This window comes from Mesoplodon densirostris, chromosome 11, assembly GCF_025265405.1.
Source record: "Mesoplodon densirostris isolate mMesDen1 chromosome 11, mMesDen1 primary haplotype, whole genome shotgun sequence".
NCBI classification, from domain to species: domain Eukaryota; kingdom Metazoa; phylum Chordata; class Mammalia; order Artiodactyla; family Ziphiidae; genus Mesoplodon; species Mesoplodon densirostris.
In genome coordinates this window covers 47,582,397-47,652,106 of record NC_082671.1, presented here as the reverse complement: position 1 = coordinate 47,652,106, position 69,710 = coordinate 47,582,397, and the positions used below count along the sequence as shown (strand labels likewise).

Genomic DNA, 69,710 nt, shown 5'->3' with positions numbered 1-69,710 from the left:
GATAGATCAGGTGAGTCCAAACCCACTCAGGCAGCATTGCTTGGAGGTGGTTTGGGTCCAGAGGGGCCATTTTGACCATGCTCCCTGCAGAACAGAGGACTGGAGCACGTGGTCCCTTAGAACCTTCTGGATTCCACCCTAGCGGTTTCTGTTCCAGAGCCTTCATTTCTCACCTGCAAAATTACAACTCTCAGTGGCCACAGTGACGGCCCCTTGTGGATAAGGGGGTCCCTCCCTTTAGCCGCTTTCTCCCACTTGGCTGAAAGGATGGCAGAAGCCGGGATAACCTCGCTGCTACGGACTTGCTCTGGACACCGTCCCTGGGCTCTTTAAGAAGAAACAGGTCCTGTGAGTCTCACTTCCTTCCAAGACCACCAGCCAGGGCAGGGGCTCATCCTGTTTGTCAGCCCCAGAATTGTCATCCTTAGAAGAACATTCAGAGACTGCTCTGCACAGAGACGGGGGTGGGAAGGTGGCTTTTTTTTGTCCAAGGACACTGTGATTTCTGGCTCCTGGGGGCTCTGAAATGGTCGTTCCTTCTAACAGCCCTGCATCCCTGTGTGTCCTGGGGCCATTTATTAGGATAATGATGGATAGTCTTTAATGTTCATTGAGCACAGACCTGGGGCTGTGGTCTGTGCTGAGGGAGGATAGCCAGGCCCCTGAGGGGTCAGGAACTTCAGGAAGAAGAGCTGAGGAACTTCTTGTGAGGGTGACAGCCCCTCCAGGGAGCCTCCCAGAACCGAATGCTGTCCCTGTGCCACGGTTCCCTGAATCCTCTCTCAGATGCCCCACGTTCTGTCCTGGGTCTGCCCTTGTCTTCACAGCCAGGTCCACTGCAGGTCTTTGCCCAGCACCAAGCTGACTGGTTTCTATCTCCACATCCCACACCTGTCCTTCCAAGTAGGGCAGAGACTTTGGGTAGGCAAGGAGCAGGAGGCCTCACTAGCTGGCCCCAAATAGTCTTCAGATCATAGTCACCCATGGTGAAGCCGCTGGCATCTAACAATCTGGGCAATGGAATCCAAACTGGAGGACCTGGTCTAAGTGTCAGCTTGGACACTTCCTAGCTGTGTGGCTTTGGGGAAGCTCTTAACCTCTCTGAGCTTCTGATTCCTTGGCCGTAATGTGGGATTCATTCTTATCTTCTGGGGTTGTTGGGGGGATTAAGTGGATAATATACAAGAATGTGCTTTGGGGACCAAAAGAGTCTGTATAAAGGAAAGGGACTCTTGCTTCCTATCAGAAACTCCCCTGCTACCCCCTGCATCCCCTCACCCAGCAGAGAGTGGGGCTGCTCCTTGCCCCGTCCACAAGCTTCACCTTCTCTGCACATTTATGATTTCATTCTCCTTTCAAGGTTGCTTTTAATGTTTTCTTTAACCTGATTTCACTAGTGTACAAATTTGGGGTGGAGTCTGGGGTGGAGAGAGGAGGCTATACTGGGGAGCACGGGGGATGGTTTCCCAGCCCCCATCCCTCAAGTGGGGCCCTGCAGGCCTGGATCCAGGGATGGATACTTGAGCCTCGGACAGTGAGCTCACTGACTGATGATGGTGTAGACCTGGATGGTGTGGTGTGGCCAAGAGGAATTCGGACCCTTTGAAAGTGAGGAGGGTGGAGCCTGAGCATGGGAGGTGCAGGAGGGACGGGCCCTCCGCTCTGCCAGCCTGGAGAGCCCATAAAACCTCATCCACTTCTCAACTCCCGTGAGCCCCTGCTCTCCTTCAGCTGATTGAAGAGGATGGAAAACCCATTTCTGCCTCTTGGTAGCAGGAGGGAGCGGAGGCTTAGCCCCAGAGGGAGGCTCTTGTGTCAGCTGTTCCCTCAGGCCCCCAACACACACACACACACACACACACACACACACACACACACACCCTGTAAGCCTCCACCTCAAATTGGACCTAGGCACTGAGGATGGGAAAGGGGAGCCAGGGGACTCAGGAGACCTGGAGATACCCCACAGCCTTCAGAAATAAAAGACCCATCCAGGACCAGCAGGGCTATTCAGAACCAGGGTACGAGCCCCTGGGTGGGTGTGATGGGAGTGAGGGCAGGCCCCACCCAGCACAGGGATGTGCTCGTGGCCGTTGGTTGCTTTGCATCACTGCAGGTGGCAGCAGAGCCCAGGGCCAGTGGGGAATGCTCAGGAAGACTGTCCACATGGTGCTTCGGATTGAAAGGGCTGGGCTGGAGGGGGAGGCTGAGTCTTTATGGGGCTGTCCCCAGGTCATCCTGGGCAAGTGAGAAACTCACAGATCAGGCCAATCTGGCACAACGCCCTGGGGGGTTTGTGTAGACCTATGGGACCTGGGTCTTTGCCATCTGGTTCTACCCAAGGGAGGCACAGAGAACCCATAGGACCATGCCCATCTCTACCCATCACCCAAGCACACTGCTTAGTGAGACCAGATCCTTGTCTGGGTGCTGGGGTGGGAGCTGGATCTCTCTTTATTGGCCTTCTCCTCATTTACTGCCCACATGTGCCCTGTGGGTTCTCCGCACCCCTCTCCCTATCCCCAAGCCTTCTCCCTGGTCACACGTTTGCCTGGAATGTCCCAGAACAGCCGGCCACCTCTTCCAGGAAGCCTTTTTGGACTAGTCAGAGGAAGGCTGTGATTTCTCCTCCTCTGGCTCAGTAGGCAGCTCACTAAATGCCCTTTCCAGGGCTGCCCAGTTAACTCCAACTAGCCTCCTCCACACCCTCTTGTCCTGGGTGCTGGCATTCATCATGCTCTTTGGTCTTGTCCCATTGTGCTCCTCCCCACCTTTTGAAAGCCACACCCAGTGTCAGAACGTCCACTCGAAAACCCATGACCCTCCCATAATTTAAAATGCTCCTGAGAGGTCACTTTTTCCAGGAAGTCTTCAAGCGCTAATTGGCTGAGAGAGGTTTCCTACTCCACCCTGGGATCCCTGGAAGCTTCCATGACTCCCTTTGAATCTGCTCCATTCCTGGAGTCCATCTCCTGGGGTTCCCCAGAGGCCTCACCGCTCATACTCACACCCACTGCTGATGCTCCACCCTCCTCCCGTATGTTACCTAAGCTGGGATGCTTGCTGGGGGAACACGTGCTCTTCCACCCACCAGGCGCTCACTACCTGCCTTCCCTTCTGCTCTCTCTACTGTGCTTAAAATCCCCCTGCTCCTAGGAGGGCTTCCTGGATTTGTCCAAAGATAGGAGAGTGCTGATACCTTCTCGTCTTGCCCTGCGTGTCCTTAGAGCTGCCTGTTGACCCTTGCAGTTTTGAGTATTTATCTGCCTGGGCCCTCAGGCAGTGTCTTGCTATCCTTCCCGGCTGACTAGTTCTCTGGGATTGACCCTGAGAGCTCCCATGGGCCTGTACTGATCAGGGCCTTGGTAGCTGCCCACACAGTTCATTCAAGTTGGGCATCTCCCCTCATCTCTGCTGGTCTTTTCCACAATTTTATTATGCATCCAGATCTACGCCACCTCCTGGTGCTGGGACACAGTTCTTGAAGGGTTTTTTAGCCCCGTGACACTTCCTCTGGCTTTTGCAAGACTTGGGTGTGACTCAGAGACCCTATCTGAGAGGAGTGAGGTCAGAGCAACAGAGAGGTGTTGGATGAACACTGGACCCTCCCAAGAACATCTGGGGCTGGGCCCCTCATCCAGCTGGCAAAGCTGCTCCCTGGGCCACCCCATCTTTCCTCTCATGGGCTTCCCTGCCAGGAACTCTAGACTCTCCTCCCGAACCCTGTCTACATGTCTTCCTGCAGGCAGCTTTCTCTCATGGCTTTGCTCTTTCCTGTGGCTATTCTGGGCCAGAGCAGATGCTCAGTAAATACAGAGCCTCAAATTTCAAAATTGGACCATATTAATGGTTTTGAAATTTTCTTCCTCTCCCCTTCCTTCCCCCTCCCTCATCTTCTTCTCTTCCTTCACCTCCTTCTCTTCTTCTTTAGCAGTAGAACCATTTCCCTAAATCTTAGGAGGAAAACAGCTATATAAACCTGCCTGTCTGTCTGTCTATCTATCTATCTATCTATACAAACAGATAAGATGCACATGCTGGTCTCTGCTTGCCCTGCCCTCACCCCCACTCCAGTGATCCCCTTAAGACACTGAGCTGTGTCACTCCTCTGCTCAAATGCCCTGATAATTCTCCATTTCACTCAAAGTAAAAGAAGAAAGAAAAAAAAAAAGTTCTAATGATGCACCGCCTGTCCCTCTTGTTACAGTTCTCACCTCATCCCCTTGCTCTCGTCACCCACACCAGCCTCCCTCTGCTTCTCAGACGCACCCGGCCCACTCCTGACTCAGGGCCTTTGCACTGACTGGCCCTTCTGCCCTGAATGCTGTTCCCTCCACCACATGGCTTGCTCCGTTGCCACCCGTGGCTCTTTGCCCCAACGTCACCTCTCAAACAGGCTTCCCTGGCATTTCCTTTAAAAATGGCAACCTGCCTTCTCCCCCGCCCCAGAGCGTTCTCCATCCAGCTTATCCTGCTCTGATCTATTTCTTTGTTCCATAGCAGTTAACACCTTCTAGCACACCCTATAATTGGCCTGTTTATTCTATTTCTTGATGATTATCAGTCTTTCCTCTCACCCCAAAATAAACTCCATGGAAGCAGGATTTTTGTCCATCTTGTTCATTGATGGTTCCCAAGCACTTGGAACAGTGTTGGGGATAGAGTAAGTGCCCAGTAAATACTTGCTGACTGAATGACTGTGTAAATGAATGGATGTCTTGGATACATTAAATATTTTATATGTGGCATTAAATGCCACTGATGGGAAACTCTGGCCCTTGAGCCCTGAGGAGCACACTTAGTTTGAGAACCATGGGGCTCAGAGCCCTCCATGGCTCTTTCCTGATTCAAGCCTGTGGTTTTCTGAGCATCTGTGGGAACACAGGCTGACAGAGGCACAGGATGGTTAAAACAGCGCTGTGCTGGGCTGGTGAGTGAGGGGGTGGATTTCTTAAAGTTGCTATTCAGTGTTGCAATGTTTGTATCCTAAACATAGTTTTGGAGAAAACAATTTGTTTTTAAAAGACTCCCCTCTCATAGCACAGGGAATTGTACTCAATATTTTGTAATAAACTATAAGGGAAAATAATCTGAAAAGGAATATTTTTATATATATATTTGTATATGTATATAGAAATGAGTCTCTGTGCTGTACACCTGAAACTAACACGATATTGTAAATCAACTATACGTCAATTAAAAAAAAACTTAGGGAAATTGATTTAAAAAGACAAAAGGAAAAAAAACAAAACAAAAACTCCCCTCTCCCTCCACAAAATCCTGTTGCGGGAGTGCTTTGAAAATGCCCTAGTGCGGGGTCTCCAGGGAAGTTGGTGGCCAGCAGAGGGCAGCAAAGCCCCACAGGCAGCCGCGCAGAGGTTCAGTCCTGGTTGCCGGAGCGGGAAAGGCTAGGGAGCCGCCTGCCTGCGGATCAGAGCTGGGGCTTCGGTGCAGACGCTGGAAACAGTCCGCTGACACTTCAGTATCCACCCGTGTTTGGTCCTGGAGTGGCTGAGCTGCTGAACACAGCTCTTCTCCATTAGTAGTAAAACAAGAGCCGCCACCACCATCACCATCAAAACAGTAGCAATCATTTATTGTGCATCACTGTGTGCCAGGCTATGTGCTAATAATCTTTGAAATAGGAACTATTTTCCATTTTACAGATGAGGCAAGAGGCTTAGTGAGATTGTGACAGACAGAACAGCATGGTGGTGATGAGTGTGAGTTCTGGAGTCAGAATGCCTCTGCTTTGACCCCTGGCCTTGATTTTGTCATCTGCCAAAAGGGAAATTATTAAAGTGCCTACTGCCTAAAATTGTTGAAAAAGTCAAGTTAAAACACAAAACACACTTGAAACTCTGCTCAGTTCAATCTATAAGTATTATTCTTGCCTATTATTACTTTTGGTCACACAACTATTTTAAGTAGAGAGCCTGGGATTTGAACCGGGGTCTGTGAGTCCACAGGTTTGAACCTTATGTCATCTTTGGGAGAGAATCAATGTCTTAGCAATATTGAGTCTTCCAATTCATGAACATAGTATATATCTCCATTTATTTAAGTCTTCTTTGATTTCTTTCATTATTGTTTTGTAGTTTTTAGCATACAAATCCTTTTTAAAGGCTGATACTTAGGTATTTCACTTTTGGGGTGCTATTATAAATGTTAAAAATACTTTAAAATGTTTTAATTTCCAACTTTTCTTTGCTTTTATAGAAATGCAATTAGTTTTTGTATATTGAACTCACATCCCATAATCTTACTAAACTCGCTTATTAGTTCTAGTAGGTTTTAGAAAAAAGATTCCTTGGGGTATTCTAAATCGAAAATTATGTCTTCTGAAAATAGAAAGAGTTATATTTCTTCCTTTCCAAACCATATGACTTTTATTTCTTCTTCTTGCCTTAGTTCACTGGCTAGGCCAGCTTGTGTAGTACTGACTAAGGGTGGTGTGAACAGATACCATTATCTTTTCCCAGTCATATGGCAGAAATCATTCAGACTTTCCCCATTAAGTATGTTGTTAGCTGTAGGATGTTACTTTGTTATTTATTTATTTATTTATTTATTTATTTATTAGGTGCCATTTAGGTCAAGGAAGTTCTCATCTATTCCTAGTTTGCTGAGAGTTTTTATCATGACTGGAGGTTGAATTTTGTCAAATGCTTTAGTGTATCTATTAAGATAATCATATGATTTTTCCTTTTCAGTCCGTTGACGTCATGAATTACATTAATAGGTTTTTGAAAGTTGAACCAGCCTTGCATTCTTAGGATAAACTCATTGTCATGATGTGTTCTCTTTTATTTGTTGCTGTATTCAGTTTACTAATATTTTGTTGTAGATTTTTATATTTAGGTTCATGACAGATATTGATTTGTAGTTTTTCTTTTCTTATTATTTCTTTGCTTGGTTTTGGTATCAGGGTAATGCTGGACTCATAAAAGGAGTTGGGAAGTTTTCCCTCCTCTTATGTTTTCTGGAAGAATCTGGGTTGAATTTTTCCTTAAATATTTGGTAGAATGCACCAGGGAAGGTATTTGGGCCCAAAGTTTTCTTTGTTGGAAGATTTTAAACTACATGTTCAATTCTTTTAGTAGAAATACAGCTATTCAGGTAGGACTGGCTACACAGTTTGTGGGGCTTAATGTAAAATAAAAATGCAGAGCCCCTTGTTAAAAATTATTAAGGATTTCAAGATGATGACAAGAGTTATTAAACCATGTGTGGGGACTTTCTATGGTGTGGGGTCCTCTGTGGTTGCACAAGACACACGTTAAGAGTTCTGGTCACAGTTCCGACGTGTTTCTGTGCGTGCGTGTGTGTGCATGGGGTTTCTTGTACCAATAAGCAGCTGGTGTCCCACAGTTCAACTCAGTTCTGACACTATCTACCTGGAGATAGCATCAGATTCCACAGGTCAAGGTAGCATCAGATTCCACAGGTCAAGGGTTCAGTCTTACAAGACTGCCCACCCCCAACCCTGATTTAGATGCCAGTTGCAAACCCAAGCTGTCACCTGGACTTTTGACCAACCGGCTATAGACTGAAAGTTTCAAAGACTTCTCCTTGGCTTTGATTAATTTGCTAGAGTGGCTCACAGAACTCAGAGAAACATTTTACTTACTAGATTACCAGTTTATTATAAAATGATATAACTCAGGAACAGCCAGGTGGAAGAGATGTATAGGGCAAGGTATGGGGGAAGGGTGCAGAGTGTCCACATTCTCTCCACGTGCGCCATTCCTCCCACATCTCCACATGTTCACCAACGCAGAAACTCTGAATCCCCCAATCCTTATGGGTTTTTTGTGGAGGCTTCATTACATAGTCAGGATTGATTGATTGATTCAACCTCCAACCCTGCTTCCCTCCCTGGAGGTTGGGGAGGGTGGACTGAAAGTTCCAACCCGCTAAACACATGGTTGGGTCTCTTGGCCCCTGCAATGATCCCAGAGGAACTGAGGGCAGGGTGGGACCTGGGGAACAAGTGAAACATTTTGCCCTGGTAGGGAGGAGGCTGGAGAGCAATGAGTGGAGAGAAGTGGGCTGCTTGGCATTTGTTTTCAGAGCTTTTGCTATATGTCTCATCTCCCTTGCTGAGCTGTGAGCCCCTCCAGGGAGGGGCCTGAGCGCTCTTTCCTCAGTACCTCCTCTGTCCCAGGACACCAGCCTCTGCCCTTGGCAAGTCCCCAGGGGGGTGGGCTAGTGGAGTCTAGGAGGCAAGCTCCCCCATCCCCAGTGTGATTGGGAAGGAAAGGCCAGAGTCCTAGTGATGCCAGCTTAGCAAGTTTATTGAAATCCCAGCAACACAAAGAGCAATACAGACAGGCACCCACCCCAGCCCAGGCCTCCCTGGAGCGTGCAGACATAAACCCCCCTGCAGTGAACAGAGCTGGGCCTCCCTCACACCACCAGCAAGGACGTGGAGAGTTGCAGGGTCCGCCTCTCTACCAGCATCCACTCACCTCGTGGACTCGCATGCCAGGGTTACACCAACACCCCAGTAAGAGAAGCAGCTAGGACCTGTGCCACTCGGAGAAGAACCATCTCTGGGGACTCAGGGATCCCTTGGCCCTCCAAAAATGGTGGATCCTTCTGGGTCAGGAAGAGAAGGAAAAACCTTCTCCTGCCAGGGAAAGGAAGGGGAGGGAAGCAGAGGACGGTGGCTGAGGACACTTGCTGTGTGGACAGCCAGCTCTCCATTCTCTAAGTTAATCCAAAGCTAGGACGGCGATGGTGCCCGGACACACCATCGCTTTGAATTGGCCAGTTTCTCACCAACATGCTGATTTTTGTAATTGTATTGAATCTGCATTTCTTGAGGTCTTTGGGCTGGGTGGTGAGGAGTGACCCAAAGGGAGGAAATTGGGAGTCAGGGAGAGGCCAGTCCGCTGGGGCTGTGGATGGAGCGTCTAGGTGGTGAAAAAAATCTCCCCAGAGGACACAGGCCAGGCAGAGCAGCCCTTGGCTTCTTGGAAGGAGGTGTACCTAGAGCGCCCTCGGCCTAGAGTCCGGGCACGTTGGGGACAGAAGCAGAAGGCGTGGAGATGGTTCTTCCTGGTCGGTGGCTGGCCGGCGCTCGGCTCTCAGTACTTGGTCCATCGAGAGGTGGTGGTGGACACGAAGCGGATGCTGGAACCGCGGCTGCTGAAGCCGCCCTCAGTGGGCAGGGGACGCTGGGGGCGCAGGTCTCTCCCACCACACTGAGCCCCCCCCCAACCAAGCCCGCGCTCAGCTGGTCCCCGCCGTCCACGACCTGAGCCCCGCCCACGCTAGAGCCGCAGAAGCCGCTGGACCGGGTGCTGCTGCGGCCCAAGATGGTGACCCCGCCGCGGGAGAGGCTGCAGGTGGTGACCAGAGGCTCGGGCCCGCACACCAGGCCGCCCTGGGAACTGCTTACCGCTGTGGGAGGATGAAACCCTCAGTGAGGCTGCCTCGTCCTCCACCTCCTACTGGGGGTGGGGGGAGGGAAGGGCGGTGGCATCAGGGGAAGTGGCCTGGGTCCAAATAGTTCCTACTGTCTACATAGTCAGTACCCACTTTTCCCTTCTCTTGTCTGGGTGTCTCAAAGGCTGTGACTCCACTGAAGTCCAACATTCGGACTAAAATGGAAGAATTCAGCCAGTTCCCCAAGTGTTGGCATATAGCCATAAGTCCACCATCATTTATATACGGCCAAAGTCAGGTTGGGTTGAGTGAGGTGGGTAGTGATCTGGATTACCCAGCAGCTGCATCAGTAGCTTCCATGAAGCCACAGAGCTTCTCTCTTCCAATGATATCATGCTCCTTGGCAGTCCCCACATTGCCCATCAGAAAGGTAGTCCTGGGCTCCCCTGGTAGCACAGTGGTTGAGAGTCCGCCTGCCGATGCAGGGGACACGGGTTCGTGCCCCGGTCCGGGAAGATCCCACATGCCGCAGAGTGGCTGGGCCCGTGAGCCATGGCCGCTGAGCCCGCGCTTCCGGAGCCTGTGCTCTGCAACGGGAGAGGCCACAACAGGGAGAGGCCTGCGTAGCGCAAAAAAAAAAAATAAAAATAAAGGTAGTCCTTCGTTCCTCCTGACCCACTGATGGCTCTGCTCTCTAGCCCTCTGGTCTTCACTGGGCACACCTCCATGACCCAGCACCCTAATCTGATTAAACCTTGCTTAGACCAGCCCCCAGGGTGGACGGCCTCCCTATCTTCCTTCTCCTCTCACCAGAATCCTTCTTGCCGTCTGTGACCCACCCGGTTTAGCATACACAGCTGTGTATATTTGCGCTTTTGGATCAGAGATCTGGGTTTGAATTCTGGCCGTGCCACTGACTACATTTGTGATTTCTGGCAAGTCCTGTATTTTCTCTGATCGAGTAAAAGGGGGATGCCCATGCCTATTCCTCCCCCCGGGGTTTTGAGGATTAGGTTGACGGTGGATAGGACCCATCTCAAGAAGATTATAATTCTGGAGAGGAGGGGCTGGGTCTCACCTTCTTTGTGTCCCTACCCTGCAGAGCCCAGCACAGGCCCTGAGCGCTTTGTTTGGCGGCTGTAGCCGCAGCAGCAGCAAGGGGACTTACGTTTAGCCTTGCCATCCCCTGCCATCAGGAGGAGAGGGAACTCCCTGGCACAGGCCTTTCCATTCCTCCTCTGGTCTTTGCCCTTGAAGGACAAGACCACCCAAAGCAAAAAGACTGACTCTCTTCTGGAACCCTCTCCCACCTACCAGGCCCTGCAGTTGCTTAGCTCCGGGGAGGAAGGCTCTGGGGATGTCTCAGACCTCAGCTAAAGGGATGCTCTCAGTTTAGGGGCCAGATGGTCCCTGCTCCCCTGGCTGTCATGGCCAGTCTGGCCATGGGCTCCTGACCCCAATGTGGGCTTGAGTTTAAAGGAAATTTGAAGGGCCCCAGGAGAGAAATGTGTGAAGAGGAAAAGCCTGAAGATTCTTACATATGTCTACTGGTCCAACACCTTCACAGATCCTGGAGAGAGAAAGAAACAAGTTCACAAGGTGTCATTCCCTGAAAACCTAGGTGCTATCAGAGGGCTCAGTGGACCAGTGGTTCTTGCCCTTGGCTGCACAAACATCAGGGAGCTTTGAAAAATGACACGTTCCTAATCCCTTTCCCAAAACTATTGAATCAAAATATTTGAGGGAATGTCTTCTTCTTTTCTTTCTTTCTTATTTTAAAACAAGCTAACCAATCAAGCAGAACTCCCTATGATTCTGGTGTAGCCCGTCTACAGGCTTGCACTGAGAGGCACAGGTCTAGAGCCATCTTCTAAACCCCTGCCAAGGGCAACCCACCTAAGGTTTGCAGAAAAAATAGTTACCTCTAGAGAGTGCCCATTTCAGCAATTCTTCACATAGTTCCCTCCCCCACTTAGTCTTTCTAGAAGCTGGAAGACTGACCCCACTCCCACCTGCTGCACTGAGAGCACTTACCGGTTCTCCTCGCCCTCCAGCAGGCGCTTATAGGTGGTGATCTCCATGTGCAGGGCCAGCTTGACATTCCTCAGCTCCTGGTAGTCCTTCAGCTGCCGTGCCATGTCCTGCTTGGCCTGCTGCAGGGTGGCCGCCAGCTCCGCCAGCTTGCACTTGGCGTTGCTGAGGGCGGCCTCGCCCCGCTGCTCTGCCTCGGCCACCGCGGCCACCAGCTTGCAGCGCTGGGGGGAGGGCAGTTTACAGGTGGGCTTTGGCAGGGACTAGGGGATCTTCAGGTCAGGCTAGAAACTCTGCCCCCTGTGAGTGGGCACATAGCCTGGTGCTAAGCCAGGGATGGAGCCCGTGGAGGCTGCTTTCCCAGGGATTGTCCTCCTGTAGTTTGATGTCACCAGGGAGCGGAACATTGCTTATCTTCCATTTCTATCCTCACTGATTTTGCACTTACTGATTTCTGATGCTCTAAGACCAGTGGGGTCCAGAGAGTAAAGCCATTCTTTCTGCCTCACCTGCCCCTCTAAGTCAGCCCCAGGTCTTTCCTTCTACATGGGAGACTCTTTCCCTGGTTACACATTTTCCTCCCCCAGGAAGTCTTCCTGGACTAATTCCTTTATTCCTCTATTTCTGGGTCCTGGTGGCCTCCCCAACATCTTCCGACTTGGGCTCCCAAAAGCTTGGGGCCCTGCCTGTCCTCCCTGTGGGGCTTTCTCTCCTTTCTTTCACCCACCTGAGCCTTGGTGTGCTCGATCTCTGCCTTCAGCCTCTGGATCAGGCGGGTCAGCTCATTGAGCTCATCCCGAGTGTTACGGAGGTTGTCACAGTGTTGGCCAGCTGTCACCCGCAGCTCCTCATACTGCGGGGTGGGGGAGAAAGGGGTATTCCGAGGGCTTGAAGATTGGGTCAAGATCACAGCCCACTTTGTCATCCATGAGTCTGACCCCAGGGCTGCCTACACCCTTTCCCGAGCGCCCTCCTGCCCACCTTGGTCTGGTACCAGGCCTCTGCATCAGCCCGACTGTGGCTGGCGATCTCTTCATACTGGGCCTTGATATCGGCGATGATCCCATCAAAGTTCAGGTCCCGGCTGTTGTCTATCTTCATGATGACTGATGTCTCAGAGATGTGTGACTGCAGCAACTGGATTTCCTGTGTTGTAGGATCAGCGAGACAGATGGGCTCAGAGTCCCGTCAGTGGCCGGGGCTCTGCCACAGGGTCCCCAGGATGCAGAGTCAGGGGAGAGAGCATTGCTTGTTTGTTCAGAGCAAAGCAATGGGGCAGATCATCCAAACCAAAAGCAAAGAAAAAGAGGTGGCCCAGAACTGTTTCAGTTTGACTTAAAACCCTTGTTATATACTAGGAAACATTCCTTTAACATCTTAACTTCTTAGGTGACTATTAAAACCATGGGGGCCTAGGGACTTGATGGAGAGGAGTGAGACCATGCTAAAGCTTAAACTTTCTTTGGTTTATCCACACAGTGGCTGTGCCAGTCTGGATCATTGAGAGCTGACAATATTTAAGAATATGGTGGTCTAGGAATTCCTATATCCTAAGTCCCTAATAGAACCAGGGGTGGGGCTGGGGGAGGGCTGGGAACTGGCCTGCAAGGTGAGGACCCCAGAGGGAGCTTTCTTCAGCCTTTCCACTCAGAGCCAGCCATTTAGCTCTGATTGGGTCCATTCCAGACCAAACAGAAGCAAAAGATGGCTAATTCATTTGACTAATTAGGTAACACAATTTTTCTTACATTTCCTAGCAAATCAGTTTTCCAGGGTCTTCTCATCAGTAGATAGGAAGTGATATTCCTAGACCCCAGTCTTTAGATTGGTCAACAAGAAGTTGGCTCATAGATCCAAGGAGTTGATTCATAGACCTGAGTCAGGCTGCTGAGAAGCCTGTTCCCCTTACCTTCTCCACTTGTACATACATCAACATATAGAGGATATAGATTTGATGGGAGGAAAGATGTATGATACCAAATGTTAGAAAATACGCTAGTCCAGTGAATCCCCCAGCGAGTCCAGACCATGCATTGAGCTCCTTGGATGGCTCAGAGGGGATGAGCCCTTACCGCCATGTATAGGGTTTTCAGGAAGTCGATATCCTGAGTTAAGGTATCCACGTTGGCCTCTAGATCAGACTTATTTAAGAAAGCTGTAACCACATCCTGTATCAAAGAGAGAAGGATTAAATGCTCATACTTGTGCACTATTTAACCTCCCCACCTTGGCAGGCTCTGGAGGTGGGTGGGAAGACCAGGCCAATTCCCACAGAGCCAGGCCAAGTGGGACAGATGGGAAAGTCATTGGGTGGAAATACAGCTTAGTGACTCTTGTTCTCCCTTATACAGCATGAAATCCCCAGGGATGCTGGACATTTTCTGATGCTTATTTAGAGGCAAGAAGCGTCTGGATAATCCAAGACTCTTCAAATGTCATCCCTTCAGACCTCTGCTCTCATGAAGACCCAACCCTAAGTCACTGGAGGCCAAATCAGAACTTCGAAGGGAAGCTGTTGTGACCTTAGGGGGCCCACTGTGTGTGAATATTCACAGGGCTGCCTGGGCAGTGTCCTGGAGTTGTGAGGACATTTGCCTGTCTGGAGGAGAAGTTTGCCTGGGCCTATTGCTCTCCTTACCTTCTTCAGAGCCACAAACTCGTTCTCAGCATTGGCCCGGAGTCCCACCTCCTCTTCATATGTGGATGATAAGGATGAAGAGGGTGAGTTCTCACTCTGAACTGAGAGCCGATTACTCCCAGGTCCCCAGTTATCACCTCTAGTGACCTCTCTGCTCCGTCCAGGAGCCTGGCTCCCTGTTGCCATCTGCATGTTTTCATCCACTCTGTCCCATCTTTAAGACCTTTTATGAGCCCATGGCCCTTGGTTTCTCCAAATCCCTTTTACTTTCTCAAATTGGATGTGGGGTCTGAAAATCTGGACCTTTGCTGTGCTCCTCTGCTGGAAAAGCCTTAGGGTCATTGCACTTGACCTTAGAGGAAGTAGGACCCTATTTGTGGCTGGACTTAGGCACTGTTCTCAAAACCAGAGAGTTTCTTTTTCTGGGGTCAACTCACCCATGCTCACAGGCAGGATTAGGGACAACCATGCCCAATTCCAAGTCTCCTTTTTCCTCAGGACCCATGGAGGCCCTCCTACTCCCATACATATCACATCCCCACTCCTGTCTTCAGGCTGGGAATTGAAACCAGCATTCAACCCTGATCCTTCCAGCAGCTCTCATCCAAGCTTGGCTGCTGCTTTGGGGACCAGCCCGTGCCCATCCTAGGTCAGTGCAGTCCAACAGCCACTCACTTCTTCTTGAAACCCTCAAGGACATCCTGCATGCTGTTCCTCCCAGCCTCCAGCCGGGCCCATTCGCTGTTCACTACGTCCAGCTGCCTCCGCAGGTTGGTGATGTAGTTCTCAAAGAGGGGCTCCAGGTTGTTCCTGGCACATTTTGGCTCTTGCAGGAAGTTCCACTTGGTCTCTAGGAGCTTATTCTGCTGTTCCAGGAACCGCACCTAAATCCACAGGGGCAAAGACATGGCAACTGAAGTGCTTGATATAGTTACCTATTTGTCAACATTGCTCAGATGGCCAGAGGTGACTTAAACTTGTGGTGACATCATTCCCTCCTCTGTTGACTTTAGCTCCTCCTCTAACTCAGTAGAATCTGGCAGATCAGGTCTGCAACCCCTCCTCGTGCTCAACCAGGCTTAGCTACAAACAGAAGCTTCGGAACCAAAGCTTTTCAACCATTTCCCTTTCAACCCTCTGAGAAAGGTGAGGGCTGGTTCACTGGGAAGTTGGAGATCAATTCTACCTGAGCTGGGGTTTGCCTACATCTGAAAACTGATTTCAGCCATCCCTAGCAGGGACTGAAGAGCAGAGTAAAGTACATTGGGCTGGGATGTGGTATGAGGAGGTGGAAATTCTCAGGTCATAAGTCATACCCATCACCCCAGAAATCCCATCAGCTGAGACTTATAGAGCTGGAGGAGAACCTAGAGACCATTTTCTCCAACCCCTCATTTCGGAGTGAAATGAAGCTCACAGAGGTGAGTTTCCAATCCCAGACACAGTAGAGCACCCCCACTTCATGGAGACATGGTCTGGGGTTTGGGGCTGTGTCGGTTCCACCTCTCTGTCAGTTCCACCTCTCTGTTGCTCTCATCAGCCTGAAGACCAGTGACCACAAGTGGTCATTCCCTACTGTTTCCCCCAATCTAGGTGACTCGGCTGAATCTGGATATCCCAGGTGGGGGAGGGGTATGAATGCTTCGCTTTGTACAAAAATTACTCAACTCCATTCTCCATTTCTTTAAGCCTGAACAGGTGTGGCCACTCAGCCTCAGAAACCATGAAAACTTCAAAGAGAGCATGAGGATCTCAAAGGATAAAACCTCTTAAACCTGTACCAGCCAACACCTGGTGGAGGTGTTAGTGTTTCTAGCCTGTTTGGGAGATATTTCTAAGTGACTAGGTGGTAGGTCTTAGTTTGTTCAGATGCCTTCAGATTTGGCTGGATGTTCCTCCTTCCTCCAGAAGACACCACCACTGTCTTAATCTATCCCTCCATGCAGTGCTTCCTCAGGCTCATCCTTGCTCTGCAGCAGAGTGACCCAGAAATCATACCGCCATGTCTTTGGCTGATGCCTGAAGGATCTGGGGTCAAGGTCAATGCCCTAGGTCTGGACCAGTTCTTCTTAAGGGAAAGAACATCTCAGTGCATTTATCTCTCCTCATCCCAGACCCAGAGGTTGAGCTGTCACAAGTACCTTGTCGATGAAGGAGGCAAATTTGTTGTTGAGGGTCTTGATTTGCTCCTTCTCATCCTTCTTCACCCTCTGGGCATTAGGGTCAATCTCCAGGCTGAGGGGGGCATCAGCAGGCTCTGGTTAACAGTCACTGTTGTGATGGATGGGGCTGCTGGCACTCCAGCTCCTCCAACTCGGTAGCCAAAGCCAGGGCCGCTGAAGCCATAGCCGAGGCCACTGCCGGCTCCAAACCTCAGACCAACACCACTCCCATCACCAAAGCCAAAGGCCATCCCACTGCCAAAACCAAAGCCAACTCCGTAGCGGATGGGCCGAGGGCACACAGCTGCTATCCTGGGTGAGCACAATCCAAACCTGATGACACTCCGACTGCCAAAGCCGCTAAGACCATGGAAGCGGAGCCCACTCCTGCAGGAGACAGAGCTGGCCCGGAAGTGGTTCCGGTTCTGGGGGGTCATTGCTGAGCAAGAGCTGAAGCTGCCCATACAGCGACCAGAGCTGACTGTGTAGGAGTGGCCAGATGTGACGGTGTCCTGGGTGAGAGACAAGCAGAGACTGCAGAGCAGGGTGAGCTGGAGCTGGGAAGCCCTCTGAGGCCAGTGGATCCCTCTCAGCCCTTTTATGTATGTGGGGATCTGAGGATTGGTCCCATAAAAATGGAAATAGCCATTTAGAAGCATTTATGAGCTTGAGTAGTTAGCAGAAACTCTTCCAGCCTGTAACCACCTTCACAATGAGCTAATCTCAGACACACCTATTTTCCTCAGAATCAGGGCCATAACATCAAACCTATAAACATTAAAAACATATAAACACATAAACATTATGGTCCTACTTTTTCCACAAGTCCACCACAATTGCCATTATGGGGACCTTAGTTTGTTTTGGTCATAAATCCAATAGACTTTCCACAGCAAGTGTGGCTAACCACCAGAAAGTTAGGATGGTAACTGCTCCAGCAAGAGGCTGCAAGGGATGCAGCTATACAGATAACCCCCTCAATAGATGGGGGTGTGCAGAAGACAGGCAGGGTCTTCATAGCTCTAAGCAAGAAATGATATGGTGAGAATACAGTTTGTTGCATCCCTGTAGATGGATTAAACAGTCCAAAAACATTTTGCAGTGTTTTATCTAACCTCTATGATCTGATTTGACTGTTTACATAAAACTTGAATCGTCACTAAAGCTCATTTGGGGTAGTGTACATACATGTCTGATTTGAGAAACTCAAAGGAGATCCATTCATTCATACATTCATTTATTCATTTGACAATTACCAGTTACTGTCTCTCAGGTAATATGCTTCGTGCCGAGGGTACAGAGATAAAAAGATGGTCTCTATCCTCCTGGTGGTGGGGGGAGATTAATCTTGAGGACTTCCACCAACCAATACTTTTGTGGCATAGTTTGAGGCCAAAATTATGTATGATTTGGCCATGTATCTGTGTGGAAAGTTAACCACATGATTTTGAGCCCCCAAAATACTCAATAGGGCTGAGCTATAGTCCTGCCTATGCAGGTTCCTTGCATTATTGATGAATCTTTGGTTAGGAGGGAGAGACACCAAGCAATAAGCATCTGGGTAGGAAATGAAAAGTTCTAAGTCACTGGGTATCATTATCACTGTTAATCAATATCATAGGTATTTCAGGACCCAGAGACAGATGTTTGCCTTTTCTATTCTAGAGAGTGACATGATTTGTCCTACTTGTCTGTGCCTGGGGGAACTTGTGCTTGACTGGATGCTCACTTGGGATTCTACTTGGAAGGGGATATGTGCTTTTCTCTGGAGCTGTCCAGCTCAGGTCTTCACTATTTTCTTCCTTCCCAATCTCTATACCTTTGATTTCTTTTTCTTGTCTTACTGCATTAGCTAGGACTTCCAGTATGATGTTGAAAAGCAGTGGTGAGAGGGGGCATCTTTGCTTTATTCCTGATTTTTGGTGGGAAATCTTCAAGTTTCTTACCATTAAGTACAATGTTAGCTGTAGTTTTTTGGTAGATATATTTTTTTTATCAAGTTGAGGAAGTTTTCCTCTATTCCTAGTTTACTACTGTTTTATACAGACCCAGCTATCAGGTATATGTCTAAAGGGAGAAGCAGAAAAATAATAATAACACAGTACTTCTTGTGAAGATTGCAAGTGATCTTCAGGTTGCTAAAATCACTGGTCTGTTCTCAGCTCTCATTTAACTTAGCAGGATTTGACATAATTGATCATTCCCTTTTCCTTAAAACAATTTCTTCTTTTGGTTTCCAGACACCACATTCTCCTGATTTTCTTTACATATTACTGACTGCTCCTTTTCAGTTTTCTCAACCAGTTTATCCTCATATCCCCAACCTCTACACACCACAGCATCATTGGGCTTAGCCCTTGTACCTGTTCATGTCTTTATCTATACTTGTTCCCTTCATGACATCATACAGCCTCATGACTTAAATACCATCTTTCCACTGATGACTGTCAAGGTGTATCTCTATCCCAGGCATCCCTCTGTGCCCCACATGTATATTTTGATCAACATCTCTACTTGGATATCGATTAGGTATCTCAACCTTCATCTATCCAAAGCTGTTCTCCCGATTGATTGTTCCTATGAAATATGTTCCACTTGCCAGGCTCACTATCCCTGTAGCGGTTCAGGCCAAAAATCTGGGAGTCATCCTTTATTCCTCAGCTTTTTTCCATATCGTACATTCAATCCATTGGCAAGTCATACCTTCAAAATATACCTGGACTCCTAATAATTCTCATCACCCCACTGCTACCATATTGGTCCAAGCCCATCACTCCTCACAGGGTCTCTTGAAGTATCCTTCCAGTTAGTCACCCTGCTTCCTCCTTTGCCCCCTCTGACTTTCCCTAACACCATAGTCAGAATGGTCCTTTAAAAACATGTCAGATCATGCCATTTCTGAGCTCATATGCCTCTAGTGGTTTCCCACCCCACTCAGAGTAAATGCCATACAGAACTCTACATAGTCTGCTCTCCTCTTTCACTGACCTCACTTCCCTCTATCCGTCCTACTGCTCACCCTGCTCCAGCCACCCTGGCCTCCTGTGTGTCCATCAGACAGGCAGGAAAAGTCCTACTCAGACGCCTTCCCATTTGCTGTTTATTTATTTATTTATTTTTCTGCTGGGAACTCTTTTCCTGCAAATGTCACATGGCCGGGTCCCTCAACTCTTCCAGTTCTTTGCTCATGGGTCGCCCCCTCTTTAAAGCCCCCTCCCCTGTGTACTCTCTATTCCCCCTCCCCGCTTCCTCTTCTCCTTAGCAGTGCTTACTGTCTGAGGTCCTTTCCTGCATGGATTTGCCTGTTTATCCTCTGTCTTCCCAGGCTGGAATATAAGCTCCAGGAGGCAGGCACTGTTGTGTGTTTTTCTTCCTCCTCTGTGTCTCCTGCTTCGTATAGTGGGCACACGTGGGATGCATGCTATATGGTTTTGTTGAATGAATGAAGACACTGCAAAGATTAAAAACAGGAGGAAAAAGGGAGAAAGGACAGGGGGTGAAAGAAGAGGAATTTGGGCATTTGACTTTGTAAATATTTCAGGAAGAGGAGACTCTAGTCTCCAAAATGGACAGGAATGACCCTGAGGAGGATGGTGCAGAAATCCAAGAGCTCAGAGAGGGTCAACCCAGTTTGCCCTCCAGCTCCAGCCTCTTGGGGTGTGAGCCTGGCTGCTTGGAGGAAAGGGCATCCCCCTCCGCTGAGGCCAGGTAAGGGGATCTAGGTGACTGGGAAGGGGATGGAGGACCCCTGTGGAGGAGAAAAGGGGAGGGGAGCAGGAGGGATGGCATAGAGGACACCAGTGAATGTGCCAGGCCGGGAACGGAAGACTTGACTCAGCCCTTGGAGTCAAATGGAACGGGGTTCAATCCCAATTTTGCCATCTGTCAGCAGTGTGACCTTGGGCAGTGGCATGGGAAGGGCACGGTAGTGGCACACCCTGGATGCAGGCAGTCAGGGGTGCTTGTCTGTAGAGAACTTAAAAACAACAATACACCCAACTAAAAGTCTGCTTGCCTTTTATTATGGGTGTGCAACATTCGCCCTCCATGGTATACAAATGACCGGGGAAATGGTTTAACCTCTCTAAGCCTCAGGTTCTTCATCTGTAAAATGGAATTATACCTACTGCACAGTATGTGCGGGTTCCATGTGAAAATGTTTGGGGTGTCTGCTGTGTGGAGCCTGGTGTGGTTATTGTCATCCATTTTTTCCCCCCTCTATCCCCCTCTTTTTCCCTCTGCCCCCTTCCCCTCTCTTTTGCACAATCCTCCTTTCACTGGTAAGCTGTCATTTCTGTTCCTGTCCAGCACCCCACCTGCTTCCCGCTCCAGTGGCTGTGGCATCATTACCCCACCAGCCATTCCCGGGGCTGTCCTGTGGTTCAGCTTCCTTCAACCTTAACAGCCCAGGCGGGGTGGGGGAAATTGAGACCAGTCACGCATAAGCCCTTTTCTGAGATGGGCTGTCGCCATCAGCAGTTTATACTTCTGAGGCATTATTTCACCAGACAATGCAAAACACAATCCTCAGCCATTTTTTAAAGGGTGGCAGGTGGGGAGAGGGGAGGAGTTGTCCTGGAAACTCTGGGCTGCAGCTTTTGCTGCTCTGACAGTTTCTGCTTCCTGTTGAGAGTTGGTCTGGATGTAATCCTGAGATCTGCTGGCTGAGCTAGTGTAGACAGATTGCTGGCTCATCTTGATGCTAACTGCCTGGGGCAGAGGGGGAACTGCTGATGAGGACAAGGTGGGGAGGAGGGGATGGGAGGGGAAGGGGGCCATCCTAGTTGGCTGAGCAGAGCCTGCAAACCCTGGGCGCACAGTGGCTGCACTGTGTGTGTGTGTGTGTGTGTGTGTGTGATTGTGCGTGTGTGCGCACGCGCCTGTGGGAGGGGAGGAAGGTGACAGGGAAGTCCAGATGGTGAGAAGGCTTTGATAAAGCCACATTCTTCAGATGTTTCCATTTTGCCTAGGGACAAGTTTGTGCAGGAGAGAGGCACTCACTGGGAGGTGTTCACGCTGAGACATGCCCTGCTGGGAAGGGAAGCTCAGGAGTCCCCCAGCAGAAGGAGGGGGACGATGAGGAGAGAGCCCTCTGCCCTGTCAGACTAGTGATGCTTGGATATAATCTAAACAACTCCCAAGAGAGTCAAAGCACCCCTCTTGCTTGAGCCCATCCCCACCCTTTCAAGCAGAATGACTTTTTCCAGGTTTAGCCCAAATTCTTCACTTGCCCACACAGTTATCACCTGTCGGGGTGAAATGTGACAGGTGACCTGCTCGCAGGCGTGCAGGTCAGTTTGCTTCAACAAATCTTTATTGGGTGCTGATGTGAGCCTGACATCAAGATTAGGTGCTGGGATGCCTGCTGGGTGCAGCCGTCTTCCTTCTACCAGACTCAGTGATCCTAAGTTCCCCTCCTCTGACCACAGTTCCATTTCTGCAGCCATTTCCCCCAATCCGAGCCCCAAGGGGAGAGAGGCGGTAGTGGGTCCACCTGGGGCCACTGATGGGACTGGGATAAGGAAGGGATCCTGGGGGACCCAGGGGAAGTGCAGAGGGCATCTGAGGGAGGGCACAGTGGAGCAAGGAAGGCTCTCCTAGGGAGGGAGAAGAGGGACAAGAAATGGGAGACATTCGGGGGAGACAGACACAAAAACAAAGGGCTTCATTCAGGGTCCTCCCACCCGCCCCAGGCCTCTTTGGGCTGTTCCCCACCTGTCCTCATGGGGGCGCTCTGGGAAAGGCTGGGATTTGGATTCCCGAGGCCGAGTGGAATGCAGGGAGGCTCTGGCTTCCAGCAGTCGGCTCTCCCTTCCTTCCAAGGGCAGGGCGGGGCCTGATCCTCCCTGTAGGTGCAGGGCGGGTCCTGGGAGAAGCTCAGATGTTTGCCCAGGTGATGGAGGTGAACCGCCCAGGGAACCACCGGGAGGCACTTTTGTCCTGCCTGCCTAGAGTCACCTCCTCCCTGGAGAGAGGGGGAGAATGGGGGCACGGCTGCACAGCACTGAGGGGGATGCCCTGGGGGAGGCTCTAGAAGGGCATGCTGGGGACTGTAGCTCACGTCCAGGACTGAGCTGGGGTGCCCTCACTACTGGGATGAGTCTGCCTAGTGGATGGTTCCAGGAACCTAGTGGATGGTTCCTGGGGCCTGGGCCACTCTGGGATGGGAATTCCCAAAGGGATGGTCGCCAGGCTCAAGCCCATCTCATTGTGAGGGTGGGGGAATCTTCTCTCCTTCTCCTCCTTTACCCCACTGGGGTGCCTCCTGGGCCTTGGGTAGTCATCTTTGGGACAGAGGTGGGTGGCCTGTTGTCATCTCTGTTTTTGCTGACTGCAGGCCAGAGTATTCCTGTAGTTTTCAGAGTTTTGAGTGCTTAATCAGCAAGGAACTTAGCTGGCTCTAGGGCCAGGTCCAGAGTGACAGGGCTTCAAGTGGGAATGGAGGCCATGAGGCCCCCGTTGTCCCATCCCCTCCTTCCCTGGCTGTGGATGTGCATCCCTGAAGTCACCGGCCCTCACCCCTCTGACGCTGCACACTCTGGTTCATGGTTGCTGATCCCTCAGCCTGGAGCCCCCGCTGGGCTTCCTTGCTTCCCCTCATTCCTTGGGATCCAGCTTGCCTGCCCCCTCCTCTGGGGATCTTCCTGAGGCCTGTGACCAGGGTGGGACCCTCAGTTATGTCATCCTTCACAACAAGACTGACATCTGTAATTTCCTGTTCCAGGTCTGTACCCTCAGGTAGGCTGTAAGCCCCAGGGGCATGGATTGGAGCCAGGGCCCCATTTTTAAAAAATAGCTTTATTAAGATATAATTCACATATCATATAATTCGCTCATTGAAAATGTACAATTCAGTGGTTTTAATATATTCCCAGATAAGTGCAACCGTCACCCCAGTCCCTTTTAGAATGTTCTCATCGTCTCAAAAGAAACCTTTGGCTGTCCCCCCCACCCCATCTTCTCTTCCCTCCAGCTCACTAGGCAACCACGGATCTGCTTTCTGTCTCTATAGATTTCCCTAATCTGGAATTTCATATGAATGGAATCATAGAATATGTGGTCTCTGTGTCTGGCTTCTTTTTTTTTTTTTTTTTTTTTTTTTTGCGGTACGCGGGCCTCTCACTGCTGTGGCCTCTCCTGTTGCGGAGCACAGGCTCCGGACGCGCAGGCCCAGCGGCCACAGATCACAGGCCCAGCCGCTCCACGGCACGTGGGATCCCCCCGGAGCGGGGCACAAACCCGCGTCCCCTGCATCGGCAGGTGGACTCCCAACCACTACGCCACCAGGGAAGCCCTGGCTTCTTTTATCTCCCTCATGTTTTCAAGGTTCATTCATGTTGGAGCACGTATTAGTACTTCACTCCTTTTTATGGCCAAATAATATTTCATTGCATGGAGAGACCAAATTTTTGATTATCCATTGATGGACATTTTGGTTGTTTCCACCTCTTGGCTCTTGTGAATAGTGATGCTATGAATATTCACGTACGAGTTTTTGTGTGGACATGTTTTCATTTCTCTTGGGTATCTACCTAGGAGTGGAATTGCTGGGTCACATGGTAACTCTATGTTTAACATTTTGAGGAACTGTCAGATTGTTTTCCAAAGTGGCTGCACCCGTTTATGGTCCCTACCATGGGCTCTAGGAACTGTGTCTACTGTCCCTACTGGTAGGTCAACCCTGACTGGGGCTGCCTTGTTCACCACAGAGACACCAGCCCCTGGGTGGTCTGACCCATAACAGGTGCTTGATAAATATTATATTGAGTGAATGAAAAAGCAAGTGGGTGGGTTCTTTTTAATATGCTGCCCATAAGTCAGTAACCCTTGTCCATTCAGACCCTGTCCTTGTAATCTCTGTGAGCTTCTCTCTGATCTCCTTGCCTGGCATAATCACAAGTTGCTTTTTCTTGTCGTTTCCATTCTCTCTGGCTGTCACTGCTTATAACTCCTCTGTGAGGCTGAGAGTCACTCTAGGGTTCCGAGCATGTTGTAGTCACCTCTGTATCACCACCTTCTAATTCAGGGCTTGGCACAGAAGAGATGCCCTATGCGGGGCTGTGGGGGAAGAGGAGATGCACCCCAGCGCTCAGGAGAGAGGAGCCACAAGGGGGCATCTGTAGTGGGGGGATTGTTACAGGGGATCAGTGAGGCAACAGGGAGGGTATCAGGGCCAGGCAGAGGGTGGAACCGCTGCCACCAAGTCTCATTTCCAGGTCTTGGGGCTCCCGAGAGGGAGAGGAGGCTAGGGGGTGCCCCACCCTGGCCAGTCTGTTGCCGATCTTCCCTGCTTTCCCCAGGCCTGCACCTGCCCTGCCTGGGGACCTGGCTGGGGAGGCAGAGCCCAGGCTTTGAGGCTGCCGAGTACAGACATGACAGGCTTTCTCTAGGACATATGCAGGGGACCATGTGGAGAGGAGGCCTGTGGGGAATAGGGCTGTGGTTTTTAATGTGGCAGATGACTTGCAAAGTATTGGGGTGTGATGTGCAGGTTTTAAGTGGAATTTGTATGACTCCACACTCACTCCACAGGCCACTTGCCAATCATTCATATGTAGTTTCCCTTTTGTATAATAACCTCTCTTTCCACTCCCAACCCCACACCCCGCACTGGCCCCAGTTCCCCAAAGCTGCCCATCAGTTCCCCTTCAGCCTCATTGCCCTCTACAGAGCAGGGCCAATAATCCTGATTCCTGTAGCCTGGGAACAGTCAGTTTACTGGCAATAGACAAGCCCAGAGGCTCATGGCAGAGACGTGGATCCCTGGGTGGGCAGGGCTTCTGCAGATGCAGCACAATTTGGGGGTAGGGGGTGTGCTCTGGGGAGGTGGGGTCAGCTCAGCACCTCCTCTCCCCTCGCAGTCCCTGAGTCAGGGCCTCCAAGTGTGCTGAGGCAGCCCCATATCACTGCAGCCAGGAAAGCACATTCATTTCAGACCCAAAGCAAGAGGAACTCAAGAGAGAGGGAGCACGACAGGTTTGGTTACGTGCAGAGGGTAGGGGTGGGGCTGATTCCATTGAACAAAAAATGTCAACTCTTGATTGTCCCTTTGTTCAGTAAATACTCCAGGTCCCCTTGCCTTTGTGCTAGGCATTTTTTAGCCGTCAGCTGCCACTGTGAGGTCAGGAAAAAATGTATTTTTATAGCGCCAGTTCAACACACCTGAGCAGGTAAATCTACTGCCCAAAGACCACCTCTTGATTCTGTGTGCTAACTGAGAGGTCCATGGACAGGTCCCGAGTGAAGCTGAAATCCTGGCACTTGGCTTGGGAATTTGGAATGGGATTTGGGGGTGTCTCTTTTTGATATTTGTCATAGTGCATGTATTAGGTGGGTGTTAAACGGAGTTCACTTTTCAGGCACATAACAGACTGAGGTAAGAGAGGAGGGGAATGTCCGGGGGTCGGGGGTGGGGGGCTGGCTTTGTGGGGAAAGTTCCATGGGATGATCCACAAAGCAGAACTGTGATGTGCCCATTTGGCCTTCTCATGGGGAAGAGAAGTGTTTGGGGGCCATTGCCATTCTCTTGGCCGCACTAGAGCCTGACTGTCAGTGGTCCAGATATATGGCGGATGCATTTTCATTCTTTGCATCCCACCCTCACCCCAGGACCTAGCGCAGGGTCTGCACACAGTTAAGTGAAAGGTGACTCTTGAAGATACCTGAAGGGCAGCTCACGGAGAAAACCCAAGGGAAAACTTCGATCAGTATAGGAAGGTGGGATTTTGGAACAGCCTTGTCTTCAACCCTGGTGGCAGGGGGACAACATCTAGGCTGGGGGCTGGTGCCCTGTCCCCTGGGCTTCTAGCCTCTGGGGCTGTACTAACAGTTGTGGCAGGAGGAGCCACCCCCAGCCCCTAGCTTCATGCTGAAGCTCCGCCTGCTTCCACAGCCCAGTAGCCCATGGGACTCACAGGGGATGTAGATTTCACTGGTACCCATGATGCTGCAGCTCCCGCTGTTCTTGAGGACACTGGTGTCCCCTGGACAGTACATGGGTGTGCTGACCACACTTGGCTCGTAGAGGATGGTGCCTTTGGAGCTGCTCACAGCTGCGGGAACAGGAAGGGATGCTCAGGGCCCTGCCCTGAAACATCTTGGCCAGGCCAGGCCCCCACCTGCTGCAGCTCACTTCTAAGGACATTCCCATCCCAGCTACCAACTTCCATGTCTCTCACTTCGGCCACATAAAGTGCTTAGCAGTTCCCCACGTGTCTCTCCTCTTGCCCCAGAGCCCTATCTTCTGCTTCACCCTCTCTGTTTCTATCTGTCTGAGCCTGCTTCAAATTCTCTTTCTCCAGAAAAGCATCCCCTTGTCTATATGGTTCCTTGCAGCTTCTGAGCCCTGAAGCACTGGGACCACGCTGCATGTCTGCTCCTGATTCTGACTCCCATAGACTTGGGTAGCTCTGAGGGAGAGCCTCTCCATCTGCCAGGAGCTCCAGGCAAACAACTCTTCCTTTGGGGTGGGGGAAGCACAGTGAGGTTTGGGTAGGGGCCAGTGTGGTCTATTATGGGTCGATCAGCTCCCAAGACCCCAGAACCACTGGGGAGGGCTCATCTACTCACAGATATTCACGGGCCCAACACCTTCACACAGCCTGGGGGTGGGAGGCAAAGGAAACACAAGGGAACTGCATCAGAGAATGAGGCCAAGAAGCACGTGGCACCCCACCGCTTCTGCCTGCTCTATGGACCCTGTCAGTGAGGAGGGCCTGTGGTCTGCATGCTGTTTTAGATTTTCCACGACTGTGGGATGGGCAATGGCAGCAGCAGCAACTTCAGAGGGCAGGAGAATAGACATATCTGGTGCCCATCCTTGACTTACCTGTGTTCCTCGCCCTCCAGCAGGCGCCTGTAGGTGGCGATCTCGATGTCCAGGCCCAGCTTGGAGTTCATCACCTCCTGGAACTCCTTGAGCAGGCAGGCCATGTCCTGCTTGGCCTTCTGCAGGGTCTCCTCCAGCCCAGCCAGCTTGCACTTGGCGTCGTTGAGGGCCGCCTCCCACTGCTGCTGTGTCTCGGCTATGGCACCCTCCAGTTTGCAGCGCTGGGAGGAGAGGGCACAGAAAGGCATTACGGGACGCCCTGGAGCCCTGGGCTGACTCTTAGAAGAACAGAGAACACGGTCGTTGTGAGACTATTAGAAACAATATATATTGGTCTCTGCCCCCAGTTTCTGGACAGAACTCCCCCAAACCTTGTAATTTCCTAAGTGATAAGAACATCCTTTGTTCTAACATTTGGTCTTTGACCCTGGTTTCTGACACAGAGTCCCTAAACCCCTTAGAATTTCCTGGGTATTGGCAATGTCTTTTGTTTAATTAAGGTGACTCTAGGTAGGCTCCTGGATGGGGGCTGGTCACCAGAAAGACCAAGCCATGATTTGAAGCTGGGAATTTTCAGCCCACTGTGCAAATCTCCCGAGAGGGGAGAGAGGCTGGGAATGGAGGTAATAATTGATCATGCCTATGAGAGGAAGGCTCCATAAAAACCCAACAGTAGAGGATTCAGAGAGCTTCCAGGTTGGTGACCAGGCGGAGGTGTGGAGAGAATGGCATGCCTGGAGAGGGCATGGAAGCTCCACACCCCTCCCACATACCTTGCCTTACCCATCTCTTCCACCTGGGTGTTCATCCATATGCCTTATCATATGCTTTTATAATAAACCAGTAGATGTAAAGGAATCTATTTTCCTGAGTTCTGTGAGTGACTCCAGCAAATTAATCGAACCCGAGGAGGGGGGTCACGGAGACCTCCAATGTATAGCCGATTGGTCAGAAGCACAACCTAGACTTGTGATTAGCATCTGAACTGGGGGAAGCCTTGTGGGACTTGGGGGGCAGTCCCTAACGTGTGGGATCTGATGCTATCTCCAGGTAGGTAGTGTCAGAAGTGCGTTAAGTTGTAGAATACCCAGCTGGTGTTGCAGAACTGTTTAGTATGGAAACACTCTTCCCCCATATCTGGTATCAGAAAGTGTTGTGAATGTGACAGTGGGAGGGTAAAGGAGGGACACAGGAGGAAGAGTGAGTTTTTCCTACAGTCATGGTTATGTGTCAGATTCAAATCTGCTGTGGGTTTCATCCTAGGATTGTGACATCTGGTTCCTCTGTGGGATGGGGACCAGTTCTCCTGTCTATAACACCTCAAGGAGATCTGTGAGTTTCCTCTAGATAAGCCAAGTAATTTCTTTGTGACTAATAGATTTTAAGTGTCTGCCTGATCTTCACTAGCCTAGGAGAAGAGAGTGAGTCTGAGTTTATGAACTCTGCAGGGTCACCTTGAATTTCAGGATCATAGAATTGGAGTCTTTGGTTGGAAGGGGCCTTGGAGAACATCTTTTCTATACTCGCATCTAGTGAAGCATCCTTGCTATTCCATGTTGAAAGTAGGTTGCCTAGCCTCTGTTGGGGGCCTCACTGTTTCCTGAGCCTGCTCATCCTGCTGTGGGTCAGCTCTTCTGTAGAAAGGGCTCGCTCCCTCTCGTGGGAAACAGCGCAAGTTTATTCCCTCCTCAACTGGGCCCCCAGGGAGGATGGACCCACCCATCGCGACCAAGACCATATGGCGGGTTACCCTGTGATGGCCTCATCTGGGCTTTGACGTTCTCAATGTCTTGCTGCAACCACTGGATCAGCTTGTTTATTTCCAGAATCTCGTTCTTGCAGTTGTGGAGGTTGTCACAGTGGGTCCCGGCTGTCAGCCGCAGCTCCTCATACTACCAGATAGGGAGGTCAGAACCTGGGCACCCACACTGTGGTCCCTCCCAGGCCCCTTTCCCACTGTCCCTCATGTCTCCTCTCCTGACTTCTTGGGTCAGGTGCTTTTGGATTCTTATACTTGTTCTGTTCCCCATCCCCTGTCCATTTCTGGTCCTTTTCTGCGCTACTCCTTATTCCTTTCTCATATTCCAGCCCTGAATCTTTAGGCTTATTAAATTCTCCTCTAAGCTCCAAACTGCCCTCCTCTCTGTTTAGTGATTCTGTGTCTTGTCCTTTTCTCTCTGTCCTGGGATTTCCCTCCTTTTTGCTCCATCCCTGCTCTGGACCTTGGAAGGGGATTCTGGGGTACCTAAGAGACCAAGGACTGAGGACACAGCACGTCTGCCCCCGCCACGGTGCATATGTTTGTATATTCTCCTTCAAAAGAATTGAAAACAAAATGCGCTATTATTTCCTATCTTGACTTAACACTTTTTAAAAAAACTTTTGCACCTTGAATCTAATTTCTGAATAGTGTGTTATAGATTACATTAATAGATTAAAAAATTAGCCAACTTTATATTTTCTACATATAATGGATGGGAGCGTTTTGCATAGAAAATGCAAAACAAGATAAGCACAAGTCACTCTCTTTGGTTATTGTGAAAATGCCTGTAGTTGCCCAATCAATACCCATTCTCCTCTTCTTCAAACAGAAGCCCAGATAAGAGAATATTTCTCAGCTTTCTCATCAACGAGGTGCACGGCCATTGCTGGGTAGGGCTTCTAGGAAAGCTGTTTAAAGTTAGAGATGATTCAGTTGTCATGTTCCTTTTGCCCTCTCCTCTTCTGCCTGCTTGGAATGAACATGTGAGATTGGTGGTATCGCAGCCATCTTGGGGCATGGGGCAACCATGAGGATTAAAGCACTGTGCTAAGAATGACAGAATAGAAAGCTAGAAGGAGCCTGTGTTCCTGATGGTAATATAGAACCCCAGAGTCATCTGTGGGCAGTCTATTTCTTTACTTTCAAATTATTTGAGAAAAAAATAAAAATCAAATTTGTTTCAACTGTCATTATTATTATTGATTTCTGATCCTCACAGCTAAATACAATTTTTAAATAATAGAGTTACCTTTCTGGTTCTAACTTAGGAGGATGGGAAACTGAGGTTATTTTCCCTGAGCCCACCTGACTGATGAATGGTCCAGGAGAACAACTGGAGGAGGGGCCGGCCGGAGCAAAACCTGGCCGTGTGTGAGCCACAGACTGAGTCACAGGGAGCTGACGCCAGGCCAGGGTTTGATACCTTGATCACCATGGATCTCCAGAAAAAGGGTAGAGCATTGCTTGGGACACTCCCTGGAGATTGGTAGCCATTGTCTTCAGAAAAAAGTCCAAAGGCCTCAGTGCAGCTCTGCAGATCTGCTGTGATCTGCCCCTGTGTCTCCAGCTGCATTTCCTTCATGATGCTTCCTTTCAGGCTTCTCTGGCCTGGCTCCTGCTGGCCCTCAGCCAGACGTCCCTTCCCCCATGCTTATGGAAATCATACTTGGCCTTCAAGATCCAGACCACATCCCAGTGCCTCTGCCTTTCCAGACACAATTTGTTACTTCCATCATCCTCCTATTCCCTTAGCCTGCAGCTTGACCTTAGCGGTCACTTCATGCTACCTCGTATTTCAGTTTGGCTGGTTACACGTTTCTCTCCCGTGGACTGTAATTTCCTTGAGGATGGGGATGGTGTGACTCTTAGTATCCTGATGGTTCCACACACCCCAGTAAGGCCCTCCTTCCCTGGCCACCCTGTTGAAAACCATATTCACACCACACTCCCTACGCTTCACCCTGATTTATTTTCTCCACAGCACATGTCCATCTAACATAGATCCACTGTACTTATTTGTCTTGCCTGTCCCGCCCCTGCCCCTGCCTCTGGAATGAAAGTGACATGAAGGCAGGGATTGTTTGTGCTGTTCCTTGCTGGACCTCCAGCACCTAGAACGGTGCTTGGCAAACGATGGATGCTCAATAAATGAATGAATGAATGAGTGAGTGAATAATAATGGTGCCTTTCACAGATAGGGTGGGCAAGACTGAAATGATAATATTTGTTAAATCAAATTGCCCTCAAGGACACCAACTGCCCTCCCAGCAAGGCCCTAGTTACCTAAGTCTGGGGCCACCTGAATCACGGTTTCTGCTCCACTATTAGTAACCACCCCATGCCATTAGCCTCTTCCCACACCCGGAAGCCCAGAGTCCTCTTTGTCATCATTGCCAATTAGCATTTCTTGAATGCTACTTAGGGGAGCAGTTCCAGCAAGTCTGTGGGTGAGTAAAGCTGGGGAGCTGTGATGACAGGCCTGGGCTGTCTGTGGGGTCTCCCACACGCTCTGCGGGGACCTGGCCTGAGGCCTGGCAGAAACAACGGGGCCTGGGTGTGGCATGGCCCTCAGTCTCTCCTCACCCACTTCCTGGGGGATAGTGGGTCTGGGGTCCCCCAGGCCCCGCCTGGGCCTCACCCGGCTCTGGTACCAGGCCTCTGCTTGGGCTTTGCTGCGGCTGGCGATTTCGTCGTACTGGGCATCGATCTGGGCAACGATGCCATCTGCCTCCAGCTCCTGGCTCTTGTCCATCTTCACAATGATGGAAGAGGTCTCTGAGATCTGAGACTGCAGCAGGCTGATCTCCTGGGGGTGGGGACCCCGGGAGATTGGCCCCTAGCTGACCACCTGTGGGCAGCATGGCTGCAGGTACCTCTTCATATAAGCTTTTCAGGAAGTCGATCTCCTGGACCAGAACTTCCACGTTGGTCTCCAGGTCAGCCTTTATCAGGAAGGCTGTGTCCCTATCCTGTGGCCAGAGAAGTGACAGTCGTAACCTGGGGCCACCCCTTCGCCAGCTGAGCCACTAGGCAAGGTGGTGGCAGGTGGCGGGTGTGGGACCCATCTTTCCTCACTTAGGCCCATGTGGAAGGGAAGGGGTGACAAAGCCAAGGATGGAGTGAGGGGTCCCCAGCCCCAGGACCCCCTGCCTGGGCCTGGCATTCTGATGGGGAAGCATCTGAAGGGAATGGGGTTAAAGGAACCTTGAATGCATTCCTCAGAGCTCCCCGTGGACCTCAGGCCAGAAAATATGTTGCTATCTATGTGAGGGATCAACAAGATGATTTTTATCTCTGGGAGTTTGAGTCAGAGTCTGTTTTGGCTTTGATTTGGCATTTGCAACATCTCCAGCTTCTTGGGCAGGTGTAAATACAACCCTTAACACAAGTTGGGAGGTGGAGGCCAGGTCAGTCCCTGCCCTTCTGCAAGGAGCGCGGGGAGGCTGGCCTTCCTCTCTCCCAGGGTCAGTGGGGCTGGCACCAGGGTCTGCGGGGTGGGCGGGCTGCAGGCACATTTGGACACGGTCCAGGGGCTGAGTGTCCCCAGGCCCAGTGGGCCAGCTCAGGGGGCCTTCTCCCTCCCTGGACCATCCTCCCTCACCTTCTTCAAGGCAACAAACTCATTCTCAGCAGAGGGCTGCAGGGAGAGCTCCTCTTCATATCTGGCGGAATGGGCAGGGGAAAATGTTTTAGTTGGGCTTGTGGGGTTTGGAAAGGCGTTGGTATCAGGTGTGAGGGTAGGAGCCTCTGGGGGCAAATCCATGTCTCACCGACTTAATGCCCTAGGGAGGCACCAGGTCCAGCCCCATCTCTGGACACCTCTGGCTCCTCCATCCACTCAACACAGATGACTTTTATCATAGCCTCTCATTAGCCACTTTGCAAGTTTACCTTCCATGCCACTGCCCAGTAGCCTGTTCTGTGTTGAATCATTCTCTGGGAAGTTCTTCTTAAAGCTACCTTTATTCTATCTTGCTGCTGAGGAAGCTTACCTCATCTAGTTGTTTCCTCTGGGAGGGCAGTGAAGAGTTCGCTGCCTGTTGCTGGCACAGCTGTCTTTTCTGAGTTGTTCTGAGAGTTGGCTGTAGTCACTGAAATCCCAGCTGACCCTGTGCCCCTCCTCACCAGGAGAGTTCTGAGCCCGGCCTCTACCTGCAGCTCACTTGCAGAGGTAGCAATTACTCGCTTTACCAGATCCTCAGAGACAGCCCGCCTATTTCCTCTAGGCTCCAAGGGAGCTCCTCACCCACTCACTGCCCCCGAAGGCAACGGAATCAGGGTCAGGGGTTTAGTCTGGCCAAATGACTCAGTTTGATGAGTGACATCGATGCATTAAAAGCTTCCCCATGCTTCCTGACCCCCGTCCTTCCATTTTCCAGCATAACTCTGCCGCTGCGCAGGCCCAGAACACTGAGACTGCCGCCTGAGTTTCAACCCCAGCTCTGTCCTGTGCTAGTCATGTGAATTTGGGTAAGTGACTGGGCCTCTCTGGGCCTCAGTTTCATCATTTGTAGAATGAGAACACTGGTCCTGCCTCACAGAACTACTGTGTTACAAATATCACACTAGTTAATTCCTGCAAAGCACCACGCCTGTGCCTGGCACACGGTACTGTGTATTTGCTATTATTGTTAAAATACCATCTGGTCTCATCTTTCTACTATTGCCCCACTTTAAAAATCAAAAGTCCTGGGCTTCCCTGGTGGCGCAGTGGTTGAGAGTTCGCCTGCCGATGCAGGGGACACGGGTTCGTGCCCCGGTCTGGGAAGATCCCACATGCCGCAGAGCGGCTGGGCCCGTGAGCCATGGCCGCTGAACCTGTGCGTCCGGAGCCTGTGCTCCGCAGCAGGAGAGGCCACAACAGTGAGAGGTCCGCGTACGGCAAAACAAACAAACAAACAAAAAACAAGAGTCATGTACCCCAATGTTCACTGCAGCTCTATTTACAATGGCCAGAACATGGAAGGAAACTAAGTGTCCATCAACAGATGAATGGATAAAGAAGATGTGGCACATATATGTGATGGAACATTACTCAGCCATAAAAAGAAACAAAATTGAGTTATTTATAGTGAGGTGGATAGACCTAGAGTCTGTCATACAGAGTGAAGTAAGTCAGAATGAGAAAACAAATACCATATGCTAACACATATATATGGAATCTAAAAACAAAAAGTTTCTGACAAACCTAGGGGCAGGACAGGAATAAAGATGCAGACATAGAGAATAGACTTGAGGACAAGGGGAGGGGGAAGGGTAAGCTGGGACGAAATGAGAGAGTAGCAATGACATATATACACTACCAAATGTAAAATAGATAGTTAGTGGGAAGCAGCTGCATCGCACAGGGAGATCAGCTCAGTGGTTTGTGACCACTTAGCAGGGTGGGATAGGGAGGCTGGGAGGGAGACGCAAGAGGGATGGGATATGGGGATATATGTATACATATAGCTGATTCACTTTTTTGTACAGCAGAAACTAACACAACATTGTAAAGCATTTATACTCTAATAAAGATGTTTTAAAAAAAAAGAAAGGTGTAGAATTTTGGGAGGTGGGAGGTGCAGCCGGTGGGTCTTCCAAACCCATGCAGAAGGATTACATCAACCCTCCCATTGCCCCCTCTGTGGGCCCTCTCTCACTTGCAAAGAGGTAAGAATGGTGACTTTAAAGACTCTCCTAATACAGCTCTTTTTAATGAACTCAGAACCTCAAACCTTCTCAAAATGAACCCCCCATAGGTGGGATCCCCTCCAATGCCCCATGTATCCCTGCCACCCTCCAGCATGCCCACCAGCTCCCCAGACCCCAGCCACATACACTCCAAATGATACAAGAGGATGTCACACTCACAGATATTAACTGGAGAAACACCCTCTCCACTCAGCCTGATTAGGGAGGAGGGGGGGAGAAGGAAGGTTACTGTGGTGTCCAGCAGCTTGCAGCCATTTGAAGCGACATTTTTGCAATTGTTTTAAATGTATTTAGAAAAACCTGAATTATTTTTTATTGCAGAAGTAATGGAGGTTGAAATTATTTAAATACTAGTAGTATTAAAAATAATAATCTAATGAATGAAATAATGCAGAGTTTGGGGTTCATAGGAGTCAAACCTGTAATCTCAGAAACACATTTTTTGGTGTAAATGAGGTAGACACCTTAAGAAAATTAAAGCTAATCACATGCTACTGTCAGCTGGAAAGGTAGGGCTGTCATAGAACAAGAAGTGCTCTCTTTCAATAATGGACTGTTGTCAGGCACTGAGGTTATTACAGGTGTGGAGAGGAGTCTGAGTCATAAGTGTAACAATAACAATAATAAGTCTATCATTGTGGTAGCAAGTAGAGTAGTTTTGCCTTAGCATCTTGAAGACAGACGTGGCATTCATTATAAACAGACAGAACATTAAAAAGGGCTACCTACCTACTACCTAAATTATGCCACTTAATTCTCTCAACAACCCCATTAAGTAGGTATTATTATCTCAGTTTTACAGATGGCGAAATTGAAGATCAGAGAGGTTAATTAACTTGCCCATGATCACAAAGCAGGATTTGAGGTCAGATTCATTTGACTCCAAAGCCCATATCTTTGGCCATTAAACTGAAAGATAGCTAACATTTATTGACCATTTGCTGTGTCCCATGCATTGATCTAAGAGCTTCATGTATAGTCCATCACTTTAACCCCTTTACTAACATATAAGATAGAAACTGTGGTTATCCCCATTTTACAGGTGAGGACTGGAGAGATCAAGTAATTGGCCCTTGGTCACACAGCTGGTAATTGGCGAGCACAAAGCTCCCATGGGGCTTTGGGGATCGTGTGACCTGGCCTCTTTATTCCATCACTAAAGAAATTGAAGGCTGGGGTTGGGCAGGGGAGAGGATACTGATTTTCCTAAGCTTACATAACTAGTTAGTGGTAGAACTGTCAGCCCAAGTCCTAGGACAATTTTTTCTCAGTTCATACCACATATCCAGACCCACTGTGTAACCAACTTTCTCCTTTGATAGAACTTGATTACAGAGATCCAATCAGCTCCTAAGTTTCTATGGGGTGCTAAAAGTAGTTACACCTCAAATGTGGGAATCTGCTCGTGATTTCCCTGGAAAGAAATTGCACCTGTATTCTTTTTTTTTTTTTTTTTTTCCCTTTTTGCGTTATGTGGGCCTCTCACTGTTGTGGCCTCTCCCGTTGCGGAGCACAGGCTCCGGACGCGCAGGCCCAGCGGCCATGGCTCACGGGCCCAGCCGCTCCGCGGCATATGGGATCCTCCCAGACCGGGGCACGAACCCGTATCCCCTGCATCGGCAGGCGGATTCTCAACCACTGCGCCACCAGGGAGGCCCACACCTGTATTCTTTGTCATAGTCCAATTCTACCTGCGTTTTGCTGCCTTTTCCAGGCAAGGAGGGGCCTGCAGCACCTGAGCCCCTAGGAATGCCCAGGCAGCTGGGATGGAATTGGTGCATCTGCCCTCACTTGCACTCCTCGCCCTCCAGCAGCTTCTTGTAAGTGGCGATCTCCATGTCCAGGGCCAGCTTGATGTTCATGAGCTCCTGTACTCACGCAGCAGCTGCGCCATGTCCTGCTTGGCCTTCTGCAGGGCCTCCCCCAGGTCCACCAGCTTGGCCCGTGCTTTCCTGAGGGCCAGTTCTCCGTGCTGTTCTGCGTTGGCGATGGCTGTTTGCAGGCTGGCACACTGTAAGGAAAGGAGGAAGCCGTGAGCCTTACTGCTAACCTCTGGAGATCTGGTGCTTCTTGAGTAGGAGTCCTGTAAGAGTGGCAGAATGATCCGGAAGAAATGAGTGTGGGGGGAGCTCTGGGCCCTGCCAGAATGTACCTGCATCTTGACGTTGTCGATCTCGGCTCTCAGCCTCTGGATCATCCGGTCCGTCTCAGAGATCTCTTGTTTGGTGTTGCAGAGATCATCACCGGGCCGGCCTGCCATGACCTGCAGCTCCTCGTACTGATGCCACCAGAGTAGAGTCAGTCACCCCATCAAACACTGGCGAGGGCACTGCCTGTGCACCCAGCCTGGCCCTCGGTGCCCTGAGCGGGCCCATCCATTCACTGATCATTCGCACATTCCCTCGCTTGTTTCTTGAGCACATCTACTCGCCAGGCGTGTCCTGGGCTCTGGGAATATCATGAAGAGCATAATCAGACCCCTGCCTACAGTTTTTTGGTAATAATCAAACCAGCATATTATCGAGTTTATAGTTCCAAACTGAGATGGGTCCCTTAGGAAGTGAACAGTGGCTTATGGGGGTGTGCTAAAGGAATCTGACTTAGATATGGAAGTGGTTGGGGGGATGGGCAGGGAAGTCCTTCAAGAGATGGAGATACTTGAGCCGGGCGCTGAAGGCCGGGAAGGATTGACTTAAGTGACCGGCTTGGGGGAGAATATTCCAGACCAGGAAACAGCCTGTGTGTGAAGACCCTGGGATAGGAAAGAGCATGCAGAGCTCTAGGAGTAAGAGGTGACTTGGCATAGTCCTTGGAGGGGGCGGTTCTTGGTCATGGGGCATACGTCCAGACCAACTGTGACCATGAATTTTGGTGGCCCTCCTGACGCAGGTGTTGGGGAAACAGGGAGGAGATGCAGGGAAACGGTGTTGGATGGTGCCCAGACTGTAGAGTACCCCGCTCTGAAGACTTTGTAACAGAATCCTCCATCTCAGGTGGCTCTCTGTCTAATGGTGCGTATCCAGGACACACTCATTTAGGAGAAATAAATGCACCCTCTGTCCTCCAGCAGCCTGGAGAAAACCCACGCCCTTGCCCAACAGAAGAGCCCCTGCCTGAACGAAGATCTGTCCAGTTTTGAAAGTGCTGAATAGCTCACCTTCTTCATTTCTGGACACACACAGTTAAAGGGAACAACAGCCTTGCCAGCAAAGGGACTCGTTCACTATACATTTCAACCATCCCACCTGGAGTTAAGTGCATCCCACCTCCACTCACCACCAAGGGGCTGCCTTGCCCTTGCACCCCTGGCACCCGACACCCTGCTTCCTTTCTGCCATGTTGCAGTGGTAGGAGCTAAGTCCATGCCCAGATCAGGGCAAGGGATGGGAGCCAGCTTGTAGGTGAGCAGCTGCCCCAGAAAAGCACCTGCATTTGGCAGAGAACTGATCTCATGGGTTGGACCATCCAGGCTACTACACCCCTCCAAAGCCAAACCTTCTGGTCGTCTGCATCTTTGGACAGTAGCTCTCTGTGGTTATTCCAACCTCCCTCTTCCCAGTACAAACTCTCTTGTTCAGCAGTGTTCATTTATGCCTTCCAGTCCCACGGGACCACTTGCTCAGCCTTGAACCCCTCCCTGCTCCTTGGCAATCTTTTTCTCTCATTGCTTCCAAAACAGACTGAAAACCCACCCTTCTTGGAAGTGTGTTATTAGTGCTTTTTCCTTTCTGTGACTGTTCATTCACTTCATGGCCTCCCAGACCTTGGATTCCTTTTGTAGTCCATTCATTTACAACTTTGTAACCCTGCTTGTCATATAGTAGGAGCTCCGTAAATAAACAAGCCCTTTAGAAATAGCTTTATGACTGTTTCTCAGTTGTTTGAGTCTCATCCAACCCCCAACCAGTTATAAGTGGTGTGGGGACTGTGGCTGTCCTTTTGAGCACCCAGCATTTCTTGACCACATATCAGTGTTTGTGTGTATTAGGGTTTCCGTACGCATTTCAAGCTTAGTTTTCATAGTTTTCAACTTGGCTCCTGCCAAGTTGAAAGAAACGGGGATGCTCACATGATTCCTGAGGCTTGTGGCTGTCCAGGTCCAGGCTGCAGTTGTTGTCCGTGGACGGGACCATCGATGTGTCACTGACCCGGGTCTGCACCTGGGACGGTTTCTGCAGAGCCAGTTAACTCAGCATCACCTCAGCGAAAAAAGAAGGGGTCTCGAAATCATGCAGTTGACCTCCCATCTAAGTCAGGAATCCTTTGGCAACCCCGGCAGGGATTTCCCAGCTCTTCTTATGCCAGCCATTTGATGGAGGGGGAGGTCCCATGTCAACCCCTGAGGAGTTTCTGGGTCATAGATCAGTGTGATGGGAGTGTGTCCTCAGCATCCTTTCTCAGGGCTCCCTTCTGTGTTTTTTCCCTGAGTATGAAGGATGAGTAAGTGTTCTCTGAATCCAAATTATATCACGTTGAATACGACTTATGTGATTCATATGCCAGCATTAAAGGTTTCTTTGGGATTGGGTGAGTTTTAGGACCCTGCTCCCCTCCCCCTACACAGTGTGACTTCATCACTCTCTACCCCTCTCTCCCCTTCCACAGACGCAGGTCTCTGCCATCAGAGTGGCAGTGCCCAGAAAGAGGCATCTTCAGGGGCCAAGAAACACCCTGACCAAAGGGCTGAGGGGCAGCTTGCCTTATGAACTTTTCTGGGAGGGGGAAGGGAGAGGTGGGTCTTAATTCCTTGGGAATGTTACCCAACGGCACGGGATTTTAGGAATCGGCACTCCCTCCTTGCTAGGCCATGGGGTTGGGGGCAGAAGCCTCAGAGGTGGGGTGGGGTTGAATGTGGCAGGATTTCAAACAGTTCTTCCCAATACCCATGACCTCCTAAGCCCTCCGTCCCAGGTAGAGGCATTATATGGATAATACCCTGCCACATCCTTTTCTTTTCAAGGTCCAGACATAGGAGGGACAAACACATTTGCAGGCTCTTACTGCCTCAAAGAGCACCTGGAGGAAATTGGTCTCTTTGGTCAGAGAGTTGACCTTGGCCTCCAGGTCCACCTTGTTCATGTAGGCGGCGTCCACGTCCTGGAAAGACAACACAGAATACTCCTCTGAGACCCTGGCCCCAGGCAGTAAGTCCAAAAGAAGCTGGGCAGACTCTTCCTCCATGGCCCTTACAGTTTGGATTTTAGCAAACTCTGTATCTGGGGTTTGGGGTTGGGGGTGGGTGATTGCTGGGAACTGCAGGCTCGAATCTCCTGGGCTAACAGAAATCCAAACAGCGTCATTGGGGCCATAAATACAGAGGGAGGATTTTGGCAGGTTTGAGCTATCCAGATATTCTCAAGGTTGAAGTCACTTCTCTTGGGTGGCCCAAGGGTCCATCACCCCACATTCCAGGATTCAGTTTTGAATTTTCTCCTTTGAGAGTCATTCCCAACCACTTTCTTCAGAGCCGCAAACTCATTCTCAGCAGCCGTGCACTTGTTAACTTCATCCTCATACCTGTAAGCACAGAGGAGAGAGGGCGTGCTTGTGAGTAAGTGTTTTTTGTTTTGTTTTGTTTTGTTTTGTTTTTTTGTGATATGCGGGCCTCTCACTGTTGTAGCCTCTCCCATTGCGGAGCATAGCCTCCGGACGTGCAGGCTCAGCAGCCATGGCTCACGGGCCCAGCCGCTCCGCGGCATGTGGGATCTTCCCAGAGCGGGGCACGAACCCGTGTCCCCTGCATCAGCAGGCGGACTCTCAACCACTGCTCCACCAGGGAAGCCCTGTGAGTAAGCGTTTTATTTTTATTATTTTTTAACATCTTTATTGGAGTATAATTGCTTTACAATGGTGTGTTAGTTTCTGCTTTATAACAAAGTGAATCAGTTATACATATACATATGTTCCCATATCTCTTCCCTCTTGCGTCTCCCTCCCTCCCACCCTCCCTATCCCACCCCTCTAGGTGGTCACAAACCACTTAGCTGATCTCCCTGTGCTATGAGGCTGCTTCCCACTAACTATCTATTTTATGTTTGGTAGTGTATATATGTCCATGCCACTCTCTCACTTTGTCACAGCTTACCCTTCCCCCTCCCCATATCCTCAAGTCCATTCTCTAGTAGGTCTGTGTCTTTATTCCCGTCTTACCCCTAGGTTCTTCCTTAACTTTTTTTTTTCTTAGATTCCATATATCTGTGTTAGCATATGGTATTTGTTTTTCTCTTTCTGACTTACTTCACTCTGTATGACAGTCTCTAGATTCATCCACCTCACTACAAATAACTCAACTTTGTTTCTTTTTATGGCTGAGTTATATTCCATTATATATATGTGCCACATCTTCCTTATCCATTCATCTGTTGATGGACACTTAGGTTGCTTCCATGTCCTGGCTATTGTAAATAGAGCTGCAATGAACATTTTGGTACATGACTCCTTTTGAATTATGGTTTTCTCAGGGTATATGCCCAGTAGTGGGGTTGCTGGGTCATATGGTAATTCTACTTTTAGTTTTTTAAGGAACCTCCATAGTGGCTGTATCAATTTGCATTCCCACCAACAGTGCAAGAGTGTTCCCTTTTCTCCACACCGTCTCCAGCATTTATGAGTAAGGGTTTGATTGAACTCTTCCCAGACCAAGGAGGACTGTACTGGTGCAGCAAGAGTTTAGAGACCTCAAGTACTTCCCAGCTCTTCCGCTGACCTGTGTGTGACTCTGGGTAATCCACTTAAACTCTATTTCTCCCCCTGTAAAAGGGGAATAATTTTTTCTGCCAGAGTTTCTTTTTCCCTTTTTTCTTTTTTAAGACTAGAAGGTGAGCCTGCAACTGATAGGAATAGAAATACATATTTATGAAACTCCATCCTCTTAGAGATTCACAATTCCAATCTTTAAAAAATTTTGCTGGGCTTCCCTGGTGGCACAGTGGTTGAGAATCTGCCTGCTAATGCAGGGGATACGGGTTCGAGCCCTGGTGTGGGAAGATCCCACATGCCATGGAGCAACTAGGCCCGTGAGCCACAACTACTGAGCCTGCGCATCTGGAGCCCGTGCTCCGCAACAAGAGAGGCCGTGACAGTGAGAGGCCCGCGCACCGCGATGAAGAGTGGCCCCCGCTCGCTGCAACTAGAGAAAGCACTCGCACAGAAATGAAGACCTGACACAGCCCAAAATAGATAAATAAATAATTTTTTTAAAAAAAGGCAGATGCTTGCTTTACAAAAAAAAATTTTTTTTTGCTGCCTCAAGTGCCTGATGGAACTGTGGAGTAAACTTTGTTCAGGACACTGTTCAGGTCGATTTTGATATATTTTCACTGAACCTCAGGGCAGTCACTTAAGTAGTGTGCTTTTAGTAAGCTCCAGGTCAAAATGGACAAGCCCATCAAGCTACCCCGATGTTCTCTGGGGCTCCACAGAACTAGTGCAGTGGGCCTTGGAGGCTTTGATGGCGAGCTTCCATTCCTGGGGTAAGTGACTCTACAACACCTGCTCTGGGTTAGGTTAGTTTGCCCAGGGAATTTAACAGCTTCACCCTTCCCTCTGTGTTGACTGAACCAACCGGCATGGCTCCCAAGGAGGATGAGGGGAAATTCCCACAGGTCCTGTGGGGCAAGCTGGACCCACCTGCAAATACCTCTGCCCCCGGGAGATGCTTGCTGAGCGGATGCATTTTCCCACAGGGAGGTTGTTGGGTGACTGCTGTGCTCTGGCCGGGGCCTCTCCAAAACTTCCTGCCAACCCAACCACAAGGACCAGATGCAGCCCCCGGCTCACCTTGTCAATGAAAGAGGCAAACTTGTCATTGAGGGTCTTGATCTGCTCCAGCTCTTCTTTCCGTACCCGCTGGATGGTGGGGTCAATTTGTAGGTTGAGGGGAGTCAGGAGACTCTGGTTGATGGTGACCTCTTGGATGCCTCCAGGGGGGCAGACGGGGAAGCCAGAGCCCCCATAGCCACCACCAAAGCCAGCTCCAACACCGAGCCCAAAGCCACCACCAGCTCCACCGCCGAAACCAAACCCACTCCTGGCTCCGCCTCCAAAGCCAAGGCCACCTCCAGCTCTGCCGCCATATCCACCACCGAGGGCATAGCTGCCCCCTCCGAAGGAGATCCTTGGAGCCCCCCACGCCATAGAGGCTGCGGCTGCCAAAGCTAGCTCCTCCACCCACTCCAGCGAGGCCACCACTGCCCCTGGAGCGGGACACGGGCACGCTGCAGAAGCCAGAGCGGCCGACCCCAGGGACTCTGGCTGAGCCGGCCCTGAAGACTTTACGGCTGCTGCTTTGGCTTCTCACGGTGGATCTGGAAGTCATGGTTCCTAAAGTCGAAGAGGCTGAGGAGGGCGTGAGAGGTGGAGGGTAGAGCTGAGAGGAAAAGTATGAGATAGGTTTCCAGCAGCCAGTGTACAGGGAGGAATAGGGCTGGGCTCAGTGTTGGAAGGTAAGCCTGCAGGTTGGGAAGGATTGGGCTTTACAAACAGTGAGATCATACCTGGGTTATTAGAAAAGATATAAAATATGAAGAATGCCTTTTGGCTTCCTTTAGCCAGAGGAAAATTCTCCTGCCTTTTTTTTTTTTTTTTTTTTTTTTTTTTTTTGCTGTATGCGGGCCTCTCACTGTTGTGGCCTCTCCCGTTGCGGAGCACAGGCTCCGGATGCGCAGGCCCAGCGGCCATGGCTCACGGGCCCAGCCGCTCCGCGGCATATGGGATCCTCCCAGACCGGGGCACGAACCCGTATCCCCTGCATCGGCAGGCGGACTCTCAACCACTGCGCCACCAGGGAGGCCCTCTCCTGCCTTTGATCTTTGATTTATATCAATACAACAAGACTATTCTCAATTCACTGAGGCTAGGAGTTAGACTATCTCAAACAAAGGTTCAATATGCGTTGCTTGTGTATCAGAATGTACGTGCCCATCACCCCAATTTTGCAATTATTATGTCAAGGCCAGATTTATTTCATCCATAATTCCAATCTGATCTTTTGTAACAGCTGAGAACTTGGAAATCTAACAGCATTCTATTGCTTATGCCCTAATAGAAAGATTACCATTTCCCCAATGATTACAAATATGTTAAGTTTGACTTGTTTTTTCTGTATGTAAAAATTTGAACAGATAGAAAAGTATAAGAACAACATAATAGACCCCTATTTGTCTATTAAGGATGGATACCCGTCACCCAGATTTTGCAATTATTATCTCAAGGCCGACTTTATTTCATCCATAACTCCACCTACTTTCTTCATCCACCTTAAGTTATTTGAAAGGAAATTCCAGAAGAAAGGGCATATGATTTCATATTCAATTCAGTATTTATGTCTAAATGACACTCTTTAGAAAATGACCAAAATTCTTTTTTAACTTTATTTTATTTTTTTAAACATTGATTTTTATTACTATTATTTTTGGCAACGATGCACGGCATGTGGGATCCTAGTTCTCCCCGACCAGGGATGGAACCCGAGTCCCCTGCAGTGGAAGTGCAGAGTCTCAACCACCGGACCACCAGGGAAGTCCCCAAAATGCTATTTTTATATCTTAAAAATTTAACAGTAATTCTTTAACATCACTAAGTTTAGTGAACATTCTAATTTCCCTTTATTCTTACTTATTTTTATAATTTGTTTGTTTAATTCAGGGTCCAAATAAGGTCCATACATGTTTATTTGGATGATACATCCTTTAAATAATACATCCTTTACATCCTTTAGCTCTTCATCTTTTTGGCCATTTATTTGTTAAATAAACTAGGTTAACTGTCTTGTAGAGTTTTCCATTCTTTGGCTTTTGTGATTGCATCCTCTGATGTCATTCCATATGTTACTCTCTCCTCTATATTCCTGTAATCTGGAATCTTAAATTTGGAAGAATAATAAGTTTATTTTCCAGAAGTAGATGTAGTTGAAAGTGTATAAGATTGAGTCTTACATATATATACATCCATAAATATATATATTTGCAGAGTGGTTGCATCATTTTGAGTTTCCAACAGCAGTGTATGAGTGTTCTGCTTGCTCCATATTGTTGCCTTGGTATCCTCAATTACTTTGATGTCAGCCATTCTAATAGTATGTGGTTTTTTCTGTGGGCTTTTAAATTTTAATTTATTTAAACTTAAAAAAAAACTCACGAAAACAGTTCACCCATTTCTCCCACTCCCACCCCTTCCCCTGCCTCTGGCAACCATCAATCTGATCTCTGTATCTATGAGCTTAGTTTTTAAATTTTTGAAAATTTGTTTTTTAGATTCCACATATAAGAGAGATTTTGCAGTACTTGTCTTTCTCTGTCTGACTTATGTCACTTAACATAATGCCCTAGAGATCCATCCATGTTGTCACAAGTGGCAAGATTTCATTCTTTATACCCATATACAATATTTACGTATTTTAAAAATGCCTAAATTGTGCACATTTGTCTATCAAAATAAATTTCAGGGCAAATCCCCAGCCACCTAATTGAAGATGTTTCTGTGCTTTGCGGGGGACAATTTGTGTGTATGAGTTTGCGTATGTGTGTGTATACTCTTCCTTTAGGTGTTTCAATTATTCTTGTGTTGAATATACTTTGTCTTCTTTATCTATATATCCTCTTGACCCTCCTTTAACCCCTTGTTAACTCCGTCTATGACCCCTTATTCTCTTTTCTCGATATTCTCCCATACACCCTTTGTTATGCATTCAGCACGTCTACTGTCCTTTGTACTGACATTAACTTGGCCTTCATTTCCCTGCTGGCTTTGTTTTTCTCTCTGCCTCATAGCTGACTTCTGTAAGTAATGGTTTATCTCTTATTGTCTCATTATATGCTTTTTCTTCTCTAATTTTATAGAGGGTTTGCTTTATTTTGACAATATTTTTTTTTTTTTTTTTTTTTTTGCGGTATGCGGGCCTCTCACTGTTGTGGCCTCCCCCGTTGCGGAGCACAGGCTCCGGACGCGCAGGCTCCGGACGCGCAGGCTCAGCGGCCATGGCTCACGGGCCCAGCCGCTCCGCGGCATATGGGATCCTCCCAGACCGGGGCACGAACCCGTATCCCCTGCATCGGCAGGCGGACTCTCAACCACTTGCGCCACCAGGGAGGCCCATATTTTGACAATATTTTATAGTGACTTTGTTCTGATGAGTGATCATTATCTGCCTTTTGTTTTTCCTGTTCATTTCATTTTTAAATGTGTATTCTCTTTAGTGAGTCCTGGAACAGTTCCTTTCTGACTAGTGCTCATCTTTGAATGAGGTGAACTCCTTCTAGACCAGTCGTTTGCAGAAAGTATTCTAGGGAGTGAGCTGGGGCCATATTCAGGTTAACAGGCTGTGCGAATAATTCTCTTATTCCTTAAAAACCTTGCCCAACAAATCACTGCAGAGTGACTTAAATTCGCAGTCTCTCTGCTTTTTTCCCCTCTTATTAACGAAATGCTGCCAATAGGCCTTGTTTCTGATTTGTTATTCAATTCTACTTCCCAGTTTCTAGAAAGTTCATGACTAATGTGGTCCTGCCTCAGGTCCTACTCCCAGTTCTGACTGTTGCAAACAAGGGATTCTTGGATTTGCACCTGAGGACCTGTCCTTCACATTGACCTAGTTGTGTTAAATGAGTCGACAGTGCCTGGCATGCAGTAAAACCTCAACATCAGGCTGCTCCTATAGCTTGTGTTCAGCTACTGTCTTGATGAAGATTTTCTTGTATACCAGGAGCTGAAAAAAAACAACAACCAAAAGCCAAAATAACAAACTGAGAACAACCAACTCACCCTGTGACTGGATACTCCTTCAGCACTTAGCGGGGCTTGCTCTGAAACTAGAGATCAGCCCAAGGTTAATGCTTAAGAACTTCTCAAGAATTTTCTGAGCATGTGTCTTGTCTGGACCTAGGCACAGTTTTCTAAATTCTCTCATATACACAGCTGCACCTGAATGTCCTCATTTCCCAGAGTCTCACTCCAGCTTAGCCTCTAGACCTTAGATGGTCAGAGGGTCTATTGCATATCTTCTCCCGTAGTCTTTTGCCCCAGGCCTCTATGGGTTTGTAGTCTGCCCTGCAGTTTTTACTAACTGTACCTGCTGCTTCTCTTGCCTGCATTTGGATTTATGTGGAACAAAGGTGAGAATCTTGTATTATTTCTTCGGGAATGCCCCAGATGTGTTTGAAGAGACTTGCACAGTAATTTGCAAATAATCTGCATCTGCTCTCTGGTTCAAGATGCATGTGCTGGGTGGTGGAGGGTGACCAAGAGGAGCAAATGGGTTTGAGAGGGGACTGGAGGGTGGGAGAGGGGTGGGGGAAAGTTCTAGAATAAGGCTGCTGCTTTCTCAAGACCACAACTACACCAGGTATAGGGCAGGGCAAGTGCTAGGAAAATTGTCACAAAGTTTGCTATCGTTTTGAAGATGGATTTTCTTGATTGGGCATTTGCTTGTTGGTTGTAAACTTTTGAGTGTTTTCCAGAGCTCCTACAAAGTCTGTTCAGACAGCTTCTGAACACAGGTTGTGTTTTCAATGTTTCTTTGGCAAAAGGAGAGCTTGGTGGTTTACAGTCTGCCATTTTGGTATCAGCACATGCACAATAAGATTTTAATAAGATAAATCTATGTGTACATATTATTTTGCAACCTGTTTATTATTCATTGCTATATTCTATATATTTTTCCTGGTCAGTATTTTCTTTCCATTATTCCTCACAGGTACATAATAATATAAATACTAAATGGGCTTAGATTATGGAACCAAATCGTCACATACCTGCTGTTGGGGAAGTTCTGGGCAAAGTGAGGAGGTACCAATGTGAGAGGCTGCCCACTTTGCTGGGGGAATGGTTATAGGTGAATACAGCAGGATACTGATACAAAAGGATCCAGATTCACCCTCTTTATATTATTGAATCCAAGAAACTTTTGCTTGTGTTGTAAGAGCCTGGGGACAGGGAGATACTGGTCACTCATGAGGAAATAGGGAATGGTGTGGACAAAAGGCAGCACTAGTGAATGAAGAGCCTTGCACCATATCCTGAGCTTTCATTACCCATTCGGAGAAGTCACAGTAGCGAGAGCACACCAGAGAGATGAAGGACTCAGCTTCATCCATCTCCGCAAGAGTCTTAAGGTGTGAGAAGGTAGATATGTCCATTCTCGTTTTGCCTTCACACTTTAAGAAACCAGAATCTGAGTTTGGTGGTGATTTGACCAGCTCTCCTGCTTTTAATTTTCCCTGCTGGGAAGATGGGATTCACATCCATGTACATACGTCTTCCTGCATTTGCAGTATTTCTTCAGGATACATTTCTAGAAATAGAATTTCAGTTCAGCAGTATATACACTTTAATTACCCTTGATATACCTTGTCAGGCAAGTTTGTTGGTCATGAAGTTAAGTCTAAGTAAAAATCAAACATCTTAGTCTCTTGTTAAATGTAATTTTGCTATGTTAGACCAGAAATATCTTTCCCCTACTGGACGTTGAGAGTTGATCCATTGGGCATGGGTGGAGTGATCATAGAGAAGAAGGAAGAGAAACTCAACCATTACTTCTTGGTATGGGCAATTAAAAGAAAAGTATACAATATGATGAACCATATTCTTCCCATGACACTTGCCAAACATTTAGATGAAATCTTATCCGTGAAGGAAATCTGAGCAAAACGATGCCAAACTGCTGTTTGTTGAAGTTCTCTAAAGGAGGGGGGTGAAGCACATGGGGATTGGGAGTATGCTTCATTCCTGAAAAGGCATTTGCCCGATGAAAACCACAAGAACCATTGGTAACAAAGCAAGACAGTATGAAACAACGCATTATAGTATAAATGTGCTTTATTTAGCAATACAAGTGAGCAAAGAGCAGAGGAAGCATCACAGGGATACAGACCCCCGTACATCATAGAACTAGTCACTTGTGCTGTCATGATCACTGCAAGGGAGGAACACAACACCTGTGAGATGGGACATACTGGGCCAGTGAAAAGCTAGGGGGATTGCCCTGTTCTGGAGTAGGACCCAGACAGGGACCTTCCGATGGTGAGCAATGGAAGCTCAGATGCAGCAGGTGTTGGCAGAGAGGACATGAGGGCACTCATCAACTTCCGTTCTAACTCAAGGAGTAAGAGAAGAAAGAAGCAGGAGAGAGGAAGCAACTGGAGGAAAGGACAGTGAAGCTGGAGAGGGAGGCTGAGACGTTGTGGGACCACGAGCCCATGGCAGGCGTTCAACGCTTGTAGCCCTTCCTGCCGGAGGAGGAGGTGGTGGTGTATTTGACGGTGCAACTGCTGCCCCCGGAGGAGAAGAGGCCACCCGCCATGGCTCTGCCGCTGCCGGAACTGAAGCCACCTCCACCGCTTTGACCACTGCCGTAGGAGTAGCAACCGCCTCCGCCCACGGCTAAGCCACTGCTGGCACCGCCGGCACCGCCATAGCCACTGGAGCTGGTGGACTGTACCACGGCTGGAGAGGCAAGGGGACAAGGCCGTGACAAGACATGGTGAGCCCACTCTGCCACACAGAGTCCAGTCAGAAGAGCACAAGGGCGAGGGAGGGAGGCAAGTGAAGGTACTTACAGATGTTGACTTGTCCAGCGCCTTCCCCATACAGCCTAGGAGAGAGGAGACACAACCATCATGAGACCACAGAGACAGAGCTGGACCGGCGTGGGAAGCTTTGGCTTGAGGAGAGCCCACGGGGAACGTGGCTTTCTGGGAGTGGCATTATGGCCACGACTAGAGTGCCTTCCACTGGTGCTCACTGGCTGGACACCTTGGAGATGGCCCCAGCTGTTTGAGGAGGTTGTGTGACTCACCTGCACTCCTCGCCCTCCAGCAGCTTCCTGTAGGTGGCGATCTCCACGTCCAGAGCCAGCTTGACATTCATGAGCTCCTGGTAGTCCTTCAGTAGCTGCGCCATGTTCTGCTTGGCCTTCTGCAGGGCGTTCTCCAGTTCGGCCAGTTTGTTCTTGGCGTCCTTGAGGGCCATCTCCCCCCGCTGCTCAGCATCGGCGATGGCGGATTGCAGGTTGGTGCACTAGAGGGGAAGATGGGCAGATGAACCTGCAATCTGGACTCCTGAGGAGACGAACCATGGTTCTTCTTTCCCAGTGAGGAAGAGCTCTAGAGCCCAGATTCCATGGAAAAGGGGGTTTGATTTTTTTGTCCAGTCTTTTTCTGTTCTGCAAACCTGAACTAGGCTAGGAGCTCCCTATGCGCCTCTGTGTTAACCACCCTAATGAGGATGGAGGTGGTGACTGCTGGAAGATACTACAGCAGACCCAAGACCAGGGGACATTGGAAGAAATGGACCCACTGGCTTCTTCTGAATGTTGACAGTTTGGGTACGTTCATGTGGACGCACACTAACTCACACAAAACCACAGACACCCACAGTGAGGAGATGATTTCACTTTAAACTGTTGCCACCTTGCCTTCCTTCCACTTCACATTTTTGGAAAACCCTCATTTGTCCTGTGTCTTTTCTCAGCTTCTTTTTCACATCGAGTCTGAGCATATTTGCAGCAATCTTCCTCACACTTTCTGGCCTGGCCTTTTCTTTGCCAACTTGTGTCTTGCATTCCCAAATCAATCATTCCTCTTATGGAATCTCATTTCAGTGCCTCAAGACTGTATCTTTGTACCGCTGACCAGTCGGGATTGGTCCTGTCATGCGTTTGTTTCCTGCTCTTGGGTTGGGATCCATCTCTCTAACCTGTGGGAACTCACTAAGGGAGGAAGTACATGTCCTCCCCTCCCTGCTGTTCCCTCAGTGCCCAGGAATTCCCTATGTGGTGGTTGATGATCCCTGGTGGTCTAGGAAGGAAAGGATGCTTTTCTCCTCCATGGTCCCCACCATACCTGCTTCTTGACATGGTCGATCTCAGATCTCAGCCTCTGGATCATGCGGTTGATCTCAGAGATCTCCTGCTTGGTGTTGCACAGGTCATCCCCATGTCTGCAGGCCGACACCTGCAGCTCCTCGTACTGTAAACCAGAGGGATAGAGGATGGTGTCAATGGGCTTCACAGGACACTAATCAAGGTTTTCACAAATCGAAGCTAATGGTTTCTCCACAAGGCGTTTTAAGAAAATTGGTGTTACAAGGTCATGGACACTGTACACCCATCACACACCATCCTTGGTAGGAACGCTGACTGCCTGGTTCTCTTCAGGACCAGAACATCCTCTGTACTGTTTCTGAGAACCAGCATCAGGGTGAAGCTAAAGCAAAGATCCCTTGGCCTTTATCTACAGTAGCTTTTGTCCTACATTTAGGTTCTTTGACTTACTAGACTTGGACATACATACTGTAAAGATCTACTCTGTTGGTTCAGGGTACACGTTCTTTGAGAGGACCCCCGCTTCCTAGATGTAGATTTCCCCAGTGAAGTCTCAGGAAGCCTTGGTGCTCTTCAGGGAGGGGGCACAGGGATTCTTCATCAGCTTCCCCCTCACTGCTCACCTTGCACTTGTACCAGGACTCAGCCTCCTCCCGGCTCCTCCGAGCGATCTCCTCATATTGGGCTTTGACTTCAGCGATGATGCTGTCCAGGTCCAGGGTGCGGTTGTTGTCCATGGAGAGGACGACAGAAGTGTCTGAGATGTGGGTTTGCACCTGAGACAGTTCCTGCAGAACATGAGATCGTCAGAACCTCTTTTCCCATGACGTTTACAGAGATACCCAAGCCTAAGATTTTCCATCCTTTGCAAATCTCTTTAGATTCAATAAAACAGAGTGTGAAAAGATGCTTACTGCGTCATAGAGGGCTCTGAGGAAGTTGATCTCATCTATGAGAGCATCTGCATTGGCTTGTAGCTCAACCTTATTCATGTAAGCAGCATCTACATCCTGGGGAAGAAGCCAACAACTTGGGATCAGATGAGCCAAGCCCTCCTTCCCCGTCCTCTCCTCCTTTAGTCTCCCTGATTATTCTTTTCTCAGAGTCCTCTCCTTTGGCAAAGAAACATGAACCCCTGATCTTACTCATCTCACCTTCTTCAGGTTCACAAATTCATTCTCTGCTGACATGCGCTTGTTGATTTCATCTTCATATCTGGAATTAGAAAGGGTAAAACCTAATTGAGTCAGTGGTGAAGATGATACAGAAAAGGCAGCCTGGGATCCCAATTTCCCACAACGGATATATCCAAATGGAGCTTTCCTGCCTGTAAGCCTAAAAGATGAATTCTGTGGTCCCTATATTGTTTACATCTTTACTCTCCCCATCCACCTGTATGGCCCTTTTGTTCTTCGGGGTTTGTGTTTAGGCAAGCATTGTGGTTTCATTTCCATGGACTCGTTTTACTAAGAATCATGCCCTCATTTGGACCTGGTCATCTAATAGACTTGAAGCATGGGCTTCAGGAAACTGAGCCCTTTTCTCTCTTGTAACTCACTTCTTCTTGAAGTCCTCTACTGTGTCCTGCATCCCCCTGAACTCTGAGTCCAGGCGGCTTCTCTCCGCGGCAAGGCTGTCCAGCTGTCTCCTGAGATTGTTGATGTACTGCTCGAACAAAGGCTCCAGGTTCTGCTTCACGGTCGTGGTGCCCTGCTCCTGCAGCAGGGCCCACTTGGTTTCCAGGACCTTGTTCTGCTGCTCCAGGAATCGGACCTGGAGAAAGACAAGATGGTTATTTGTCCAACAAAGGAAAGAAGGAAGGAAGGAAGGACAGAAGAGAGGTGAGTTGACTGTCCCCAAGCAGATCTGATGGTCCCCATGGTTCTGGGCTACTCCAGAGCATGTACAGAGGCTCAGGCTGACAGTTCTGCTCCCCTGACTGTTTTCCTTCACACCACACAGATCTCACTGGCCAAGTTTCCCCAGGGAGCTATCAGATAGTCCCTCTTCTCGATTATGGAGCCTGTCAGTCAGTGACTTTCAACATTTCTTTTCTTCCTCTTGATAAGCACAATCACAAATGTACTTTAAAATAGTATTTCTCTCGTATATTGCACAGAGTTATTTTATAGAGTGGATCTCAGTTAAAGGGATGTCAAATGTTTAGAATCTAATGTTTAAAATCCAACCCTATTGATGATAGGATTTAATCTTCTTTCCCATCTAGTGCATGAGTCCTTCTAAAACAAGCTCCCTTAATGCTCATGATCTGGTTCTACAAGTTAAGTATTTCTATGCACATATACATGTTTCTGAGTCTTTTTTTCATGGCATTTCCTTTGGTTTTTTATCTTCTTTCCTTCCCCGCCGCCACCCCAACTAAGGCTCAAGTGCTGTTTCCACTGTAATTCCCTTTTTAATTTCTTAGACCCTTCAGAAGATCAAGCTAACTCATTCCATTCTCTCAGTTCCTTTCCTTTGCTTGAGGGTTATCAAGAGTGGAGAATGCTTCCCAGGCAGGAATGAAGACATTTAACGGATCAGTAGTTGTAAATGATTTTTATCGCCTTCTACCTGTGGTCCACATGGAGCCTGTCCTGCATCCCAGTGGAGAGCTAGCCCGAGTCTCCCCCTCCCTCTCTCCCGAGTCTCCCCCTGGTAGGACATTGATTGTGTCTCTCGACTGGGGACTCTGAAATCCCAGTGGAGGGCAGGTGCTCCCAGCTCACCTTGTCGATGAAGGAGGCGAACCTGTTGTTGAGGGTCTTGATCTGCTCCCGCTCCTGAGTCTTGACTTGCTGGATGGTGGGGTCGATTTTCAGGTTGAGGGGAGTCAGGAGACTCTGGTTGATGGTGACCTCTTGGATGCCTCCAGGGGGGCATACGGGGAAGCCAGGGCCCCCATAGCCACCACCAAAGCCAGCTCCACCACCGAGCCCAAAGCCACCACCAGCTCCACCACCGAGCCCAAAGCCACCACCAGCTCCACCACCAAAACCAAATCCACTCCTGGCTCCGCCTCCAAAGCCAAAACCGCTTCCAGCTCTGCTGCCGTATCCACCACCGAGGGCACAGCTGCCCCCTCCGAAGGAGATCCTCTTGGAGCCCCCCACACCATAGAGGCTGCGGCTGCCAAAGCTAGCTCCTCCACCCACTCCAATGAGGCCACCACTGCCCCTGGAGCAGGACATGGGCACGCTGCAGAAGCCAGAGCGGCCGACCCCAGGGACTCTGGCTGAGCCGGCCCTGAAGACTTTACGGCTGCTGCTTTGGCTTCTCACGGTGGATCTGGAAGTCATGGTTCCTGAAGTCGAAGAGGCTGAGGAGGGCGTGAGAGTTGGAGGGTAGAGCTGAGAGGAGCAGATCGGTGAGACGAGGTTCGCAGCGGTGGCTTATATATGGAGAAAATGGGCTGGGCTCATTGCTGGAAGGTGAGCCTGCAGGTTGGGAAGGCTGGGCTTTACAAACAGTGAGATCACATGTGGTTTATTAGAAAAGTTATGAAATCTGACGATCGCATTTTAAGTTTCCTTTAGTCAGGGAAAATTTCTCCTGCCTTCCAACTTTGACTGCTCTCAGTACAGTAAGACTAGTCTGAATTCACTTAGCTGGGAGTTAGTCACTGACTCGCACAAATGTTCTCCATGTTATGCTCGTGTATGAAATGTACTGAGGCTCCTCTGCCTTGGTGTTTCACCCACAAGGCAGAAATAGTGGAGATCAAAATAACCTGTTGCTTATCCCTTACCTATAATTATTAGTGTTTTCACTGATTACAGAACTTAAACATGACTTTTTTTTTTGCTTTCATTAAAAATTTCCCACAGGTAGATACGTAGATTTACAATATAATGGGCTTCTGTATATCTATCACTGGATTTTATACAAATTATTAACTGATGGTCAGCCTTAATTCTCTTGTACTCTCACCGAATTCCCTATCAATCTTAAAATATTCAAAAGCAAATCCAAGAGGTCATATCATTTCTTTAGTATAGAATTCAATTTTGTAAATGAGGTGCTTTTAAAATACATAACCAAATGCCATTTATATATCCTTAATATTTATGTATTCATTAACATTAAGAAGTGTCTATTCAATCTTGAACTAAATCTGTTTGTGTTATTTATATTTTATGTTTTGGTTTTCCAAATCAGGATCCTAATAAGTTCCATACATTTTGTATTTCGGTGATATGTCTTTAAAGTAATACGTCTGTAAAATCATTTAAGTCTTTAAATCCCCCTCCGCTTTTCCACTTGCACTTTATTTGTGGAAAAAAACACCAAAACAGGTTATTTGTCCTGTGCATTTGCATAGTCATATTATCTTATTTAACATGATCTCGTGTCCTTTGTGTATCCTGTAAACTGACAGTTCAAACTAGAAGCCTAATAAGCTATCTATTTAAACATTACAGATACAGATGTCATAGAATGCCTATTTATATACTGAATATTGATATTTACACACCTACTTATTAACTGAAAAATTAAACAAGTAATACATGGTTAAGGAAAACATTACATGCTCAAGGTCATTCCCCACTCCTGTCTAGGAAGACAAAGGAGTGTTGCCAGTTCTCTGTGTACCCCTGTAGTCACGTCACTTAGATATGTTTCTGTGTTTTTCCTGGGGTATGTGTGATGCATGCGAGTATATATATTGAATATATACATACAGATATATATGAAACACACATATATATTCTCTTTTGCAGTTGCACTCATGGTGTATGTATTTTGTCTCCCATATCTATGTTTTCACTCGATTCTCATACTATTTCCTACAGGCTGTTTTCTCCACCTTTACCTGTGGTCCATTGCTGTGCATCAACAACGTCTTATGCTGCTTCCAGCTTGGCCCTCATTTCTATTGTGGCTTTATCTTTCTTCTCTGCTCCTTTTCTGAGCTCTATCAACTAATATTTTAATCTTTTATTTCTCAGTCCACTGCCCCTTTGTTCTCTTATTTCACCATGGTGTTTATTTCATTGCCTTTTCGGTAATAATTTTTGTCACTTTTTTCTGTTGAGTGTTTTCTAAGTGACTTTTGTTTTTCTGTTTCAATGTAAAGTGTCCTTCGTGGGGCCTGGAATGGTTCCTTTCTAACGAGGGCTCATCTTTGAAAGAGGCGAGCTCCTTCTGGACCTGTCTTTTGCAGACAGTATTCTGGGAGGAAAGGCCAGGCTGCAACCAGGCTAACAGGAATTCTTATTATGGCACAGGCTGCGTGAATAATTCTTTTAATTTTAATTAGACGAAGCCAAGGAAGATGGCTGCAGCATGGCTTGCAGTTCAGTCTCAGTCTTCTTTGCTTCCCCGACAACCTGTTGCCAATAGGCCCTGCCTCTGATCCCTTACTCAACCCTGCCTTCACTGGGTCTTGAAACTTCATGGCAAATGGGTTCTCCCTGGAACACACACACACACACTTCTGACTGTTGCAAACCAGCGATTCTTGGATTTGCACCTGAGGATGTGTTCTTCACATTCACACAGTAGGAGTTACATGAGTCAGCAGTGCCTGGCAGTAGGAAAACCTCAGGGTTAACTTTGTGTGCTGTCCCTCTGTGGTTACCACATTGTTTAATTCTGATTTGTTTGCTCTCAAGAGTGTTCTTCACTGGATTTTCTGAGATCTGCACTGAGGGCATCTTCTCTCTCAGTTTCCCAAAAACTGTGTTTGATTTCTTTCTTTCTGTGAGAGAGTTTTCTTTTTTCTTTTTTTTTTTTTTTTTGATTGAAGGACTTTAAGATGTTTTCCTTTTGGGAGTTGAAGGTGGAGATTACGTTTCTTGTTCTCCTTGTTTGTTTTAAGATAATATCTAAGAAGGGGAAATGCCTCCCTTTCCTCCATTAGGCTACATTCAGAAGTCTCCCATTCATATATTTATATTTAAAATACATATAGCATTTAAAATATTAAGCAATAATTGAAATTCAAAACATTAATTTTCCTTTCTCACGCTGCATGGAAACTATTGGATTCAATGAAGACATCATTGTGTTCAGGGCCTCTCCCTTCCCTGAGCCATGGTAAGAGTCACCTGAAAGTTTTCTACAAGCCATCATATTTACCATCATCAGAAATTTAATCCCAAAATATATTTGTGTTCTCCTCAGTGGAAGAACCTCCTTTATTTCTTAATCACAGTTTGCATCATTGAAAGCCCAACAGATACAATGAAAGAGAATAGTATGTAAACCACCATGTACCAATCCCCCAGATTAAACACTTATCCGTATTTCTCAGCACGTCTCATCTAATTCTACTACTTCTTATATTGAAATCTTCTACTTCTGTTGATGTATCTTCAAGGAAATTAAGACATTAAGTCATTTCACTTGTCAATATTTGCATGCATGTCTAAGTTCTTAAGAAGGACCTTTAAATCTAACTGTACAACAGTTTTATATTGATCATGAGCAACAGTCACTTCTTAATGAAACCTAATACTCATTTATGTTCATACTTCTCTGATTATCTCAAAGATGTCTTTTTATGCTGGTTTGCTTGAAGCAACATCCTAACTAGATTCACATATTGCATTGGATTGTTGGTTTTCTTAAGCTTCTTTCATTCTGTAATAGATTCCATTGTTTTCTTTTATATACCACTGATTTGTGGAGAAGTTGTTTTTTTCTCTAGAACGTCTACATTCTGGATTTGGCTCATTGTTTCTGTTGGGGTCATGTAACTTCTAACGCCGGTTTTTCCTAGGTCTTAGTTATATTAGAGTTGATAAGATTTAGTTCCATTGTGTCAGGCAAGATTATGTCCCAGCTGGTGCTGTGTGGCCCATGTTGCATCAGATCATGAGGCATATAATACAAGTTGTTCAATTTAGTGATGTTAAGACTGATCCAGGTATATCTATAGTCCCAGCCTTAACCCTCCATTAAAAAGTGTCCAATAGGGGCTTCCCTGGTGGCGCAGTGGTTGAGAATCTGCCTGCCAATGCAGGGGACACAGGTTCGAGCCCTGGTCTGGGAGGATCCCACATGCCGCGGGGCGGCTGGCCCCGTGAGCCACAATTACTGAGCCTGCGCATCTGGAGCCTGTGCTCCGCAACAAGAGAGGCTGTGATAGTGAGAGGCCCGCGCACCGCGATGAGGAGTGGCCCCCACTTGCCGCAACTAAAGAAAGCCCTCGCACAGAAACGAAGACCCAACGCAACCATAAAAAAAAAAAAGTGTCCAATAAATCTGTCACCTAATATTTTAATATTCATTGATCAATTCCCAGATTAACTATTTCATGAGGGGTTGCAAACTGGTAACTTATTAATTTAACATCCTGCCTCTGCATTTATCATCTGGGAGTCATCTATAAGGAAGGAATTGTCATGGTTTCCTTTTTAGGTAACATAATATGTATTTAATTGATACAGGAAAGGCAGAATAAGTGCTTCTTTCTCTTTATTTTGCAATTTTAGAATAGTGGGTTGGGACCCCAGCAAATGTAATAAAGAAAGTTATTTTTTGTTTGTTTGTTTTTTGGGGTTTGTATAATTATAAATTCACAGTTCAAAAAATATATTTGATATGTTTGAGTCCATTGCAGGCATTAATCCTTTCGGTGCTTAAACTGTCCATTTTAGGCCAATGGGAGCTCCTCAGATTGGCTTCTGTGTCCTTTTGACAGAAACTCATTGGACTTTGAAAACTTCCTTGTTGACAGGGACGAGATGTCTCAAGGCTACCTTGTACTTATCTTGCAACAGACATGGAATCAGCCATTTCTGTGAGTAGCTCTGGTACCTTTTATTGAGAAATGATATTCACAAGCTAAAATTTGCATGCTATGGGTGCTCATTGTTACTGTGTTATTCTTTTTTTTTAGAAGATGTTGGGGGTAGGAGTTTATTAATTAATTTATTTATTTTTGCTGTGTTGGGTCTTCATTTCTGTGCGAGGGCTTTCTCTAGCTGTGGCAAGCGGGGACCACTTTTCATCGCAGTACGCGGACCTCTCACTATCGCGGCCTCTCTTTTTGCGGAGCACAGGCTCCAGACGCGCAGGCTCAGTGGTTGTGGCTCACGGGCCTAGTTGCTCCGCAGCATGTGGGATTCTCCCAGGCCAGGGCTCGAACCCGTGTCCCCTGCATTAGCAGGCAGACTCTCAACCACTGCGCCACCAGGGAAGCCCTGACTGTGTTATTCTTGCTTTGAAGACTTTTCAATGGATAGAGCTAAGAAAAATGTAAAAATATAATTAAAAAGTACTCAAATCAGAAGTTTATACTGATATTTCCAATTCAAATAGAATACAGGATGATTTTATACCTGTATTTATTTTACTCACTCTGAAAAGCTGAGCTCTGAATGACATATTACTTATTTGCTTTATCCTACAACAAACCTATGATAGTGTCAAAATAACAGTACCAATATTATTACAAAAAAGAGGTCTATTAAATGCAGTTTCTGATTTCTTTGTGGCTACACCCTGCAAGTGCTATGAAGAAAATCAGATTAGGCAAGAGGAATGGAGAGATAGGAAGGCGGGATGAAGGAAAACCTTCATAAGAATCCAGATAAATTCTAGCCTTGCAGTTTCAAACAGAAGCAGGAAGGAAAGGTCTTCCATTATTACATTTGATGGAGAGGAGTTTCTTAAGTGAGGGAGTACAGATACAGATGGCAGTGGGGTTAAAGAAGGGGGTTCCATAGGTGCATGAGGAGGTTGGGGACAGTAAGAATGTTGGGGAAAACGGCACATCTGAGTGGACCGGCCTCCAGGACCTCAAGAGGATGCTTTCCCTCTGCCACTCACTTTCTAGTGCTAAAGGGACACCCCTGGAGCCCAGGAAGTAAGAGCATTGAGGAGAAGGCACTGCCCAGCAAAACTCATGGTTAAAGGAATCCAGCTGCTGTTAGAGAAAAACTCCTCAACCCCTTTCTCCTCCTATCCTGGCATCTACTGTCAGTTTTTCTCAAGGCCAAGTACAATGAAGAGTTAGCTAGCAAGGGATTCTGTAGGGATGACTCTGGGAGCATGGGGCAGGGCAGAGAAGAGCAGCCTGCTCTCAGCACCTGTAGAAACATTCCCTTCACTGGCTGTTCTGCACCCCATGCCCCCACCGTGAGCTGGGATTCCATGCACTGGGCTGTACTGGTGATTCTAGCCAATGCAGCTAGAATCCACGTGGTGTGCTCACAAGTGATCATTCTGAATCACAGAGGATTCAGGTAAGGTGAACTTTGGATACAGTCTCTAACTGGAAAATGTTTTTCTATTGGAGGTTGTTATTTTTAAAATGTATTTCCTATATTTTCCAGGTACATGGGCTCCATACAGGAGGAGGCAACTGGCTAGCCTCCTTAGGAGTCAAATCCAGTATCTAAGGACCGTCAGAACTGCCGAGTCCTTCCTTGACTCAAAAACACATCTTTGCTGTTGCAAAAGAAATACGTTTCCTTATTCCGTCCTCAGTGGGCAAAGGAAATCAATCTGAATATTTTAATCTCAGGGACCTTAATCTAGAGACTGAATCTTTCCTTCCTTAGTACCAAAAAGTGTAACCACGTTTAATCTCAGATGTCATACAATGAGGACATCGTGGGGAACACACTTTCTCTTTTGAACTGACACATGTTCAACATCAAAAAATTTAGAAAGTACACAACGTAAAAGAAAGACAGTTTACTAGAGTTAACGCCAGCTTGAGATGATGAACGTTATTGTTTTAGCATTAGTTCTTCAATGATTTCTCTGTATCTCTGGCCCTGCACCGTCTTTGTGCTCCTTTGTGATTCTGTCTCTTTCTCTGCCTTACTTGTTTCATAATTTTGTGTACAAAATTAATTTAGTGAAAAATACAGATGTTACTTTGAGCCCCACACTTTAAGTGTTTTTCATAATAAACTCTTAATTTCAGAATAGTTTTAGATTTACAAAAAATTGTGAAGATAGTACAAAGAGGTCTGTATACAATACACATTCATTCCCCCTATTATTAATACCTCACTTTAGTTATATTTATCACAATTAAGGAAACAATATAAATATATTATTATTAACTAGTCTATACTTCATTTGGATTTCCTTACCTTTTGCCCAATATTCTTTTTTCTGTTCTAGGGTATCATCCATGGTACCACTTTCCATTTAGTCATTGTGTCTCCTTCTTGACTAATATGGTTTGTCAGGTTTTCCTTGTCTTAATGACCTTGAAAGTTTTGGGGAACTCTGCCCAGGTGTTTTGCAGATGTCCACAACTGGGCTTTGTCTGATGTTGTCTCATGAATAGACTGGAGTTATGGTGTTTGGGAGGAAAACCACAGAGATGACGTGTGCCCTTCTCATCACATCATATCCAGGGTACTTGCTATGAACCAGACTTACTACTGTCGGTGTTACCTTTGATCACCTGGCTGAGGAAGTGTTTGATTGATTTCTTGAGAGTAAAGTTACTCTTTTCCCCCATTTTTAGACTGTGCTCTTTGCAAGGAAGTCATTGTGCACATCCCACACTTAGAGGGGTGCAGTTCTTCACTCCTTCCTTGATTGGGGAGCACCTATGAAACTAAATGAAATTCTTCTGCCTAAGAGTTGTCAGTCATCCCTTATTAATCAATTTAGTCAATCACTTATTCATATCAATGGAGACCATGAATAATTATTTCATAATTTGGATTATAATTCAGTACATTATTTATTTGTCTATCTATTTATTTATGGCTCAAGTTGTTCCAATTTGTCTATTAGGAGTTCTTGCAGGGTCTTTCTGATTATTTCTTTACTTCTTGGCACTGAAAGATGCTGCAGAATCATCTTATGTATATATTCCACCCCATTCCTAGAATCAGTCATTTCTCCTTGATTCCTAACAAGAGAACTTTCTTTCCTAATGGTATAAGGCAGAATTCTCCAGAGAAAAAGCCTGTGATTAGGGACATGGACAGAACAGAGACTGGAAAAAGTGACTGGCCCTCAGGAAGATGTTGACAGACCAACCTGGCACTGTATCCTGAGTTTTCCATTGCCCATTTGTAAAAGTCAAAGGAAACCAGGGCACAGCTGACAGAGGATGCAGGGCTATCGCTTTGGAGCAGCAAGGACCCTACTTCTTTGAGTCTCTGTGAGAGGATTACGCGGTAAGGAAGAAGGCATTTCCATTCTTATTTTGCCTCCACACTTCAAAAAATCAACACATGTGCTTTGTGTCTGAGTCTTTGGATCATGAATTTGCCCAGTGTTTCCAATTTTTCCCTGTCAAAAGGATTATCGGGATTGATAACCATGAAGTACAACTTCCTGCATTTGTACTATTTCCTCGGGACACATTGCTAGAAGCATAATTTCATTTCAGAAGTATGTACATTTAAATTACTCCTGATACATGTTGTCAGGCAAGTTTCTTGGTCATGAGGAATTTCTAAGTATAAATCAAATATCTTACTCTCTAGTCAATGTCCTTCTGATCTACTTGGACTGTAATATGATTCTCTGGGGAGTATGGGTATCCACTGGGGCAGGAGGAGGTAGACAGTTAGAGACCAAGTCAGAGAAACGAATCTGCTGGCACCTGGTAAGGGCAGTGAAAACAGACTTTACTATGATGATGGACCTGATCCCTCCCGCTTCATTTGCCAAACTCTTCTCGGAGGACTCCTGAGCAACCAGATGCTAAGTTGCTGTTTGTCGAATTCTCTAAAGGAGGGGGGTGAAGCACATGGGGATTGGGAGTATGCTTCATTCCTGAAAAGGCATTTGCCCGATGAAAACCACAAGAACCATTGGTAACAAAGCAAGACAGTATGAAACAACGCATTATAGTATAAATGTGCTTTATTTAGCAATACAAGTGAGCAAAGAGCAGAGGAAGCATCACAGGGATACAGACCCCCGTACATCATAGAACTAGTCACTTGTGCTGTCATGATCACTGCAAGGGAGGAGCACAACACCTGTGAGATGGGACATACTGGGCCAGTGAAAAGCTAGGGGGATTGCCCTGTTCTGGAGTAGGACCCAGACAGGGACCTTCCGATGGTGAGCAATGGAAGCTCAGATGCAGCAGGTGTTGGCAGAGAGGACATGAGGGCACTCATCAACTTCCGTTCTAACTCAAGGAGTAAGAGAAGAAAGAAGCAGGAGAGAGGAAGCAACTGGAGGAAAGGACAGTGAAGCTGGAGAGGGAGGCTGAGACGTTGTGGGACCACGAGCCCATGGCAGGCGTTCAACGCTTGTAGCCCTTCCTGCCGGAGGAGGAGGTGGTGGTGTATTTGACGGTGCAACTGCTGCCCCCGGAGGAGAAGAGGCCACCCGCCATGGCTCTGCCGCTGCCGGAACTGAAGCCACCTCCACCGCTTTGACCACTGCCGTAGGAGTAGCAACCGCCTCCGCCCACGGCTAAGCCACTGCTGGCACCGCCGGCACCGCCATAGCCACTGGAGCTGGTGGACTGTACCACGGCTGGAGAGGCAAGGGGACAAGGCCGTGACAAGACATGGTGAGCCCACTCTGCCACACAGAGTCCAGTCAGAAGAGCACAAGGGGGGGGAGGGAGGCAAGTGAAGGTACTTACAGATGTTGACTTGTCCAGCGCCTTCCCCATACAGCCTAGGAGAGAGGAGACACAACCATCATGAGACCACAGAGACAGAGCTGGACCGGCGTGGGAAGCTTTGGCTTGAGGAGAGCCCACGGGGAACGTGCCTTCTACGTGGCTTTCTGGGAGTGGCATTATGGCCACGACTAGAGTGCCTTCCACTGGTGCTCACTGGCTGGACACCTTGGAGATGGCCCCAGCTGTTTGAGGAGGTTGTGTGACTCACCTGCACTCCTCGCCCTCCAGCAGCTTCCTGTAGGTGGCAATCTCCACGTCCAGAGCCAGCTTGACATTCATGAGCTCCTGGTAGTCCTTCAGTAGCTGCGCCATGTTCTGCTTGGCCTTCTGCAGGGCGTTCTCCAGTTCGGCCAGTTTGTTCTTGGCGTCCTTGAGGGCCATCTCCCCCCGCTGCTCAGCATCGGCGATGGCGGATTGCAGGTTGGTGCACTAGAGGGGAAGATGGGCAGATGAACCTGCAATCTGGACTCCTGAGGAGACGAACCATGGTTCTTCTTTCCCAGTGAGGAAGAGCTCTAGAGCCCAGATTCCATGGAAAAGGGGGTTTGATTTTTTTGTCCAGTCTTTTTCCGTTCTGCAAACCTGAACTAGGCTAGGAGCTCCCTATGCGCCTCTGTGTTAACCACCCTAATGAGGATGGAGGTGGTGACTGCTGGAAGATACTACAGCAGACCCAAGACCAGGGGACATTGGAAGAAATGGACCCACTGGCTTCTTCTGAATGTTGACAGTTTGGGTACGTTCATGTGGACGCACACTAACTCACACAAAACCACAGACACCCACAGTGAGGAGATGATTTCACTTTAAACTGTTGCCACCTTGCCTTCCTTCCACTTCACATTTTTGGAAAACCCTCATTTGTCCTGTGTCTTTTCTCAGCTTCTTTTTCACATCGAGTCTGAGCATATTTGCAGCAATCTTCCTCACACTTTCTGGCCTGGCCTTTTCTTTGCCAACTTGTGTCTTGCATTCCCAAATCAATCATTCCTCTTATGGAATCTCATTTCAGTGCCTCAAGACTGTATCTTTGTACCGCTGACCAGTCGGGATTGGTCCTGTCATGCGTTTGTTTCCTGCTCTTGGGTTGGGATCCATCTCTCTAACCTGTGGGAACTCACTAAGGGAGGAAGTACATGTCCTCCCCTCCCTGCTGTTCCCTCAGTGCCCAGGAATTCCCTACGTGGTGGTTGATGATCCCTGGTGGTCTAGGAAGGAAAGGATGCTTTTCTCCTCCATGGTCCCCACCATACCTGCTTCTTGACATGGTCGATCTCAGATCTCAGCCTCTGGATCATGCGGTTGATCTCAGAGATCTCCTGCTTGGTGTTGCACAGGTCATCCCCATGTCTGCAGGCCGACACCTGCAGCTCCTCGTACTGTAAACCAGAGGGATAGAGGATGGTGTCAATGGGCTTCACAGGACACTAATCAAGGTTTTCACAAATCGAAGCTAATGGTTTCTCCACAAGGCGTTTTAAGAAAATTGGTGTTACAAGGTCATGGACACTGTACACCCATCACACACCACCCTTGGTAGGAACGCTGACTGCCTGGTTCTCTTCAGGACCAGAACATCCTCTGTACTGTTTCTGAGAACCAGCATCAGGGTGAAGCTAAAGCAAAGATCCCTTGGCCTTTATCTACAGTAGCTTTTGTCCTACATTTAGGTTCTTTGACTTACTAGACTTGGACATACATACTGTAAAGATCTACTCTGTTGGTTCAGGGTACACGTTCTTTGAGAGGACCCCCGCTTCCTAGATGTAGATTTCCCCAGTGAAGTCTCAGGAAGCCTTGGTGCTCTTCAGGGAGGGGGCACAGGGATTCTTCATCAGCTTCCCCCTCACTGCTCACCTTGCACTTGTACCAGGACTCAGCCTCCTCCCGGCTCCTCCGAGCGATCTCCTCATATTGGGCTTTGACTTCAGCGATGATGCTGTCCAGGTCCAGGGTGCGGTTGTTGTCCATGGAGAGGACGACAGAAGTGTCTGAGATGTGGGTTTGCACCTGAGACAGTTCCTGCAGAACATGAGATCGTCAGAACCTCTTTTCCCATGACGTTTACAGAGATACCCAAGCCTAAGATTTTCCATCCTTTGCAAATCTCTTTAGATTCAATAAAACAGAGTGTGGAAAGATGCTTACTGCGTCATAGAGGGCTCTGAGGAAGTTGATCTCATCTATGAGAGCATCTGCATTGGCTTGTAGCTCAACCTTATTCATGTAAGCAGCATCTACATCCTGGGGAAGAAGCCAACAACTTGGGATCAGATGAGCCAAGCCCTCCTTCCCCGTCCTCTCCTCCTTTAGTCTCCCTGATTATTCTTTTCTCAGAGTCCTCTCCTTTGGCAAAGAAACATGAACCCCTGATCTTACTCATCTCACCTTCTTCAGGTTCACAAATTCATTCTCTGCTGACATGCGCTTGTTGATTTCATCTTCATATCTGGAATTAGAAAGGGTAAAACCTAATTGAGTCAGTGGTGAAGATGATACAGAAAAGGCAGCCTGGGATCCCAATTTCCCACAACGGATATATCCAAATGGAGCTTTCCTGCCTGTAAGCCTAAAAGATGAATTCTGTGGTCCCTATATTGTTTACATCTTTACTCTCCCCATCCACCTGTATGGCCCTTTTGTTCTTCGGGGTTTGTGTTTAGGCGAGCATTGTGGTTTCATTTCCATGGACTCGTTTTACTAAGAATCATGCCCTCATTTGGACCTGGTCATCTAATAGACTTGAAGCATGGGCTTCAGGAAACTGAGCCCTTTTCTCTCTTGTAACTCACTTCTTCTTGAAGTCCTCTACTGTGTCCTGCATCCCCCTGAACTCTGAGTCCAGGCGGCTTCTCTCCGCGGCAAGGCTGTCCAGCTGTCTCCTGAGATTGTTGATGTACTGCTCGAACAAAGGCTCCAGGTTCTGCTTCACGGTCGTGGTGCCCTGCTCCTGCAGCAGGGCCCACTTGGTTTCCAGGACCTTGTTCTGCTGCTCCAGGAATCGGACCTGGAGAAAGACAAGATGGTTATTTGTCCAACAAAGGAAAGAAGGAAGGAAGGAAGGACAGAAGAGAGGTGAGTTGACTGTCCCCAAGCAGATCTGATGGTCCCCATGGTTCTGGGCTACTCCAGAGCATGTACAGAGGCTCAGGCTGACAGTTCTGCTCCCCTGACTGTTTTCCTTCACACCACACAGATCTCACTGGCCAAGTTTCCCCAGGGAGCTATCAGATAGTCCCTCTTCTCGATTATGGAGCCTGTCAGTCAGTGACTTTCAACATTTCTTTTCTTCCTCTTGATAAGCACAATCACAAATGTACTTTAAAATAGTATTTCTCTTGTATATTGCACAGAGTTATTTTATAGAGTGGATCTCAGTTAAAGGGATGTCAAATGTTTAGAATCTAATGTTTAAAATCCAACCCTATTGATGATAGGATTTAATCTTCTTTCCCATCTAGTGCATGGGTCCTTCTAAAACAAGCTCCCTTAATGCTCATGATCTGGTTCTACAAGTTAATTATGTCTATGCACATATACATGTTTCTGAGTCTTTTTTTCATGGCATTTCCTTTGGTTTTTTATCTTCTTTCCTTCCCCGCCGCCACCCCAACTAAGGCTCAAGTGCTGTTTCCACTGTAATTCCCTTTTTAATTTCTTAGACCCTTCAGAAGATCAAGCTAACTCATTCCATTCTCTCAGTTCCTTTCCTTTGCTTGAGGGTTATCAAGAGTGGAGAATGCTTCCCAGGCAGGAATGAAGACATTTAACGGATCAGTAGTTGTAAATGATTTTTATCGCCTTCTACCTGTGGTCCACATGGAGCCTGTCCTGCATCCCAGTGGAGAGCTAGCCCGAGTCCCCTCCTCCCTCTCTCCCGAGTCTCCCCCTCCCTCTCTCCCAAGTCTCCCCCTGGTAGGACATTGATTGTGTCTCTCGACTGGGGACTCTGAAATCCCAGTGGAGGGCAGGTGCTCCCAGCTCACCTTGTCGATGAAGGAGGCGAACCTGTTGTTGAGGGTCTTGATCTGCTCCCGCTCCTGAGTCTTGACTTGCTGGATGGTGGGGTCGATTTTCAGGTTGAGGGGAGTCAGGAGACTCTGGTTGATGGTGACCTCTTGGATGCCTCCAGGGGGGCATACGGGGAAGCCAGGGCCCCCATAGCCACCACCAAAGCCAGCTCCACCACCGAGCCCAAAGCCACCACCAGCTCCACCACCGAGCCCAAAGCCACCACCAGCTCCACCACCAAAACCAAATCCACTCCTGGCTCCGCCTCCAAAGCCAAAACCGCTTCCAGCTCTGCTGCCGTATCCACCACCGAGGGCACAGCTGCCCCCTCCGAAGGAGATCCTCTTGGAGCCCCCCACACCATAGAGGCTGCGGCTGCCAAAGCTAGCTCCTCCACCCACTCCAATGAGGCCACCACTGCCCCTGGAGCAGGACATGGGCACGCTGCAGAAGCCAGAGCGGCCGACCCCAGGGACTCTGGCTGAGCCGGCCCTGAAGACTTTACGGCTGCTGCTTTGGCTTCTCACGGTGGATCTGGAAGTCATGGTTCCTGAAGTCGAAGAGGCTGAGGAGGGCGTGAGAGTTGGAGGGTAGAGCTGAGAGGAGCAGATCGGTGAGACGAGGTTCGCAGCAGTGGCTTATATATGGAGAAAATGGGCTAGGCTCATTGCTGGAAGGTGAGCCTGCAGGTTGGGAAGGCTGGGCTTTACAAACAGTGAGATCACCCCCAGGCACTATGAAGGTATGAAGTATGAATCTTGCTTCTTTGGCATCCTTTACTCGTGGAGAAATTCTCCTGGCTTCTAGCCTTGACTTGATCACAACACAATAAGTCTGGATGTAAATTTACTGAAGTCATGTGTTAGTCATGTTCTCAAACAAAGGAGACAAGTTGATCTGTGATAATTGCCCCCTCCTTCTGCTTACTCAGACACTGTTCTGCATGCCCCTTTCCCACACAGTTTTTCTCTTCCACCAGCACCACCCTTCCCATCAAGTTGGACTGCCTCTGAGAGCTAATAGGCATTTGCCCTGTGGCCTGAGCAAGAAGTGGCTTGTGGCGTTTTTCCGCCATGTTTGAACCTGTCCTTCTGGAGCTCCTGGCTGCTTTTCTGGTGGCCTGACCTGGGAATGGGGGCTACTTTGGGGACATGACCCTCTTTCGAAAGGCAAGAGGGACAGAGGAGCTGAGTTTTTACAGCATAAGAGCAACTCTGTCCTGTGTGGAATTGGCAGTTTCATGATAGGATAGGAGATCACCCAAGCCCACCCTGCCCAGAGATCTGACTTCTTGTGATTTCTACCTATGCCTGCACCTCCCTCCCTAGTGTTTGTTTTCCCATTGACCTGATGACCCTGTACATTTTTTTAACCAAATGAAATTCATAGACACCTTTTTCTCTGTCTTTTTGGAATGTTAACTTAGAGCTTAATTTAAAGAAGCTAAAATGAGTAGGACAAAAATCATTAAGGGAATTCACTGCATTTTGATGCCCATAGATTCTGACATTTCTTAAGAATCAAGAATTATATATCTTACTGTGGTGTGCACAGAAAGTTGAGGGGCATATAGAAGCAGTGAATCATAAAAATGTGCCTTTACAAGTGTGATGATGTCACAAGTAAATTCCAAATTTATATTTCTAACCTCAGTGCTTGAAATCTCAAATCCCCAGACACATTCTTAGAGGGTGGGAAGGCTGTCAAGTGAGAATGGTGTTTGGTTTATGGGGAAAGAGATTCATTTCTTAGTCCATACATTAAGCACTAAGAGGAATGTTGAGAGCAATTGTAGGCATGGTGATTTATGAGAATATCTGGTTACTTGACAACCAAGGGAGGAAAGACAAACTCCCCTATTGAGATGAGCCTGAGAAAAGCTCTTGTGACTATTTTATAAACAATTCAATCTCTCCAGTGTTATGGAGGCACAGCATCCAGGAGAGCAGGGCATTCCCTACCCAAAGGAGTGCTAACTCAGCATCTGGCAGGAAAGAGGCACCTTCTCAAGGCAATGGAAGCAGCTCCCCTTCCTCCACCCTGGTTGCACAATGCTTTACCAAGAAATGTGATTCCACCCAGTTCTGAGAAAGAAGCTTTCCTTTCCATGGCATGGTGTTCTGAGCTACGCTCTTGGGATAGATTCTTTAGACTTGGCATGGATGAGGCCAGGAGAGGAGGAAGGGTTGGCAAGTCAAGTTGGAGCAACATGCATTTGTCCAATGTCCTGTGTCTATGTTAATGTCCCATGTCTGTGTCTGCTTTCACATTGCAATGGCAGAGTTGAGTAATGGTTGCAACAGAAGAGTGTATGACTGGCAAAGCTTAAAAGATTTATTAGATGGCCCTTTAAAGAAAAATGTGCCAACCCCTGGTTAAGAGCAAGGGCTCTGGAGACAGAGTGCTCAGGCTCCCGGGCTCCCGTGGTCTTTACGCAAATTACTTATTTTTAGAGCTCTAAACTGGGGGATGAAAATAGTACCTATCTCACAGTGATGTGAGGATTACATGAAATAATTCACGTAGAAGTCTTAGCACAGTGTCTGCACATAAGTTCTCAATGAAGATGAGCTAATATCATCATTATAATGGAAGTATGAAGAAGTTTGGTGTGTTCAGGGACCCACAAGAAGCTTCAAGAACAGAACACAGGGACAGCCTGCATATGTCTGGGAGGGGTGGGGAGAAAATGAGACCAGTGTTGCAGGTTTGTGCCACATTAGTAAGGCCAGAAGCTGCAGGTAGAAGTTTGTCCTTGCTCCTGGAGGCCATGCAGAGGCACGAGATCAGAAGAGTG

General features: G+C 48.1%; 4 protein-coding genes across 4 annotated transcripts; all 4 read right to left on the bottom strand.

Annotated features, from left to right (window-relative positions):
• Positions 1 to 9,092: 9,092 nt before the first annotated feature.
• On the bottom strand, positions 9,093 to 25,547 carry KRT84 (keratin 84). Its single transcript, XM_060114180.1, is given in 12 exon segments — positions 9,093 to 9,172; positions 9,175 to 9,408; positions 10,932 to 10,963; positions 11,428 to 11,648; positions 12,152 to 12,277; positions 12,406 to 12,570; positions 13,497 to 13,592; positions 14,063 to 14,123; positions 14,738 to 14,946; positions 16,204 to 16,308; positions 16,311 to 16,736; positions 25,440 to 25,547. Coding segments are annotated over 12 exon segments (1,863 nt in total).
• A 499-nt stretch (positions 25,548 to 26,046) lies between these two features.
• Positions 26,047 to 42,825, bottom strand: LOC132499517 (keratin, type II cytoskeletal 6A-like). The gene is given in 15 exon segments (XM_060114179.1): positions 26,047 to 26,276; positions 26,794 to 26,825; positions 27,053 to 27,278; positions 28,824 to 28,944; positions 31,453 to 31,620; positions 31,688 to 31,783; positions 32,416 to 32,476; positions 36,300 to 36,378; positions 36,381 to 36,519; positions 36,661 to 36,800; positions 38,530 to 38,680; positions 39,510 to 39,605; positions 39,965 to 40,025; positions 42,148 to 42,627; positions 42,629 to 42,825. Coding segments are annotated over 15 exon segments (2,277 nt in total).
• A 5,886-nt stretch (positions 42,826 to 48,711) lies between these two features.
• Positions 48,712 to 53,624, bottom strand: LOC132499165 (keratin, type II cytoskeletal 6A-like). The gene is made up of 10 exons (XM_060113557.1): positions 53,360 to 53,624; positions 53,055 to 53,308; positions 51,884 to 52,098; positions 51,480 to 51,540; positions 51,240 to 51,335; positions 50,949 to 51,113; positions 50,345 to 50,470; positions 49,300 to 49,520; positions 49,061 to 49,095; positions 48,712 to 48,947 (listed from the first exon to the last, which is right to left on the bottom strand). The coding sequence occupies exons 1-10, from the start codon at positions 53,622 to 53,624 to the stop codon at positions 48,712 to 48,714; spliced, it is 1,674 nt and encodes a 557-aa protein (XP_059969540.1).
• Positions 53,625 to 62,512: 8,888 nt separating this feature from the next.
• On the bottom strand, positions 62,513 to 67,458 carry LOC132498970 (keratin, type II cytoskeletal 6A-like). Its single transcript, XM_060113281.1, has 10 exons — positions 67,194 to 67,458; positions 66,889 to 67,142; positions 65,695 to 65,909; positions 65,291 to 65,351; positions 65,051 to 65,146; positions 64,760 to 64,924; positions 64,156 to 64,281; positions 63,111 to 63,331; positions 62,861 to 62,895; positions 62,513 to 62,748 (listed from the first exon to the last, which is right to left on the bottom strand). The coding sequence occupies exons 1-10, from the start codon at positions 67,456 to 67,458 to the stop codon at positions 62,513 to 62,515; spliced, it is 1,674 nt and encodes a 557-aa protein (XP_059969264.1).
• Between the last annotated feature and the right edge of the window lie 2,252 nt (positions 67,459 to 69,710).

Bases quoted from the DNA above. Each gene is read 5' to 3' on its own strand.
- LOC132499165 (XM_060113557.1), bottom strand. From the start codon at position 53,624: ATGACTTCCAGATCCACCGTGAGAAGCCAAAGCAGCAGCCGTAAAGTC. The intron at 50,471-50,948 runs GTGAGCAGTGAG...TCTGGTTTACAG, and splicing joins AGTCCTGGTACAAGTGCAAG to TACGAGGAGCTGCAGGTGTC. The intron at 49,096-49,299 runs GTGAGTCACACA...CCTCTCTCCTAG, and splicing joins CTGGAGGGCGAGGAGTGCAG to GCTGTATGGGGAAGGCGCTG.
- LOC132498970 (XM_060113281.1), bottom strand. From the start codon at position 67,458: ATGACTTCCAGATCCACCGTGAGAAGCCAAAGCAGCAGCCGTAAAGTC. The intron at 65,352-65,694 runs GTGAGTTACAAG...TTCTAATTCCAG, and splicing joins GTAGAGGACTTCAAGAAGAA to ATATGAAGATGAAATCAACA. The intron at 62,749-62,860 runs GTAAGTACCTTC...TTGCCTCTCCAG, and splicing joins CGCTGGACAAGTCAACATCT to CCGTGGTACAGTCCACCAGC.